Below are 72,089 nucleotides of genomic sequence, written 5' to 3'. Positions count from 1 at the left end.
CCAATTGCCGCCAGAAGTTCCCGCCAAACCCGCCGCCATTACAGCGCTGAGGAGAGCGCAGGAGAAGAAGAGGGGCATGGAGTGGGCGTAGACAAGCTGAAGAGCGCGAAAGACAATGGCCGCCCAGTCTAAATATTTCGGCCCTTTGAGGACGTGTCCGTCAGCAGCCGAGATCCGCCTCCTGATCCTCAATGGTGGGCAGAGACAAAGAAAGCGAAACCGCCCACGAAGGAGAGAGCGGGAAAAGGACCAGGAAGAAGGAGTCAGCGACATGGAGGACGCCATGGCGAGCCACCCGGAGTTGGAGCATGGGGTAGGAGCAGAGGACTCCCCCAGCTACCCGGAGGGACACCGTGACCAGGCCTCCACCGCTGATACTGACTTCCTGCAGGCCGGAGTGGATGAGCTCAGCGACCAACTCCTGCAGATGCAGCTGAGCACTGAGGCCGGGTGGAAGAAGACCTTCATCGGGAGCCTCACCAGACGTCTGTTGGCAGCCTCGTCTGGTCCGAAGCCAGAAAGCAAGGCCCTGCCAGAGAGCGAGATGCTGCAAACGGAGATGACAGCGCCGCAGCGCAAGGCCCTGCAACCAGCGTTCCAGATCCCAGCGGAGACGGAGAAGATCGGCACCGGAGGGACCGCATCTGAAGCAGGTATGAAGGACGACCCTGCCCCGCCAACAGAGGACCCGCTGATAGGCCCTGTCGCGGCACCCCCTCTCCCTGGGACCTATAGACTCTGGCGCCTTACACCCTGGGATCGAGCCACGGGTATGGAGCACTTCTTAAAGGCCCCGATCTCGCCGATCACCTTGCCGAGCGAGGTCTATGCGGAGCTACGGCCGCCAGAGCGAGAGTAAACCTCGATGCCATGGATATGTAAATAGTTAACTGTTTGTTTCCCTGCTTTTTGCTGCTTTAAACCCGACTAGGGTTATTCTTAAAGGGATCCCTTTGTTTACCCGGGATCCCTTCCTCTGCTTTTGTTTTTGTTTTCTGTTTTATCATTGTTGAAAGAACTGCTGGATCATGAACACTGCATGAGTACAAACTGTTTTGTAAATAGTTTGCACCTTCTTAAAGGTGCTCTCTACTGGTTTTACATAAAGAAAGGACACTTTGCGAAGATACTGTTTTTTGAAAACATTACTGGAGTCCTTATTGCGAACAGACTTGCAGCTTGAGAAGTTGCACTACCTCATAGAGACTTGGTCCCCTCTTAAAGGGGATGTTCATTGATAATACTTAGAGAATGATGATGCTCTAAAAGGAAAAGTACTGATAATGCTGATATGTAAAAGTTATATGTAGCTAACTGGTTGATTGTAAGAAATGTTTAATAATGTTAATAGAAGAATGAGGACAGGAAGTGAACCCGTACGGGGTTAGTTAGTGAGTCCTCCTAGGAGCCATACAGAGATGGCTCAGTGATCTTGAACTGAAAGAAAAATTATATGTTCTATACTGTGTATAGTAGTGGAAGGACAGTAGGCCCGGGTGGAAAGGGGCGGTCCTGTATAGAAAGGAGAGGCAGTAGGTCTGGAGCAGTTAGGACAGGCGGTCCTGCAGACGTAAAGAAGGAGAATGCATAAAAGTTAATTAGCCTTATATGTGATATAAGAAGGTCTTTAGTGGATTTAGCGAGTACGTCCTTAAAGGCAATGTTAAATTATTGTTCAAAGATTTTGCACTTAGTAGAATACCCGGTCGGGTAAGAAAAGTTATTTAAAGTATTTAACCATGTTTGTAACGTTCAAGTGTCCTCACCTCCCATAAAGGGAAGCTCTGTTAAAAAGTTTACTTGTACTTGCATTTTCAAAATTGTATGTCTTTTTGCTAACATGTATTGTTGTTTTCTTCCCAGTCCAGGAGTACTGGATTTAACCGGGGGGGAGTGCAGCGCCCCAGAGTCCTGGTCGTTGCAGTACTGTAGCTCCGCCACTAAGGGGGCTATGGTACGTCTGATGGCACTGAAGGAGTTCATCTGACCAGGTATCACAGACACCAATACATTTCACAGTCTGACCTCCAGGGGGAGCTAAGGGTTCTATTTATTAGGCCACTCCTCACAGTCTGGTAAAACTGGGGGTTAGGCAGGAAGTTAGACAGAAAGCTGGCTGGGTTGGAACCAGGCAACACCTTGTGGCAGAAGGTGTTGTAGGGGAAGATTCAGAGGGGTCCCTGTCAGGGGTGGGATCCTGACAGAGGCCTAGCGAACAGAGAGAACGTTACGGGACCGCGCCTGAACGATATAGCGGCGGTACCTGTTATGATCCCTAGTGGCGGAGGATCACAAATAGATCAGCAAGTGATTAAACTAAGGACGAGCTCTAGGGAGATGGTAACTGGACTGATCGCAAATCTGAACCTATCCAAAACAACTAGAGGTAGCCGGTGAACGTGCCTAAAAAATTCTTAGACGTCTCGAGCCAGCCTGAGGAACTAGCTACCCCTAAAGAGAAAGAAAGACCTCGCTTGCCTCCAGAGAAATAATCCCCAAAGATATAGAAGCCCCCAACAAATATTAACGGTGAAGTAAGAAGAAGGCACATACATAGGGATGAAATCAGATTCAGCAAAAGAGGCCCACTAGTACTAGAAAGCAGAAAATAGAGCAGGGGTCTATGCGATCAATAAAAAACCCTTACAAAATATCCATCCTGAGATTTCAAGAACCCACACACCAACTAACGGTGTGTGGGGAGAAACTCAGCCCACTAGAGCAACCAGCAAGCGAGGGAATTACATATTAGCAAGCTGGAACAGAAAACATGATAAACACTGCTGATCAAAAAATGAGCAAACAAAACTTAGCTTATCCTGGATGGACTGGGAGCAAGGTAGTCAGAAGGAATCTGAGTAGCACTGATTACATCGACAGCCGGCCACAAGTGGAAGTAAAACAGAGCTATATAGGAACCTCCCAGAGGATAACGAACCAGCTGATAGCCAGAGACCAGCAGGATAACAAACAAAGCCACCAGGGGGAGCCCAAAGCAAAAGTCACACCATACCACCAGTGACCACAAGAGGGAGCCCGAAAACAGAGTTCACAACAGGTACCCCAAGAAAGGATAAGAAGCGAGATTTATTGTGCTGAGTGAGAAACGAGATCAACGCAACAAGGAGAATACCAGTAGGAGTCGTGCTGTAAGACGAGGCAACATCCTATTGAGGCGCATAACCGGTGGCCGGAACGCCGAGGAAGTATAGTGCTCCAAGCCAAACTTCAAACCCACGGCAGGATAGTCAGTACAGGCGGGCTGTCTCACCCAGACCCAGGAAGACACAGGGGGTAACTACAGGAGTGGGGCGACGCTGGAGTCCCGGAAGAGCTCCGAGCCTCCCCGTCATACGGGTGCGTCCTAACCGTAAGATCAGGGGGACGTAGAGGGCGAACATCAGAATCGAGTTGTGAGGGAACACGAGAAACAGACACAACAGTTGTGGGGTACTATCCCGTAAGCACAGCAGGGGAGGACCACAACACAAGCGCAGGAAGGTAGGCACAGATTTCCACCTGCAAAGGGAACTCTGGAGGTGCCATCGGACCGGCCGGACTTGCGCAGCCCTGTTAACCGTATTCCGGATTGAGGACTCAGAAGCCTTCAGTAAAGAGGTAAAGAGACTGCAACCTGGTGTCTTCGTTATTTACTGCACCGCACCTCCACCACCATCCACATCTATTATTGTACGCCCCTCAGCAGGGTCACGGACCGGGTCTAGCCACCGTGACAACCCCAGAGCAGAGACTCAGAGGCCCGGTACCGGGTACCCCTCGGCCCTGCGGCAGTGGGGGCGCTACACTTTGACCTCATGATTCTCATTTGGTCTGAAATGCACTGTGAGCTGTGAGGTCTTATATAGACAGGTGTGCGCCTTTCCAAATCAAGTCCTATCAGTTTAATTAAACACAGCTGGACTCCAATGAAGGAGTAGAACCATCTTAAGGAGGATCACAATTAAATGGACAGCATGTGACTTAAATATGAGTGTCTGAGCAAAGGGTCTGAATACTTATGACCATGTGATATTTCAGTATTTCTTTTTTATTAAATTTGCTAAGATTTCTACATTTCTGCTTTTCAGTCTAGATGAGGTACAGAGTGTACATTAATGAGAAAAAATGATCTTTTTTGAATTTACCAAATGGCTGCAATTAAACAAAGAATGAAACATTTAAAGGGGTCGGAATGCTTTCTGTACCCACAGTAGTGGGGAAGGGGTCAAATATTTGGGCATTCAAGTTTCAACAAATGTTAGATCGTTTATACCACAATTTGGATCCGCTATGCATGAAATTCCAAGCAAAAATCAACACCTGGTGTCAATTACCATTATCAGTAGTGGGTCACACAAATATGGTTAAAATGATTCTCATGCCCCAGCTGTTATAGGTCATCCATAACGCCCCGGGGTGGATTCCTGTGAAACACTATTACAAATTTCAAGCTATGTTCAGAGAATTAATTTTGAAAAAAGGCACAGCTCCGATTAAATATGACACATTACAGAGGGGGAAGGAGGCGGGCGGAATGGCCGCCCCTAAAGCTGCTTTTACACTTGCTGTGTTTTGCGGCCCATTTTAGCGGCCCAAAAAGATTTCTATGGGGCCGCAAAAATGGGCTGCGATAAATCGTAGGAGTGCTTTACGCTGTTAGGCAGTATTTATGTCAGTGAAAAAATATCGAGCTTGCTCGATATTTTTCACGGCTTATGGACACAGACCCCATTGAAAATCGATGGAGCCGCAAAAACAACGGAAGCTTGCCCAATGTGTTGATTTAACGGTACACCGTGAGGACCGTATTTCCGGAATGCTATATTATTACAAGGACACTCCCATGAACTTCCTGTTTATCACTTCTGGGCCTGCAGAGACACGAGGTGGACCTGGAGAGAATCATCGTTTAAGTTCAGGTATGTAGCGTTGCTGAAAAGCCCCCCCATTCGCAGTAGAGGAGTGTAGTGGAGGCTCCAGGTGTATGGGGGACCATGGGTGAAGAGCCCTCACCTGCTCCCCGAAGACTGTGGCTGATTCGCACTAGACTGACGCTGCATAAAAGAATTGCGTTCTCTACGGCTCGTTGCCTGCTTAAACTTTTGGAATACAAGGCTAGAAGGATACAACTTATTTTCAAGAAACAGACTTTGATCGCCTCGTTGCCTGCTTAAACCCATTAAAAGCCTCCTCCAAATCGATCGGATGGGGTTCGTAAGTACATATATAAAGGATACTATTTATCATACTAATGCAGCTCTGCTTGTTTTTCCGAGAACACTGCGTGGAAATATTGGCTCAAGCTTTGTAATAACTGCTCCTCTGGGCCTTTTGCTTTTTTTTCTTTTCACAAATATTTAAGCCCATGGAACCATTGTATGTTCATTTTGCAAGCCTGCGAGAAAATCTCGCCATACGGATGCCATACGGATGACACACGGATAATTTTTAGAGAAAAAAATTGCATCCTTGAATATGGATCACTGTTCAGGAACTTTTCTGCATATTACGCCTGTAATAAACGGACCGAATTTCCCTACGCTAAGTGTGACGCCGGCCTTACCCTTGGGAAAATAAAAAATTGGTGGCGAAAAGTTCATTTTTGTGAAAACAATATGATTTTTTATTTTTATGGCTCTTCATTATAAACTTCTGTGAAGCACTTGGTGGTTCAAAGTGCTCACCACACATCTAGATAAGTTCCGTAGGTGGTCTAGTTTCCAAAATGTGGTCAGTTGTGGGGGGTTTCCACTGTTTAGGCACATCAGGGGCTCTCCAAACGCAACATGGCGTCCCATCTCAATTCCAGCCAATTTTGCATTGAAAAGTAAAACGTTGCTCCCTCCCTTCCAAATTTTGCCGTGCGCCCAAACAGTGGTTACCCCCCACATATGGGGTATCAGCGTACTCAGGAAAAATTGTACAACAACTTTTGGGGGCCAATTTCTCCTGTTACCCTTGGGAAAATAAAAAAAAATTGGACCTAAATTAATTTTTTTGTAAACAAAAAAGTTAAAATGTTCATTTTTTTTTTTTATTCCAAAAATTCCTGTAAAGAACCTGAAGGGTTAATAAACTTCTTGAATGTGATTTTGAGCACCTTGAGGAGTGCAGTTTTTAGAATGGTGTCACACTTGGGTATTTTCTATCATATAGACCCCTGAGGCTATGTGCACACGTCAGGATTTTGTATGGTTGTTGATGCCAGATTGCTGTGAGTGCCACCTTGTGGTCGGCATTCATAGCAATGCTGTAATTCAGCTACATAGGAGCGATCTGAGCATTGCTCCTATGTAGCAGAGCCGATTCGGCTATGCCAGCTTCTAGTCTCCCATGGAGGCTATTTAAGCATGGCAAAAGTATAAAAAAACATGTTTTAAAAAATATGAAAAAATAAATAAATAAAAGTTAAAATCACCCCCATTTCGCCTCATTCACAATAAAACAATAAAAAAAAAAAAATCAAACATACACATATTTGGTATCCCCGTGTTCAGAATCACCCGATCTATCACTAAAAAAAGGATTTACCTGATCGCTAAATGGCACAAAAAAAATTCAAAACGCCAGAATTACGTTTTTTTTTAATGTTGCCGTGACATTGCATTAAAATTCAATAACTGGCAATCAAAAAAACGTATCTGCACCAAAATGGTATCATCAAAAACACCAGCTCGGCACGCAAAAAATAAGCCCTCACTCAACCCAAGATCATGAAAAATGGAGACGCTACGGGTAACGGAAAATTGCACGATCTTTTTCTTTTTTTTTAAGCAAAATTTTGATTTTTTTTTTTACCACTTCAAAAGTAAAGAACCTAGACATGTTTGGTGTCTATGAACTTGTAAAGACCTGGAAATGGAAGGTCACTTTTAGCATTTAGTGAACCTAGCAAAAAAGCCAAATAAAAAACAAGTGTGAGATTGCTCTTTTTTTTGCAATTTCACCACACTTGGAATTTTTTTCCCGTTTTCTAGTACACGACATGCTGAAACCAATTATGTCGTTCAACAGTACAACTTGTCCCGCAAAAAATAAGCCCTCCCACGGCTATGCTGACAAAAAATAAAAAGTTATGGCTCTGGGAAGAAGGGGATCGAAAAAAGAACACGGAAAATCCCAAGGTCATGAAGGGGTTAAACCAAAGCGACGCTCTGGAAAAAGTATATAATGCCCCCCCAGAGTCGGAATTTCTCCAGGGTCTGGGCTGCCGGGGGTAGCTGAGACCTCATAGAACATGATTCGGGTCGATTTTTACCGACCTCGGGGTTGCGATCGCCGTTATTTATGATATAATGGCGACCACAAAAAAAGTCCGATTTGCCATTTATTTTCTCCTCTATTGTGATCACACATCAGAGGAGAGAGAAATAGGGTCCCCGATCCCCCCCGGTGTCCATGGGTCCTCCTGCTTCCCCCCACAGCCGCCAGCGTCTTCTTCCGGTAAGAAAATGGCAGGTGCATGCGCAGTGCGCCTGCTGAGATCTGGAAGGGTCATTTCCGGCTGCCCGGCCGGAAGCGTCGGTTAAATGCTGCTGTCAGTGTTTGACAGCGGCATTTAACTAGTTAATAGCAGAGGGTGAATTGCGATTTCACCCGCCGCTATTGTGGGCATATGTCAGCTGTTCAAAACAGCTGACATGTCCTGGCTTTGATGCGGGCTCACCGCCGGAGCCCGCATCAAAGCGGGGGGTTCTGACCTCAGACGTACTATCCCGTCCGAGGTCAGAAAGGGGTTAAGTACCTTTAGTTGCCGCCGTGAAAAGGTGTATCGGCGGTCATTAAGAGGTTAAAGAGAAATAGGAGCAGGATGTTGGGGTAATTGACAATGAGCAGTGGGATGACATATTATCCTCGATTCCCCAGCTGTCCACTAGTGAGGCACAAAGGCTGTCACAGATGTACCTGCTGCATCGGGAATACAGGACATACAAATTCATGCATAAAATTGGGGTAAGAGAGGATAACTTTAGCATGATATGCGGTTCGGGCCCTGCTGGTTTGCTACATATGTTTTGGTCATGTGGTTCCATCTGGAATTTCTGGACCCAAGTCATAGACTACAGAATCACAGTGTTTAGGGTTGTGATTCCTAAGCATCCTCAGGTTTGTGTCTTGGGTTTTTGTGGACGGGGTTGCTGAAGATGCAAACATAAGGTTGGCAATTAAAAACATAGTTACTTACCAAAAACGGTATTTCTCAGAGCCCATGACAGCACCACTGAGAGAGGAGATCCGTCCTTCAGGGACAGGGAACCTACAGATAAAAGGGCGGTACCTCTCTCTCACATCAGTAGGTTTACAGAGCAGAGGAGGACCTCCAGGTTAGTGACAACAATAGAAATATATACACATTATAATACTGCTTATCGGAAAGAAACACCGTGCCTGTACAAAAATACGCTACGCACAGTAAAAACGTGCTCACCGCACACTTGATGGGAGAGAATAAGCGGGTGCTGTCATGGGCTCTGAGAAATACTATTATTGGTAAGTAACTATGCTTTTCTCAGTCTCCCATGACAGCATCACGGAGAGATTTACAGAGATTTGTAGTTTAGGGAGGGACCACAGCTAGAGATGAGCGATTATACTCGTTGCTTGGGTTTTCCTGAGCATGCTCGGGTGGCCTCAGAGTATTTGTTAGTGCTCGGAGATTTAGTCTTCCTTGCCGCAGCTGCATGATTTACGGCTGCTAGACAGGCTGAATACATGTGAGGAATGCCTGTTAGGAAATTCCCACATGTATTCAACCTGTCTAGCAGCCGTAAATCACTGAGGTGGCGAAAACTAAATCTCCGAGCACTAACAAATACTCGGAGATCACCTGAGCGTGCTCGGGAAAACCCGAGCAACAATTATACTCGCTCATCACTAACCACAGCCTGAAGACCCTTCTTCCGAAGGTTAAGTCAGACGTGGAGGCTAGGTCTAGGCGATAGTGTTTAACCCCTTCCCGACATGTGACGGTATAGTACGTCACATGTCGGGACCCCCGCTTTGATGTGCGCTCCGGCGGTGAGCGCACATAAAAGTCGCGACATGTCAGCTGTTTTTTACAGCTGACATGTGCGCGCAATAGCGGCGGGTGAAATCGCGATCACCCGCCGCTATTAACTAGTTAAATGCCGCTGTCAAGCGCAGACAGCGGCATTTAACTACCGCATCCGGCCGTGCGGCCGGATATGAGCGCATCGCCGACCCCCGTCACATGATCGGGGGTCGGCGATGAGTCAGGAAGGTAACCATAGAGGTCCTTGAGACCTCTATGGTTACTGATTGCCGGTGGCTGTGAGCGCCACCCTGTGGTCGGCGCTCACAGCACACCTGCAAATCTGCTGTGTAGCAGCGATCTTATGATCACTGCTGCATAGCAGAGCCGATCGGGCTGTGCCTGCTTCTAGCCTCCCATGGAGGCTATAGAAGCATGGCAAAAGTAAAAAAAAAAAGTTTTTAAAAATGTGAAAAAAATAAAAAAAATATAAAAGTTTAAATCACCCCCCTTTCGCCCCAATCAAAATAAATCAATAAAAAAAAAACCCAACCTACACATATCTGGTATCGCCGCGTTCAGAATCGCCCGATCTATCAATAAAAAAAAAGCATTAACCTGATCGCTAAATGGCGTAATGAGAAAAAAATTCGAAACGCCAGATTTACGTTTTTTTGGTCGCCACGACATTGCATTAAAATGCAATAACGGGCGATCAAAAGAACGTATCTACACCAAAATGCTATCATTAAAAACGCCAGCTCGGCACGCAAAAAATAAGCCCTCACCTGACCCCAGATCACGAAAAATGGAGACGCTACGAGTATCGGAAAATGGCGCAATTTTGTTTTGTTTTGTTTTTTGCAAAGTTTGGAATTTTTTTTCACCACTTAGGTGAAAAATAACCTAGTCATGTTAGGTGTCTATAAACTCGTAGTGACCTGGAGAATCATAATGGCAGGTCAGTTTTAGCATTTAGTGAACCTAGCAAAATAGGCAAGCAAAAAACAAGTGTGGGATTGCACTTTTTTTGCAATTTCACTGCACTTGGAATTTTTTTCCCGTTTTCTAGTACACGACATGCTAAAACCAATGATGTCGTTCAAAAGTACAACTCGTCCCGCAAAAAATAAGCCCTCACATGGCCAAATTGACGGAAAAATAAAAAAGTTATGGCTCTGGGAAGGAGGGTAGCGAAAAACGAAAATGGAAAAACGGAAAAAGCTCCGGGGGTGAAGGGGTTAAAAAAAAAGTTGAAGGTGATGACCAAGTGGCCGCCTTACAGATTTGTTCTATCGATACCTCAGACCTCTCTGCCCATGAGGTCGCCATGGCCCTTGTGGAATGAGCTTTCAAACCCTCTGGAACGATGTTCCCACTGGATGAATTTGCCAAGGCTATCGCATCTCTTATCCACCTTGCTAAGGTACTCTTGGACGCCTTGAGTCCCTTTCTAGGCCCCTGGAAACACACAAAAAGAGAGCCTTCCTTCCTACATCTCTGGGTGGAACTCTAGGTACTGAACCAGACATCTCTTAACATCTAGGGTGTGAAATCTTTCCTCTTCCCTATTCCTAGGATTTGAGTAAAAGAAAGGAAGGACTACCTCTTGGGACCTATGGAAACGAGATGCCACCTTTGGTAGATAGAGTTATCCTAAAGCCTGACCCGGCCTGTCATCTAAAAATTTTTAAAAAATTGGAACCGTAGATAGGGCCTGAATATCGCTTACTCTGCGGGCCGATGTTAGAGCTACCAGGAGGACGGTTTTAAAGGACAAGATATTGAGAGGGGCTGCATCTATCGGCTCGAATGGGGGACCTGTTAGTGCCGATAGTACCAGATTTAGATCCCAGGAGAGTAGTTTTTGACTAACCATCGATCTGGATCTTGCTGCAGCTTTAATGAACCACATTACCCATGGATTACCTGCAATGTCTTTGTTATATAATGCCTCTACAGCTGCCACTTGTACCTTCAAAATACTGACTGCCAGGCCCTGCTCTAGTCCCTTTTGTAGGAATTCAAGTATTTCAGTAATTGTGAGATGATCCTGAACTTTAACTCTGGAGGTGGATAGGAATTTTTCCAGATTTTACCGAAAGCCCTTGTAGTAACCGGTTTCCTACTTTTTAACAGTGTAGAAACTAAGTTCTCTGAAAAACCCCTATCTTTCAGCAGTGCCCCTTCAAATTTCGTGCTGTTAAATGAAGGTTTGCCACCTGCGGATGTAACACTGGACCCTAAGATAGAAGGTCCGGAAGATCCGGTAGGATCCAGGGGTCGGCGATCGTTAGCATCCTCAGCCAGGAGAACCAAGTTCTTCTTGGCCAGAAAGGGGCTATAAGTATCATCCTTGTCTTGTCTTCCCTGACTTTCTGTATAACTGCTGGAATAAGGATGATCGGGGGGAAAGGCATATGTCAAGCTGTGAGTCCATGGGAGCATGAAGGCATCTAGGGCCCAAGGATTCCCCTGGGGTTAGAGAACAAAATGCCTCTACTTTTTTGTTGTTGAAATCAGCAAATAAATCTATCTCGGGGTTCCCCACATCTTCATAATCTGATCAAAAATGGACTGATTTAAAACCCACTTGCCCTGCCTTAGCTGAGTGCGGCTCAGAAAATCTGCTTTTTTATTTTCTACCCCCCAAATGTGTAGTGCAGAGAGGGATAGAAGGTATTCCTCCGTGAAGCTGAGGATCCTGGCAGAAGCGTCCATTAGAGCTCAGGACCTGGTCTCCCCCTGATGGCTTATAAAAGCCACCATTACTTGATTGTCTGAAAATATGCGGACATGATGCCCCTGTAGAAAAGGAAGAAATTTTGAAAGAGCATGACCTACAGCTCAGAGTTCATTCTGGTTTGAGGAAGCTGCTAGTTCCTGGCTCCCCCACTCCCCCTGAGTCACCCGGTTGTCCATCTGGGCCCCTCATCCCGTGGGGCTTGCATCGGTAGTAATTATGTGTGACACTCTTCTTACCCAGGGGATCCCTCTGGATAGGTTGCTAATATCTTTCCACCGCAGTAGGGAATGAATAGAAGAATTTAGAGTTATGTGACCCTCTAAATGACCTCTTAGTGCCCAGTGATTTTCTAATATATCCCACTGGAGATCCCTTGTGTGTAGTTGCGCCCACTGGACCGCCGGTAGACAGGCAGAAAGGTATCCCAGTAGTGACACGGCTTTCCTCAGTGTCATGGAGGGGTTCTGTAAGGCTTTTGTCACTATATGGATAATTTTTTTTTTTGTGGACTGGGAGGCGACACTCTTGTTTTTGAGAGTCCAACGTTAACCCCAGGAATTTTTGTACTCTGCTGGCCTCTAGCCTTGACTTTTTCAGATTTAGAAGCCAGCCCATGTTCACTAGAGTTTTCATTACTCTGTCCCTCTGCTCTCTGCAGTGTTGGGCCGAGTCATTCACTATTAGAAAATTGTTCAAATAGGGAATTATGAAAATGTCCCGCTCCCTTAGATGCGCCATTATTTCCGCTATTAATTTTGTGAATACGCTGGGGGCTATATATATTCCGAAGGTAAGGGCTCTATATTGGAATTCTCATATTTCCCCTCTTATGGAAACTGCTAGTCAGAAGAATTTCCTGGACAGTAAGTGAATGGGGATGTGGTAGTACGCGTCGCTGAGATCCAAAACAGTCAAAAAACAGTTCGGGAATAGTATTTTGATGCTGGATTTTATTGACTCCCTCTTGAATTATTGATATATCCATTCAGTTTCCGTAAATTTATTATTGTCCGATAAGTGCCATCTGGTTTTGATACTAGAAATAGCGGAGAGTAGATACCCTTCTCCATCTCTTGAGGGGGAACTTCCCGAAAGACTGACTTCTCTATCAGGTTCAAGACATCACATTCCTAGGCCTTTTGTTCCTGTATAGAGGATCTTAGGGGAGTCACCACATAGTTTTGAGGGGGAGAGAGAAAAAGTCTATCCGTAAGCCTGACTTGATTAGATTTAAAATCCAAGGGTTGTTTGAGATGTTTTTCCAGGCCAGAAGGAAAGGGGTTAATCTTCTCCCACCCTGGGTAAACCGTCACTTTTAAGATTTTTTGTCTTGGGAAGAACTGCCAAAGCGATACCCTCTATTTTTCTTCTTCCCTCATCCCATCTGTTCTGCTCTCCCGGGGTTTGTTTTTTTTTACAAAATAACCTTTTGCTCCGAAATTACTGTTTAAATGATACCGGCCCTAGGTTCATGAAAACCTTTTTCTTCTCCCCGGCTTTTTGGAGAATATCATCCAAAGTCTCTCCGAATAAATATTGGCTCTTGCATGGGATCGAGCATAACTTAAGTTTAGCTTGTAGGTCCCCTGGCCAACATTTAAGCCATAAGGTTCTCCGGGCTGCATTTGAGAGGGCGGAAGATTTTGATGTTAAACAGACAAATTCAGAGTCAGCAGACAAATCTGCCAGAAAGGCCGCTGTGCCTCTTGTCATGGGAATGGATTCCAAGATTTTTTTCCTGGTGCCCCTTCCCTTAGTTGTTTTTCCAGCTGATCCATACACACCATTAGGGATCTGGAGGTACATTAAGTCATGAGTTCAACTGCCTAGTTCAGTCGAAACGCGTTGACTGGGTCATGTCAACCACGTAAGTTTTTCTTTTGTATGCACTATATTTTGTTTCGAAAAATAAAAAAAGGAAAATCCAGTCCTGTTGAGTCGGGCTCCAGTTTTTTCTATTTTCCTTGATGTGAGGTCAGGGCGAGGCCGGTGTCTGAGCCCCAGGTGGATGAGCATAGGGCAACTGGATGAGCTGGAATCAAGTTTCTATATCTGGAGGTACATGTTGCTGCTATAGCTGGCCTAAGGTTCCCCCCACTGACTCCCAGGTCCCTTTAAGAAAGGGGTGTCATGTCGGACGCCGTTCAGACCAGGTCATCCGACAGACAGCGGTAGTTCCGCTTTTGACCACTATTTGCTCATTGGCGTCGGCTAGATTTTGTCTAGCTGTTCTGGGGTTAATTTACCTGATCCTCGGATTGGAAGCTGGGCCATGCCCATTGCCTTCATATAGCTTTCTTGATCATTAGGCGTCGCCGATTATAGCTTCTGTCTTGCGTTGTTATCTCGGTCTGGAGTGGAGAGCTGGTTGTTGGAGAATCGTTGCTGGTGGTGTATTTTCCTTTGTCTTATTTACTCCTTCCTATATTTGTGTTTATTTTGCCCTGCACATTTATAGTGTATTCCTGAGTGACTGTGGTGTGGTGTATATTTTCCTTTATCCTTGTCTGTGCTAACTGTGGGTATTGGTGTATCGCATTCACCGGGTGGAGGGTTGAGGTTTTCAGCCTAGGGTTGTAACAGGAGGCAGGGTGAGGTTCGAGGCCTGGACATGCACACGATCAGTGTAAACTTCAGGTAGAGGGTCAGTCAGCATTTCCCTAGTCTGAGGGAAATTGCAGGGGCCCGGGTTATTAGCTCTCGCCCACCTAGTCTCCCCGTGACAAGGGGTCAGCTTTTTTGTCTAAGGGGTCTTTAAGTGTACCTATGTCCTCAAAGAGGAGGGTGAATTTCTTAGAGGCTTTAGCTACAGCAACGTCCACTTTAGGGGCTTTGTCCCAACATGTGGATGCCTCCTCTTCAAATGGATATTTCCTTTTAAGGGAAGGCACCGAGGAATTCTTCCTATCCGGCCTCTCCCATTCTTTTTTTGATTAAAGCCTGGATATTATCATTAAGTGGAAACGCTTTGCGTTTCTTTTGGCTTAAATTAGTGCAAGATATTATATTTGGTGTATTATCAGGACGAGGGTCCACCACCCCCATAGTAGACCTCACTGTCTTTACTAGTGTGTAGTGATGAGCGTGTGTACTCGTTGCTCGGGTTTTCCTGAGCACGCTTGGGTGGTCTCCGAGTATTTGTAACTGCTCGGAGATTACGTTTTCATGACCTCAGCAGCATAATTTGTGGCTACCAGACAGCTTGAACATATGTGGGGATTTCCTAGCAACCAGGCAACCCCCACATGTATTCAGGCTGGGTAGTAGCTGTAAATCATCCAGCTGCAGCGATGAAAACTAAATCTCCGAACACTAACAAATACTCGGAGACCACCCAAGCATGCTCTGGAAAACCCGAGCAGCGAGTATAGTCACTCATCACTACTAGTGTGTCTACCTTGTCGAGGGGAATACAATGACGCCCCCCCATTTCCTTGTCCGAGGATGCGGCGGAGAAATCTGATATATCCGAGTCAATACCCCCAGAGGAATAGGGGTTAGATTGGGAGAATATTATGGGATCATTCTTTTTGGCTTTATCCCCTTTTTTTAGGGAAGAACTCTGGACCTCTGATCTGATTACAGATCTAAGTTACGAAGCAAAATCTGGGGTGTCCTCACAAATAATTTGTTGTGTACAAGAGTCGCAGAGCTTCTTGATCCAGGATTTTGGCAAGGCTCTGTCACAGGTGGGAGAACTCCTGTTTTTCATTTTCCCCAGTCTGTGCCTTCCCTAATAAGAGGAAGAGAAGTGCCCACATTACAATGGTGAACTTTCTCGAACGTCACTCACCAGTGGATGCGGTCGCAGGTACCGGTTCTGGAGGAGGAATAGGATCCCATAGAATAGGATCCCATAGAGGATCATCCACGGAGGGACTTGCTCATCACAGCAGATCTGCTGTGCTGCGTGGAGTGACTACTGGACCAGATTCTTTGCTTGCCTCAATCATGCCCATATGACTGCTGCTTGCAGCGGTGGTGCTGCTGCTTAGGCTGTTCCTGGTCACTGTCCTCCATTTTCCGAGGGATTGCATTCAGCAAGAAACATTTCTTTACAGCAGGTTTAAATCTGCCGCACATGTGACGTCACCTCCTGTCCTCCCCCTGCACCGCGTTACTTGGGAGAGCGTTTGTGCGCATGTGCCCGCCTGGGGACCCGGAACGAGTACTCCATTTCCAGAGTGGCAGCCATCTTGCTCCACCTTCATCCTCAGGCACCGTCCTCGTGTGCCGCTGCCGGACCCCGGTAGCCCCAGCCTCCTCTCTGGAGCAGCAGCTCCGCTCACTCAGCAGACACATCGGTCCCGGCTTCGGGCACCACAGCAGCGGTGGCAGGGACCTCCCTGCTGCCAATACCTGGACTGGCGGGCCCCGGATCTTCTGCTCCTGCTCTTCTTCCAGGTACCGCAATACTGAAGGTTCACCAAGGGAGAGGTACCGCCCTTTTATCTGTAGGTTCCCTGTCCCTGAAGGGCGGATCCCATCTCTCCGTGGTGCTGACATGGGAGACTGAGAAAAGAACATTATATCAAGCCAGGAAAATTATAGCAGCACAATAGTTGGGCAGGGCGCCACCTACGTTGAGGGAATTTATGGAAAAAATTAATCAACTGCTATGTATGGAAGGAGTATATCAAAAGAGGAGAGCCCTGCATAAATTCTGTAAAATATGGGAGGATTGGAAAAGTCACCAAGGCATGGATACTATGTCCTTATGTGGGGACATGCTGGGTAATATTATTACTTGTGTCGAGTGAAATATATGTCCGATTAAACCTCATTGGAGTAATGCATATAAAATCTGTTCCCATAATATCCTTCCCGTTTCAGGAGAAATCTAAAGAACTTGGAGACTTGGGACTTATCTTTCATAATGTTTATTTGCACATGAGTATACAGATTGCTGTATTCAGCTTAAATATGTTGATTAATATAATAAGATACCTGCTAATTGCTATGTGGTCCGGAACAAGGAGGGGGAGGGGGTTTGGATGGGTGTTGTCTTGTCTTGTTGTATGTTAAAAAATTCAAGAAAAATTTATCTGATTTATAAAAAAGATTTTACAAAGGGGACAAACAATACAGCATATGCAGTGCATATAATAAACAAGATTAAAGCAGGAATTTTACTATGGTGATCACAGAGATGATTTGGCTTAGCGAAGGAAAGCACAGCGATTGGAAACGTCCAGTAAACGGGATCGTACATACACAGATATATATCTTTCTGCATGAACCAGATCATAATTAGCCTCGACCTTTTATCAGCACATAAGTTACACCCCTGTTGATACAGGAAAGATATATATCTTGGTACTGTGTTAGCCAGTGGATAGAAAAATATTTAGAATTGAGAGTCCTCAGTGGTTGATACCTTTTAATGGCTAACTGAAAAGATGGTAACAAACTGCAAGCTTTATAGACTACACAGGTCTCTTCTTAAGGCATAGACTAAAAGAAATTCTGGAGAATCACATATTTATGCACAACACATAACAGGACAAAAAAACACAGAAAAATACATGGATAAGACAGGTGACATGAAGCAGAATTACCATGATGGATAAACAGTTATGTCCATAAATATTGGACCAGTTCTTAGATAAGGAATGTTTTATTGTCCTCTGATTGGAGTCTGGTTCTGTTGTGATGACCCCACATGGGTCTGAGGGGCAAATTCCTTAGTTCCTTAGTTGATGTAAAAAGACATAAATCCATGCGACACATTCATTCCTGCACTAAGAGTGTCAAAGGTCATCATCAGTTTATATTCCCACATTCTTCTGTCTCTTTGAGATTTGAAGTTACCTTTTAATACAAGTAATTTCATGTCCATAATGTTATGACCCGGTAGACAGAAATGTTTTGCCACAGGTAGATCCATTCTTTTTTCTCTTATTGTATGGTGGTGAGAATTCATCCTTGTTCTCAGTTTCTGCCCCGTTTCCCCTACATACAGACCCCCAGTTGGACATTTAGTAGAAATGATTAGGTACACCACATTAGAAGTGACGCAGCTGAAAGTACCTGGTATCTTGTAGTCCTGATGTGAATTGTGATCTTTATCTTGTCCGTGGTCATTATAAATGGACAGGTTTTACATTTTTTTTCTGGTTGCAAGGAAAGGTTCTTAGAACTGTTTGAGAGGACAGGGAGCTTCTGACAATGATGCTTCTCATATTTGGGGGCTGCCTAAAACACAGTGGTGGGGGGGTCTGGAAAAATGGATTGTAATTGGGCATCTTTTTGTAGTAAAGGTTGTAATTTTCGTGCAGCTCCCCTTAGCACCTCCAGATTTGGATTGTAGGTAACTACTTGAGGTACCCGAATATTTTCTTCTTTAGCTTTGTAATGTAGCAGGTGATTCCTTGATATTCTGGTGGCTCTTGTAATCTGGTTTTCAATTGTTCTTGGATGGTAGCCCTGATTCAAAAAGATCTTTCTAAGGCGACCAAGGTATTCATCTCTATCCATGGGGTGGAACACATACGATTGCATCTGATGGCTTGGCTGTAGACAATAGAGATTTTTATGTGTTTTGGATGGAAACTGTCCCATTTAAGGTATGTTGGATGGCCGATTGGCTTCTGATACAGGGATGTTTCTATTTCATTGTTCTGCAGCTTAATGATGGTGTCCAAAAAGTTAATTTCAGGGCAGGAGTAGTTGAGTGTCAAGTTGATGGTAGGATGAAATCGATTAAACTGTTCATGGAACATCTTTAGCTGTGGATCAGACTCCATCAAGATGATTAAAATATCATCAATGCAGCGGTAGTAGGCCAGAGGCCTGATGGGACATGAGGACAAAAAGTCGCTTTCAAGCTTGGCCATGAAAAGATTTCCATACTGTGGAGCCATTTTACTTCCCATTGCTGTGCCAGTCTTCTGTAGATATATCTTGTTGTCAAATTCAAAGTAATTGCAGGTGAGGTGAAGTTTCACCACAGAATCTGCATCAGTCCCTGTGTTTTCCAGGAAGAATTTGGTGTGGGATATTAGAGCACAAAAATTCCACATCCATGGTGGCCAGGATGGTTCCGCACTGGTGTCACCATCCCCACCTTCGTAATGTGAGTCCTGACACTGCTGGAATGGTGCCGGTACGGAAGACATGAGTGTTTTTATTTTAATGAGGCCAAACATGAGGAATAACAAGGGGTTGTTGTTGGTTAACCCCTTCATGACCTTGGGATTTTCCGTTTTTCCGTGTTCGTTTTCCGCTCCCCTCCTTCCCAGAGCCATAACTTTTTTATTTTTCCATCAATTTGGCGATGTGAGGGCTTATTTTTTGCGGGACGAATTGTACTTTTGTTCAAAAAACAGGAAAAAAATTCCAAGTGCGGTGAAATTACAAAAAAAATGCAATGCCACACTGGTTTTTTGTTTGGCTTTTTTACTAGGTTCACTAAATGCAAAAAATGACCTGCCATTCTCCAGGTCATTATGAGTTCATAGACACCAAACATGTCTAGGTTCTCTTTTATCTAAGTGGTGAAAAAAAATTCCAAACTTTGCTAAAAAAAATTTTTTTTTTTAAATTGCGCAATTTTCCAATACCCGTAGCGTCTCCATTTTTCGTGATCTGGGGTCGGTTGAATGTTTATTTTTTGCGTGCTGAGCTGACATTTTTAATGATATCATTTTTGTTGAGATACGTTCTTTTGATCGCCCGTTAATGCATTTTAACTCCTTAATCCCATATGACGTACTATCCCGTCAAGGTGACGTGGGACTTAATTCCCAGGGACGGGATAGTACGTCATAGTGATCGGCCGCGCTCCCAGGGGGAGCGCAGCCGATCGCGGCCTGGTGCCTATCGCAGCTGACATTTGACACTATGTGCCAGGAGCGATCGGCACATTAACCCCCGGCACACTGCGATCAAACATGATCGCAGTGTTCCGGCGATATAGGGAAGCAGGGTTCCCTGAGACCCTCAAAGCAACGCGATGTGATTGCGTTGCTCCAAGGGTCTCCTACCTTCTTCCTCCCTGCAGGCCCAGATCCAAAATGGCCGTGGGGCTGCATCCGAGCAGGCGCTGGTAAGTCTGCAGCAGTGCACGTCAGATCGCTGATCTGACACAGTGCTCTGCAAAGTGTCAGATCAGCGATCTATCACTATAACATGATGCCCCCCTTGCGACAATGTTATAGTGTAAAAAAAATAATTCCTAAATAAAGAAAAAAAAAATATTGTTCCCATAAATACATTCCTTCATCTAAATTAAAAAAAACAATAAAAGTACACATATTTAGTATCGCCGCGTAACGACCCGACCTATAAAACTGTCCCGCTAGTTAACCCCTTCAGTGAACACCGTAAAAAAAAAAAGAGGCAAAAAACAACCCTTTATTATCATACCGCCGCACAAAAAGTGGAATAGCACGCAATCAAAAAGACAGATATAATAACCATGGTACCGCTGAAAACATTATCTTGTCCCGCAAAAAATGAGCCGCCATACAGCGTCATCAGTGAAAAAATAAAAAAGTTATAGTCCTCAGAATAAAGCGATGAAAAAATAATTATTTTTTCTATAAAATAGTTTTTATCGTATAAAAGCGCCAAAACATAAAAAAAGATATAAGTGAGGTATCGCTGTAATCGCACTGACCGAAAGAATAAAACTGCTTTATCCATTTTACCAAACGCGGAACTGTATAAATGCCTCCCCCAAAAGAAATTCATGAATAGCTGTTTTTGGTCATACTGCCTCACAAAAATCGGAATAAAAAGTGATCAAAAAATGTCACGTGCCCGAAAATGTTACCAATAAAGACGTCAACTCATCCCGTAAAAAACAAGACCTCACATGACATTGTGGACCAAAATATGGAAAAATTATTGCTCTCAAAATGTGGTAACGCAAAAAAATATTTTTTGCAATAAAAAGCGTCTTTTATTGTGTGACGGCTGCCAATCATAAAAATCCGCTAAAAAACCCGCTATAATAGTAAATCAAACCCCCTTCATCACCCCCTTAGGGAAAAATTAAAAAAATGTAAAAAATGTATTTTGATTTTTCCATTAGGGTTAGGGCTACGGTTAGGGGTGTGTCAGGGTTAGGGTTGGGATTAGGGTTAGGGTTTCAGGTAGAATTGGGGGGTTTCCACTGGTTAGGCACATCAGGTCTCTCCAAACGCGACATGGCGTCCGATTTCAATTCCAGCCAATTCTGCGTTGAAAAAGTAAAACAGTGCTCCTTCCCTTCCAAGCTCTCCCGTGCGCCCAAACAGGGGTTTACCCCAACATATGGGGTATCGGCGTACGCAGGACAAATTGGACAACAACTTCTGGGGTCCAATTTCTCTTGTTACCCTTGGGAAAATAAAAATTGGGGGGGGGGCTAAAAAAAAAAAACATTTTTGTGGGACAAAAATGATTTTTATTTTCACGGCTCTGCATTATAAACTGTAGACAAATATTTGGGGGTTCAAAGTTTACACAACACATCTAGATAAGCTCCTTGGGGGGTCTAGGTTCCAATATTGGGTCACTTGTTTAGGTACACCAGGGGCTCTGCAAATGCAACGTGATGCCTGCAGACCAATCCATCTAAGTCTGCATTCCAAATGGCGCTCCTTCCCTACCGAGCTCTGCCATGCGCCCAAACGGTGGTTCCCCCCCACATATGGGGTATCAGCATACTCAGGACAAATTGAATTGGACAACAACTTTTGGGGTACAATTTCTTCTGTTACCCTTGGGAAAATACAAAACTGGGTGTTAAAGATCAGGTTAATCCTTTTTTTATTGATAGATCGGGCGATTCTGAACTCGGCGATACCAAATATGTGTAGGTTTGATTTTTTTTTTTATTGTTTTATTTTGAATGGCGCGAAAGGGGGGCGATTTAAACTTTTAGATTCTTTTTATTTATTTTCACTTTTTTTTTACATTTTTACATGCTTCAATAGCCTGCATGGGAGGCTAGAAGCTGGCACAACTCGATCGGCTCAGCTACATGGGAACGATCATCAGATCGCTCCTATGTAGCTGAATTACAGGCTTGCTATGAGCGCCGTCCACAGGGTGTCGCTTACAGCAAGCCAGCATCAGCAAACATAGAGGTCTCAAGGAGACGTCTGGTCACTATGCCGACACATCCCTGACACCGGATCATGTGACGGGGTCGGCGATGCACTCATTTCCGGCCCAATGGACAAAAGCCCCGGTTAAATGCCGCTGTCAACGTTTGACAGTGGCATATAACTAATTAATAGTGGCGGGTGGATCGCGATTCCACCCGTCACTATTGCGGGCACATGTCAGCTGTTCAAAACAGCTGACATGTCCCGGCTTTGATGTGGGCTCACCACCAGAGCCCACATCAAAGCAGGGAATCTGACCTTGGACGTACTATCCCGTCCAAGGTCAGAAAGAGGTTAAACCATTTCCAACATTCTGAACATAAAAAAAGCTTCTCCCTTGAGTGACTGCTCTGATGTTTATAAAGAGTTGATTTTCAAGCAAAATATTTACAACATTGAGGGTATGTTTCCACGGTCAGTAAATGCTGCGGGTTTGACGCTGCGTTCATCCGCAGCATCCAGATGTTACAGCATAATGGGTGGGATTTCAAGAAATCCCATCTCCACTATGCGTTCAGAGACGCCTGCGGCAGCCCTGGGTAAGCGAACATGCGGAGGGTCTTTCCAAACCAGAGCATGTCCATTTATTTAGTGCAGACGCTCAGTCTCCGCAGCATAAATTTCCCATAGACTATCATTACATGCGGTAAAAGTGCATTATCTTTATAGTCACATGCGTAGTAAGTGCGGAAACGCAGCTTACTACGCATGTGTACTAATATAATGTCTTACCTTGCTTCAGCCGGAAGATCACATCCACTGCAGTACTCACAATGAGCTCAGCTGACCACGAGAAATGCCTTGTACATTACTGCCGTTGACAGAGTTAGCTCCGGTGGTCATCTACAAGCTCCGCTGTGTCTGGATGTCAGGCTGGATGGTGGCATAATGTCACCATTCAGCCAAAGGCATCCAGATGTAGCAGAGCTGGACTCGTCGTGAGACACTCGGTAATTGACTACGGCGGACAGGAAGTATTTGTGTTGGTTTATTATTTTATTTTTGTTGCAGGATATTGAGGGATTAGGCGATGCAGTAAGTATGATTAATTAAGATTAATAAAGGATTTTATTCTGGCTGTCTCTTTATTTACCATGTAACTATAGGATTAGTAATGGATAGGTGTCTTATAGACGCTTCTCCATTACTAATCCATGGGCTTGATGTCACCTGACAATACAAAGGTAACATAAACCCCGCAAACATTACCCCACTTGCCACCACTACAGTGAAGTGGGAAGAGCCGGGTAAAGTGCCACAATTAGCGCATCTTTGGATGTGCCAGTTGTGGGGCAGCTGTGGGCTGCTTTTAAGCTGGTGAAGGCCAAAATCCATGGGCCTCACAAGCCTGAGAATACAAGTACAAGGCCGCAGCTGTCTGCTTTTTCCTTGCCTGGTTAACAAAAATAGGGGGACCCCATGCTGTTTTTTATTTTTGGAGGGGATCCAACTATTTGTGTTAACCATCCAAGGTAAGCAGACTGCTACAGCCTGATAATATCAAGCTGGTAAGGTTCATGGATATTGGATCCTTACCAGTCTGAAATATCAGTCCCAGTAGTCTGCTTTACTCTGGCTGGTTAACAAATATGGGGGACCCCAGGTCATTTTTTTTAATTATTATTAAAAGAAAAGGACCTCTCTGTGCTTTGCTTCACTTCCTGTGTCATGTACTTCTGGCTGTGTCATAAGATTCACCATTATGTAAATTAGTACACATGCGTAGTAAACTGTGTTCCCGCACTTAATACGCATGAGACTAGGAAGATGTTGTGGTTTTACCGCATCTGATGACAGTGAATAGGTAGTTTACCCAGCGGAGATGGAGCGTCTTCTCTACATAAATTGACATGCTGCGGTCTGGAAAGACATGATGCATGTCCGTCTCTGCGGGTGAGCCGTGGGCGTCGGTGCATGCACAGTAGACATGGGATTTCTTGAAATCCCATCCACTATGCTGTAACAGCTGGATGCTGCAGGTTGGACACTGCGGATGATGCAGGTTCCAACCCACAGCTTATACTGACCGTGGGAACATATCCCAATATATCTGCAAACAGGAAATCACTTATTTTTCCTACCTAGAAGCCAACTTTCAATTAGCTTTATTCTAAGTGACACAAAAAAAGTATGCAATGAAAAAATGCATCAAAAACACATGTAAAAACGCAGGTAAAAAATGCAGGTGACCAGCCAGTGACCTCAGGTACACATTTTACCTGCATCAAATACTGAGCAAATATGGAGCCATTCGTGAGATGGAGATATAAAAAAGGATTCTTTCCTATGAGACTTTTATTGTGACTAAGAAGAGATATTTTCTTCACAAAACATTTCCCACATTCTCAACATGAAAAAGACTTCTCCCCTGTGTGAGTTCTTTGGTGTCCATCTAGAATTGATTTACGGTTAAAACATTTCCCACATTCTGAACATGAAAAAGGCTTCTCCCCTGTGTGAGTTCTTTGATGTCCATCAAGAATTGATTTACGGTTAAAACATTTCCCACATTCTGAACATGAAAATGGCTTCTCCCCTGTGTGAGTTCTTTGGTGTCCATGAAGAACTGATTTACGGTTAAAACATTTCCCACATTCTGAACAAGAAAAAGGCTTCTCCCCTGTGTGAGTTAGCTGATGTGTGATAAGATGTGTTGTAGTTTTAAAACAGTTCCCACATTCTGAACATGAAAAAGGCTTCTCCCCTGTGTGAATTCTTTGGTGTCTATCAAGAATCGATTTAGAGTTAAAACATTTCCCACATTCAGAACAAGAAAAAGGTTTCTCCCCTGTGTGAGTTCGCTGATGTCTTAGAAGATTTGATTTCTCTGTAAAACATTTCCCACATTCTGAACATGAAAATGGCTTCTCCCCTGTGTGAGTTCTTTGGTGTCCATCAAGAATCGATTTAAGGTTAAAACATTTCCCACATTCTGAACATGAAAAAGGCTTCTCTCCTGTGTGAGTTCGCTGATGTGTGATAAGACTTGATTTCTCTGTAAAACAATTCCCACATTCTGAACATGAAAAAGACTTCCCCCCTGTGTGAATTCTTTGGTGTCTATCAAGAATCGATTTATGGTTAAAACATTTCCCACATTCTGAACATGAAAAAGGTTCCTCCCCTGTGTGAATTCTCTGATGTTTGAGAAGACTTGATTTCTCTGTAAAACATTTCTCACATTCTGAACATGAAAATGGCTTCTCCCCTGTGTGAGTTCTTTGGTGACGAACCAGATGTGACTTCTTATTAAAACATTTCCCACACTTGGAACAAGAATAGTTATTCTCTACTGTGTGAATTTTTTGTTGTTTAACAAAAGATTTTTTGAAAGGAAAACTCTCTCCATATTCTAAACTTGAAAATGATTTTTTTGCTTTATGACCAGTTGGTTTTTGAATGCTTATTTTGTTACTTTGATTTTCCTTAGTAGTCTGTAATGAATCAGGAGACAAGATCTGTTTGAAAGGATCAGATGAGAGATCATAGCTGTGAAGGGATGTTGGTGTATCTGGAGTAATGGCATTTGCTTTAATTGTATCCTGTGGAATCTCTAGATCATCTGATTTAAAAATTGAAGATGTCAGCTGCCCCTCTGGTCTCCTGGTACAGTCATCTGCAATAATAAAATCACACAAATTTGGAATAAAATATCATTCACTTATATTTTTGAACATTTCTACTTAAACTGTCTGTAAAATAGCAAGTTATGTAAAATATTGATTTACCAAGACAATGACAGCTCACAGGCTAATAGAAAACCGTATAAGATGCACGAGTAGATCATGGTGCTCCACTGTTTGTTCACTCTGCTTCCCAAATATCGAATAAAAAGCCACCAAACTGTGTTGCAGGCAAAAATAATACCAATAAAAACTCTAGTCATCTGAAATAAAGTCCTCACTCGGGTCCATCATCGGTCAGTGGAAAAACAGGTTTCCACATTATTAGTGGCTCAAAGTCTTTTGAAAAGCAACATGGCTTCAATAAACCAATCCAGCAATATCAGCTCTGCTGGAAGGTGCCAGATACAAGCTTATTCTCCTCTGGTTCAATCCTCTGTGCTCAGCTCCTGGCTTCTGTATTAAATTACCGGTTGTGACCCTGACCCGTTTACTGACTACTCTTGCATCTTCTGATTAGGTATTTTCTCTGCCTTTCTGGTTCTGACCCGGCAACCTGAATATTCTTCTTCCCATCTCATGCAACAGAACAGCAGGTAACAACGTGGCACAAGCCTAGGGGTCTCCGTGTAAGTCCAAATCCATGTATATCCTTTAAAGGATGATGAGCAAGGCAATTTCCTGGGATATGATGAGCAAGGGAATCCCTGGGATATGGAAAACGGAGTAGATAGCGCCAATCCTGTTTGTAGTAGCCATCTTTCGAGCTGCCAGGTGACCATGAACAGCGTCCCCAATATATTTTGTCTCCAAATTATTCCAGCAAGATTTAGATTCAAATAGCTAAATGGACCTCCTTCTCTTTTTAACCCCGCCATGTGCCCAGACAGTGGAATACAAATATTCAATATATGGGTATTGCTGGTATTGCTGGATTCAAGAGAAGTGGGAAAATAATTTGCAAGGTCTATTTGTTTCTTATTACACTTTTTGATGAATTCCAATGTTATCGCCACATAAAATAACACATGTCAAATTTGAAATATGGGACCGGATGAGGAAGATAAAACTTGCTGCTGGAAGTGGTTAAATTTAGAGTATTTTGTGAAATAACTACTGTAGTCAAAAACTCAGTATAGACAATAATATACTGAAATTATCAAACTCAAATGTCTTCATTAGCAAAACATGAGTAACTAATGGTGAAACTTCTCTGGAGTAATTACAGTATGTGACTTGGTAATTCCTGCATGTTTTGTGGCAGTCTAACAGTCGCAAAACATGCGGCTGCAGGGACTCAAACAGGTCATTCGAGAATAGAGAAATTATAGTTGACAAGGAAAAAAATATTAAGAAACAATTTACTGTATAATAACTTGTCTATAAGGCAAAATGTAAAATGTATTTATTAAAAAATTAGAATTTAAAGTAAACCGAAATAGATTTTTTTTATTTAAAAAACTGGACATCAGAAGATCACAGAGGAATTATGGAGTATGCTGGTTTTGTCAGCCAAGTATTGCTTGTTCATATTTAAAAACTTTTCCATTCTTGTCAAAAATACCCAGATATCAGGGCCTGGATGCTGGGAGGGTGTCATGAAATTAGGCCAGGCCTTTTACAGTGTACAAAAAACAACCTATATAGAAAGAAACACCAGAGATAATAATTTTTATAAACTGAGGAAAAACACTATAGAAATGAACCCTTAAAAAATTCCATCAGACCAGATTATATTAAATTAAATATATTTTTTATTAAAAATAAATTGCAATCACAAAGAACATCACCAAAACGTATGGAAATTTGTATTACTAAAATTGTATAATCTACAACAGATATTTATTTATTAAGAATATAAAACATACAACTATAGATAATATGTATCTCCTCCAATCGAGGTTTACTTAGGGATAGATAAAAAAATAAATATATATAAAAATCCCGTATGTGCAAGACAGGGCAAGTCCAAACTGATCAGTATAATAAACATAAAAATATATATAATGCAGCAAATAATAATTTAATAATATAATATGTGATAAAAATCAGTCAAATAAATTTGTGAATAATATGTGTGTAGGTCCATATATACACACACACACCTATTGTGTGCAGCAAAATAAATCAATTCATAATAAAGTGCAATAGTGCAATAAAAAATAAATTGCATACAAAACAAACAGTGTGTCCACAAAAGTTGTGAGCCAAAAACAAAAAACAAATAATTATATATTGCTCAGTAAAAGCGCTGCCAAATGTACCAAAATATATTATGAATACTGACCAGTTAGGAATACCACTGCCTTGCACACACCACTCCAACGCCGTTTCGCTCACTGCTTCATCGTGGGTCTAGCAGGGTGTACAACCAGTGCTTTTTTTTGGCCAAAATGAATATAACATGAGGGTCACCGGAAAGGCAGCGGTACATAAAGTCTGCCATATGTGCCAAGTTCCCTACAGCCAACACTTCCCTGTCTCCACCATGATGACTGTAAGGGATCTCACAGGGGAAATGGACGTCGCCTTCGCTCACCTCGAGGGACGGGAGAGAAGGGCCAAGCAGGGGTCGGCTCTCTGGCGCCACCACTTGCCTCAGGTCAGTCAGGGAACTGCACCGAGGGCAAATAGTCGCCAGAAAGGCTTTCCTTATAGGTACGAGTTAGTGAGGCGCTCCCAATTAGGGGGAATATATATATCACCAGTTCAGGCTGGGGATATAGATCTAAACCTCCCGGCCATCACTGCCAGAGTTCCTCACTAAAACAATACGGTTTTCTGCCACCAGTTCCTCATTTAAAATAAGCCCCGTCCGACAGCAGGCTTAGATCGGGTCAGGTTACAACCCTGGGGTAGCGTATAATATAACCAATGGAGCGTGTGGACGTGGGGATTCGTGGATCAAGATAAAAGAGCAGCACAAGATTAATTTTATATTTAAATCGCCGAAGAGGCGCACTAGAAAATACAGCTATACATACAAGAGCAAATATTTACAGTCAGGAGTAGTACAAGGATAGGGTATAGATAGGTTGCAATCACCGTGTTATGTAGCATGTGACCACAGGGAGGCACTGATGGATCACAGGTCCAAATCTTAGTTACAGGCTTTCCGGGCTGTGTCAGCAAACGTAACCTCCGGCCATCAGGAAACCCTGTCCAAAATGAGGGGCTGCTTTATATCTCCTGGGCTGCTACCTCACACATCTGCTCCCACCCCTGGGTGGTGCAGCCTCTCTCCTCCCATGTCTGAGAATATTATTTTCTGCCCAGGGTCAGAGTATAAACGACAAAGATTGTCCTCATAATGAGGCTATAAAAAGCCTACCAGACCCAGAAATATGCCATCTGAGTTAACCCTGCAACTACCTGACCCGAGAACCCAGTAAACCATGACAACCTTAACCCGTTGGGCCCTATCATATATGCCTCATTGTAATGACCAAAAGCTGTCGTCAAGTAAAAGTCTGACTGATTTAACAAATTCAATGTCCCCTGGAATATTTGCTGCAGAAGTTCTGGAAGATAGGAACATATAGCCAGTGGAGGCTTATGGGCCACAAGTAAGTGTGACGCACCCCACACATAGCAGCACTCCGGTACTGGGAGGTGCCAGAGTGTGCATAGGCAGCAACTTGCCCACAACTACCTCACTCAGTCACCTTACACAAGCATGGTACATGTGTGAGCTTGCCAACCCCTTCAGAATCTCCACCAGGTTACACCCATTATCACACACCACCATAGCAGGTTGTAGGGTTTGCGGATAGAGCCACAGATCTGTCTGGTCTGTTTTTCTTTTCAATAATTCTGCAGCGGTGTGCGGTTTGTCTCCTAGACAAATTAGCTTCAGCGGAGTCGGTTTCCGCTTTGCTAAGGCAGTGCTGCAGAGATTCCAGCTAGCTTCTGGCTGATGTGAAGAAAGTATCCTGAGATAGCAAATCAAAGATGATAGATGAGCAGTAGGGGCTGCAGGAACTGAAGTAGGAAGTGGACAAAACCCTGATAGAAGTAGGGCCAGCAATCCTCTGTATCGGTAGCACATATACCATGCCAGGGTGGGACTCGGGCTCAGCCTCCAAAATATTCACATCAGAGCATCCCTGAGCACAATCAATTGCCCATGTGTTGGTCATTAAGTGGACAATCACAGTAACCATGTTAATAAGGTCACGGGTGAGAACAGTGGACACGTGCTGATATAACAGGGGGACTCCAAATAGGGGTATAAATAGTGGCAGCTGGGGACTGAGCAGCGAAGGACCAAATGTGTACACCTATAGCAGGCCATTATTTAAAAAATTTAGGCTCCCGGTGTCCATTCGTCTTCTCCATGGGCGCCGCCATCTTCCAAAAGAAGATTCGTTCCAGGTATAGTTTGATCACTGTGATAAAACCTATCACAGTGATCAAAATAAAAAAAATAGTAAATGACCCCCCCCTTTATCACCCCCATAGGTAGGGACAATAATAAAAAAAAGAAAATATTTTTTTTTCTTTTTCCACTAGGGTTAGGGTTAGAACTAGGGGTAAGGTTAGGGTTAGGGGTAGGGTTAGGGCATGCGCACACAGTGCGGATTTGGCTGCAGATCCGCAGCGGATTGGCCGCGGATCCGCAGCGGATTGGCCACGGATAAGCAGCGGATTGGCCGCTGCGAATTCGTAGCAGTTTTCCATCAGGTTTACAGTACCATGTACACCTAAGGAAAACCAAATCCGCTGTGCCCATGGTGCGGAAAATTCAGTGCGGAAACGCTGCGTTGTATTTTCCACAGCATGTCAATTCTTTGTGCGGATTCCGCAGCGTTTTACACCTGTTCCTCCATAGGAATCCGCAGGTGAAATCCGCACAAAAAAACACTGGAAATCCGCTGTAAATCCGCAGGTATAACACAGTGCCTTTTACCTGCAGATTTTTCAAAAATCGTGCGGAAAAATCTCACACAAATCCGCAACGTGGGCACATAGCCTTAGGGTTAGGGTTGGAATTAGAGTTAGGGTTGGAATTAGGGCTAGGGTTGGAAATAGGGTAAAGATTAGGCTTGTGGTTAGGGTTACGGATAGGGTTAGGGGTGTGTTGGGGTTACAGTTGTGGTTAGGGTTGGGATTAGGGTTAGGGTTGGGATTAGGGTTAGGATTAGGGTTGGGATTAGGGTTACGGCTGTCTTGGGGTTAGGGTTGTGGTTAGGGGTGTGTTGGGGTTAGTGTTGAAGTTAGAATTGAGGGGTTTCCACTGTTTAGGCACATCAGGGGTCTCCAAACGCAACATGGCGCCACCATTGATTCCAGCCAATCTTGCGTTCAAAAAGTCAAATGGTGCTCCCTCCCTTCCAAGCCCCGACGTGCGCCCAAACAGTGGTTTACCCCCACATATGGGGTACCAGCGTACTCAGGACAAACTGGGCAACAACTATTGATGTCCAATTTCTCCTGTTACCCTTGCAAAAATAAAAAATTACTTGCTAAAACATAATTTTTGAGGAAAGAACAATTATTTTTTATTTTCACGGCTCTGCGTTATAAACTTCTGTGAAGCACTTGGGGGTTGTAAGTGCTCACCACACATCTAGATAAGTTCCTTGGGGGGTCTAGTTTCGAAAATGGGGTCACTTGTGGGGAGTTCCTACTGTTTAGGCACATCAGGGGCTCTGCAAACTCAACCTGACGCCCACAGAGCATTCCATCAAAGTCTGCATTTCAAAACGTCACTACTTCCCTTCTTCCCTTCCAAACCCCGACGTGTGCCAAAACAGTGGTTTACCCCCACATATGGGGTATCAGCGTACTCAGGAGAAACTGGACAACAACTTTTGGGGTCCAATTTCTCCTGTTACCCTTGGGAAAATAAAAAATTGTGGGCTAAAAAATCATTTTTGAGAAAAGAAAAATTATTTTTTATTTTCATGGCTCTGCGTTATAAACTTCTGTGAAGCACTTGGGGGTTCAAAGTGCTCACCACACATCTAGATTAGTTCCTTGGGATGTCTAGTTTCCAAAATGGGGTCACTTGTGGGGGAGCTCCAATGTTTAGGCACACAAGGGCTCTCCAAACGCGACATGGTGTCCGCTAATGATTGGAGCTAATTTTCCATTCAAAAAGCCAAATGGCGTGCCTTCCCTTCCGAGCCCTGCCGTGCGCCCAAACAGTGGTTTACCCCCACATATGGAGTATCATCGTACTCAGGACAAACTGAACAACAACATTTGGGGTCCAATTTCCCCTGTTACCCTTGGGAAAATAAAAAAAATTCCGGGCTAAAAAATCATTTTTGAGGAAAGAAAAATTATTTTTTATTTTCACGGCTCTGCGTTATAAACTTCTGTGAAGCACCTGGTGGTTTTAAGTGCTCACTATGCATCTAGATAAGTTCCTTGGGGGGGTCTAGTTTCCAAAATGGGGTCACTTGGGGGGGAGCTCCAATGTTTAGGCACACAGGGGCTCTCCAAACGTGACATGGTGTCCGCTAGCGATGGAGATAATTTTTCATTCAAAAAGTCAAATGGCGCTCCTTCCCTTCCGAGCCTTACCATGTGCCCAAACAGTGGTTTACCCCCACATGTGAGGTATCGGTGTACTCAGGAGTAATTGCCCAACAAATTTTAGGATCCATTGTATCCTGTTGCCCATGTGAAAATGAAAAAATTGAGGCTAAAATAATTTTTTTGTGAAAAAAACGTACTTTTTCATTTTTACGGATCAATTTGTGAAGCACCTGGGGGTTTAAAGTGCTCACTATGCATCTAGATAAGTTCCTTGGGGGGTCTAGTTTCCAAAATGGGGTCACTTGTGGGGGAGCTCCAATGTTTAGGCACACGGTGGCTCTCCAAACGCGACATGGTGTCCGCTAAAGATTGGAGCCAATTTTTCATTCAAAAAGTCAAATGGCACTCCTTCCCTTCCGAGCCCTGCCGTGCGTCCAAACAGTGGTTTACCCCCACATATGAGGTATCATCGTACTCAGGACAAATTGGACAACATAGTTGGTGGTCCAATTTCTCCTTTTACCCTTGGGAAAATAAAAAAATTGTTGCTAAAAATCATTTTTGTGACTAAAAAGTTAAATGTTCATTTTTTACTTCCATGTTGCTTCTGCTGCTGTGAAGCACCTGAAGGGTTAATAAACTTTTTAAATGTGGTTTTGAGCACCTTGAGGGGTGCAGTTTTTAGAATGGTGTCACTTTTGGGTATTTTCAGCCATATAGAACCCTCAAAATGACTTCAAATGTGAGATGGTCCCTAAAAAAAATGGTTTTGTAAATTTTGTTGTAAAAATGAGAAATCACTGGTCAAATTTTAACCCTTATAACTTCCTAGCAAAAAAAAAAATTTGTTTCCAAAATTGTGCTGATGTAAAGTAGACATGTGGGAAATGTTATGTATTAACTATTTTGTGTCACATAACTCTCTGGTTTAACAGAATAAAAATTAAAAATGTGAAAATTGCGACATTTTCAACATTTTCACCAAATTTCCGTTTTTTTCACAAATAAACTCAGAAATTATCGACCTAAATTTACCACTAACATGAAGCCCAATATGTCACGAAAAAACATTCTCAGAATCGCTAGGATCCGTTGAAGCGTTCCTGAGTTATTGCAGAAACAGGTGCAGAGAAAACGCCAAAGCACTCACCAATCTTGCAGTTCAGTGATTCTTTATTGCTTCATACAAAACAGTCTTCACGGCACGGGGGAAGGAGGAACAAAGTGCAGGAGTGTGACGGACGAGACAACGGCCGTTTCGCGCTCAGTAACAGCGCTTCAACGGGTCTAAGTCAGAAAGGAAATGACGCCAGTATACATAGGTGAGTACAATTAACCCCCACCTGCGTCAACTTCCCACCTGACCACAAAAAGTGCACAGTGTTATTAAAAACAATATAAAACCATATCTTAAAGCACATAAATATATATAACTGTCTAGGAAAGTAAGAACTTATTCCCAAGGTCAAAGTCTCTCGCATCATATGTGACAAATCACAAAGACGCTACATGCGGCGTTATTTTTGAACGTTGTTATTCTTCTTAATGTCACGCTCAAGCATCTCAAAAAAAATCTGTCAAGGGAAGGAAAACATGCAGAAATTTGAATAAATTTATCGGTCTAATACACAATAAACGGAACTAGAACAAGGACACAAAAAGAGTTAATGCATACTAATATCACAAATGCCTCAAAGAAAAATGGACATGTCTATTCTGTCGTTCATCCCAGCTGGGCCAGTGGCTCGCGTTCGCATAATCCATCTAGCCTCTGTGCGTAGTAATAATCTGTGGAGATCACCTCCCTGTGCTGGGAGCGAAACTCTTTCCACCCCTGCAAAGGTTAACACTTCGGAATTCCCTCCATGGCTCTCTCTCACATGTTGGATTAGTCTGGGGACACCTTTCCCTGACGAGACCGATTTGAGATGTTCTCTAAAACGTATGTATAATTTGCGGATGGTTTTGCCAATATAAAATCTCTTGCAAGGACAGAACAGAACATATACCACATAATCTGTCTTGCAAGAGATAAATTGCTGTACAACATGCGTGATAGGGCCAATATTGATAGTCTGGCCTACAATATGGGACCGGCAATGTCGGCAATGGCCGCATCGAAAATTGCCTTTAGGGACAGACTGTTCTAACCAAGTGGCATGGTTGTTGGTTAACCGATTGTGTACCAAGGTGTCTCTCAGACGAGTACCTCGTCTAGTAGAGACTAATGGGCCTCCTGTGATTTTACCCGTCAGTTCCCTGTCTCTCTCAAGAACGTGCCAGTGTTTATGAATCACGGATCTAATCTCCCGATCTAGTGGACTATATTGGAAACAGAAAGTGAATCGCTGCTCGGACCCGGCAGGAGCCTGGGTACGTGGATGTGTTGTCCCGGTTTCGGCACGACTCACCGCTGACTCCAATACATCCTCCGGGTACCCCCTTTCTCGAAATCTGGTGAGAAGCTCTTTGGATTGTTTTCTATAACCCTCCTGAGTATTGTTAGTCCGTCGGGTTCTTACTAGCTGACTATATGGCAGTGACCTTTTAGTGTGATAGGGATGGAAACTATTATAATGTAAAAAGAAATTAACCGCAGTTGGTTTCCTGAAAACAGAAGTCTTTAAGCCATCAACTGACACCTCAACTGAGACGTCTAAAAAAATCAAGACTAGAACCTCCAAAGTTATAAGTGAATGACAAGCCCATGGTATTACAATTGTTAAGATAAGTGACAAATGACTCAAATTCAGTTTCTGTGCCATCCCACACTACAAAAAGGTCATCCACAAATCTCACAAAGAATTGGATGTGTCTCAAGAACCTGTTTTTGCCCGAATAAAAATAGTCTTCTTCGAAGACAGCCATATACAGGTTGAACTGCAAGATTGGTGAGTGCTTTGGCGTTTTCTCTGCACCGGTTTCTGCGATGGACCTCATTTTTCCACGCTAGCACCTCCGTTCTTTGCCGCATGTTCTGATACCTCCTGACATACTCCACTCTGCTGCATTTGTACGCTCAGCGGAGCTGTGCTGCTCTAGCTCTCTTCATTATTATTTCACATTGTCTTGCATAGCACGCACGCACCCTTTGAGATCAGTGTGGAGTAACAGTTTGGCAGGATAATTGTGTGTGTTACACAGCATGGAACCAGAATCGGCACCTGTTAGAGGCAGTTTACAAGCCGGCTGGGAGGATGCCATCAATTATTTTAATGAGTGCGAACAAACGGACGAAGTGCATATACTTAGCACAAGGTCTTTGGAATACAAATTGACCAATCTCTCAGAAAGAGAGATTAGACTGTTCTGGACTAACAATTCGCTACAGTCCTATGTGGACAATAAGCGGGTCCCTAGAGGTCTACGTGTCTGGAAAGACATTTCCCATCACAGCGGTGATGTATCGTTCAAAACTGAATGGGAACAGATCATGCTAAAATGTTCTGAAGATTTATTGAAACTAGTGCTAAAATCTAATATGCAGAATTATGAACTACTTAATGCGGATATTTTGAAAACACAAACTGAGTTGCGTAACAGACTGTCTGATACTCAATGGACTGCCTTCAATAAAAAATTGGACTCCAGGCTGATTTTAGTACAAGTTGACACGAAACAGAGGAAAAGGGACAAGTTTGTGCGGGATAAGAATGACTATGAGTCCGGCAATGTGTTCACCTGGGGGAAAATACAAAAAGAAAATCGCATCAGACAGACCCCAGGGGGTAACCCCAGACAACGCAAACGTAATTACAACAGAAAGAGAAAACCTTTTCAACAGAACAACAGAGACTATCTAACCACTGAGTCGGACTCGAGTCTCAGTGAAGGCATGTCCGTTAATCTTGAGTCCTCAGAAGATATTTCTTTAGATAATCAGGCTACCGCTCCGGTCCCTTTAGGAGGAAAACACGGAGGGGCAAACGGAAACTCCGGCCCCGAATGGCGACGCAAGAGGAAATGGGTTTCTTGGAGACAGGAGCGATATTAAAAACTCCAGACGAGGACTTGGTAGTCAATCTGACGCCTCGAGTGTTAGACTCTGCCCAACGATCATTATTGTCCAAAGGCTTGAATTTCTGTGTACCTAACAATTTTGATTTTGTTTCCTTCCAAATTAATTTGTTTAAAGCCACTAGAAAAATGCACCTGTACAAATTCTTTAGATCCAACACGATGGCATCGACATCCCTTGAAGGAGAACGTCCCTGTAAGGTAGGACCTTTAGGTTTTATGGCTAATGCTCAGGAAGACGTGTTGGCTGACCTCTATGAGGACGCCAGATGTTTACTTAGTCTCAACAATCCGGCAGTAGATGAGAACAGGCCTGTACATCAGGACAATGCCCCACTCCTGGGTGGTATTCCCTCTTCATACATGCCCCCCACCTCCCCGGGCAATATGATTGACTTGTTCGAAACTCTTGTCTTAAAAGACATAGAAGCCTTAATGTACAAACAAGCTCCCCCTAATTTAACTCAAGAGGAGACTAAGGCTCTAAAAGAGATGGCAGGATGGACTGATGTCATCTTCCGTCCCGCCGATAAAGGCGGTAAAATCGTCCTGTTACCCAGAGAGGCTTATGTAGCTGAAGCTGAACGGCAATTATCTGACAAATCAATTTACATCAAATTACAGAGTGACCCCACCGTTAGATTCAAAGGAGAGTTGTGCACTTTTCTTAGGAAGGCAGTGGAAAATGGAGTCATCCCACTAAGGAAGGCCGAAAAACTGCTTCCCAACTTTCCGATTAGACCCCATTGGTACTACCTTCCAAAAATCCACAAATCTCTCACGGCTCCCCCTGGGAGACCTATTGTGGCAGGTATTGGGTCTTTAATGGAGCCTCTATCTCAATACATTGATTGGCTCCTACGCCCTCTCCTGGTTGATGTCCCGTCATATATCAAGGACACGAATTCCTTTTTAAATCAAATACAGGGTTTTGAATGGCGGCCGGGGTTCTCCCTGGTGTCCATTGATGTGGTTAGTCTGTACACCAACATCCCCCAGAGACTTGGCGTAGACACCATAAAACGCATTTTGCGCACTACTGACAAAAGCCCAGAGTACATTGATTTTGTATGTGGAGGTTTAGATTTCATACTTACACATAATGCCTTCACTTTTGCGGATGATTGGTACAGACAGACCACTGGGACTGCCATGGGGACCCCGGTCGCATGTACGTTCGCAAACCTGTATATGGCTGTCTTCGAAGAAGACTATTTTTATTCGGGCAAAAACAGGTTCTTGAGACACATCCAATTCTTTGTGAGATTTGTGGATGACCTTTTTGTAGTGTGGGATGGCACAGAAACTGAATTTGAGTCATTTGTCACTTATCTTAACAATTGTAATACCATGGGCTTGTCATTCACTTATAACTTTGGAGGTTCTAGTCTTGATTTTTTAGACGTCTCAGTTGAGGTGTCAGTTGATGGCTTAAAGACTTCTGTTTTCAGGAAACCAACTGCGGTTAATTCCTTTTTACATTATAATAGTTTCCATCCCTATCACACTAAAAGGTCACTGCCATATAGTCAGCTAGTAAGAACCCGACGGACTAACAAAACTCAGGAGGGTTATAGAAAACAATCCAAAGAGCTTCTCACCAGATTTCGAGAAAGGGGGTACCCGGAGGATGTATTGGAGTCAGCGGTGTCGTGCCGAAACCGGGACAACACATCCACGTACCCAGGCTCCTGCCGGGTCCGAGCAGCGATTCACTTTCTGTTTCCAATATAGTCCACTAGATCGGGAGATTAGATCCGTGATTCATAAACACTGGCACGTTCTTGAGAGAGACAGGGAACTGACGGGTAAAATCACAGGAGGCCCATTAGTCTCTACTAGACGGGGTACTCGTCTGAGAGACACCTTGGTACACAATCGGTTAACCAACAACCATGCCACTTGGTTAGAACGGTCTGTCCCTAAAGGCAATTTTCGATGCGGCCATTGCCGACATTGCCGGTCCCATATTGTAGGCCAGACTATCAATATTGGCCCTATCACGCATGTTGTACAGCAATTTATCTCTTGCAAGACAGATTATGTGGTATATGTTCTGTTCTGTCCTTGCAAGAGATTTTATATTGGCAAAACCATCCGCAAATTATACATACGTTTTAGAGAACATCTCAAATCGGTCTCGTCAGGGAAAGGTGTCCCCAGACTAATCCAACATGTGAGAGAGAGCCATGGAGGGAATTCCGAAGTGTTAACCTTTGCAGGGGTAGAAAGAGTTTCGCTCCCAGCACAGGGAGGTGATCTCCACAGACTATTACTACGCACAGAGGCCAGATGGATTATGCGAACGCGAGCCACTGGCCCAGCTGGGATGAACGACAGAATAGACATGTCCATTTTTCTTTGAGGCATTTGTGATATTAGGATGCATTAACTCTTTTTGTGTCCTTGTTCTAGTTCCGTTTATTGTGTATTAGACCGATACATTTATTCAAATTTCTGCATGTTTTCCTTCCCTTGACAGATTTTTTTGAGATGCTTGAGCGTGACATTAAGAAGAATAACAACGTTCAAAAATAACGCCGCATGTAGCGTCTTTGTGATTTGTCACATATGATGCGAGAGACTTTGACCTTGGGAATAAGTTCTTACTTTCCTAGACAGTTATATATATTTATGTGCTTTAAGATATGGTTTTATATTGTTTTTAATAACACTGCGCACTTTTTGTGGTCAGGTGGGAAGTTGACGCAGGTGGGGGTTAATTGTACTCACCTATGTATACTGGCGTCATTTCCTTTCTGACTTAGACCCGTTGAAGTGCTGTTACTGAGCGCGAAACGGCCGTTGTCTCGTCCGTCGCACTCCTGCACTTTGTTCCTCCTTCCCCCGTGCCGTGAAGACTGGTTTGTATGAAGCAATAAAGAATCACTGAACTGCAAGATTGGTGAGTGCTTTGGCGTTTTCTCTGCACCTGTTTCTGCGATGGACCTCATTTTTCCACGCTATCACCTCCGGTCTTTGCCGCATGTTCTGATACCTCCTGACATACTCCACGCTGCTGCATTTGTACGCTCAGCGGAGCTGTGCTGCTCTAGCTCTCTTCATTATTGTTCCTGAGTTATTACCTCATAAAGGGACACTGGTCAGAATTGCAAAAAACGGCCAGGTCATTAAGGTCAAAATAGGCTGGGTCATGAAGGGGTTAAAACACCGTAATATTACAAAAAGCACGTTAAACTGTATAGATGACTAATTGAATCCTCAAATTTCTTTTTTATAGCGTTACATACCAACTTAATGTTACAAGAACCTCATTTTACAGGTTATGAATGAATCATTGAATCCATAGAAAGTTTTGGAACTTTCTTTGCAGTCTTATATACCATAGAAATTTAACAGAAAACACCTAATGCTTTATGGATGACTAATTGAATCCGGACAAATTATGAAGAGTGTTTTTAGAGTTGTATATATCACTAAAATGTCACAAAATGCACCAAATACTACACTGTGTTCCAAATTATTATGCAAATTGGATTTAAGTGTCATAAAGATTTAATTGTTTTGTTTTTCAAATAAACTTGTGGATGGTATTGTGTCTCAGGGCTCAATGAATCACTGAAATCAATCTTAAACACATGTGCTAATTAGTTTTCCTGGTGATTCTAGTTAAAGGAAAACTACTCAAAAATGATGTTCCACATTATTATGCAGGTCACAGGTTTCAAGCAATATGGGAAATAAAAAGGATCTCTCTGCTGCTGAAAAGCGTTAAATAGTGCAATGCCTTGGACAAGGTTTGAAAAAATTAGATATTTCACGAAAACTTAAGAGTGATCATCATACTCTGATGAGATTTGTGACTGAAACAGAGCACAGACAGAAGAGTTCATGCAAATACAGGCATAATGAGGAAGTTTTCTGCCTGACAAATTCATTGGATTAAGAGAGCAGCTGCCAAAATACCATTACAAAGCAGCAAACAGTTATTTGAAGCTGCTGGTGCGTCTGGAGTCCCTCGAACCTCAAGGTGTAAGATCCTTCAAAGGCTTGCTGTGGTGCATAAACCTACTATTCGGCCACTCCTAAACAGTGTTCACAAGCAGAAACGGTTGCAGTGGGCCCAGACATACATGAAGACTAATTTTCAAACAGTCTTGTTTACTGATGAGTGTCGAGCAACCCTGGATGGTCCAGATGGATGGAGTAGTGGATGGTTGGTGGATGGCCACCATGTCCCAACAAGGCTGCGACTTCAGCAAGGAGGTGGAGGAGTCATGTTTTGGGCTGGAATCATGGGGAACCAGCTGGTAGGGCCCTTTAAGGTTCCTGAAGGTGTGAAAATGACCTCAGCAAAGTAATTCGGTTTCTGACTGACAACTTTCTTCCATGGTCTAAAAAGCAGAAACGTGCCTTCAGGAACAAAATCAACTTCATGCATGACAATGAATCCCTCTGAGTCATTGGCTGCTATGGGCATAAAAGGAGATAAACTCATGGTGTGGCCACCATCTTCCCCTGACCTCAACCCTATTGAGACCCTTTGGAGTATCATCAAACAAAAGATCTATGAGGGTGGGAGGCAGTTCACATCAAAACAGCAGCTCTGGGAGGCTATTCTGACTTCATGCAAAGAAATACAAGCAGAAACTCTCCATAAACGCACAAATTCAATGGATGCAAGAATTGTGAAGGTCATATCAATGAAGTGCTCCTATGTTAACATGTAACTTGGCCTGTTAGGATGTTTTGGAGTTAAATAGCTTTTTTGTTCAGTGAATGTGACCTCCTAATGCTGCAAATTCCACAAATGAGTATTTTCAGTTCTTTAAAACATATCAAATGTACTACTGTGCCTAATTATTTGGAACAGTGCATTTTGAGTTTTTATTCATTTTGGAGATTATACTGTTTTCATTGGGAAGTTTCTTCAATAAAATTCGATGTATTGTTACCGCTGTCACTGCCGCTGCCCGCCGCACTCCTGCCGCCTCCGCTGCCCGCCGCGCTCCTGCCTCAGATCCCGGGTGTCTCCGCTCTGCCTCCCCGGCTGGTGCTTCCGTTCCTGCTGCTGCGCGCCCCCATCGCTCGGGCGCTCTCTTCTCCCCTGCAGCGGCGCGCGCCCGGCATTCCGCTTCCGGGTCCAGCCTTGTCAGCGGTTCCCCTGCAGTTCCGGTGTCTTCAATCTCTGGGGGAGTGCAGGGGTTGCGCAGGCGCCCTAGGTTCTCTGACAAACGCAGGCGCGTTGTGTCCAATCTACTTCCTGGGATCTAGGTCAGTAATCCTCTCACCAATCCCGTCTCTGCCTCTGCTATAAGAGGCAGCCTCTCCTGCGTTTGGGTGCCTGATTGTCATAGCATTTCCTGTGCATCTGGCCCTCCCTTCTTTACCTCAGTGCTCAGTACTTGCCTGTACTCTGTACCGGCTTTCTTGTGCTTAGTATTCCTCACCTCCGTTCTTTGTTACCCGGCTCCCTTTGGGTTCTCCCCTTGTGCTTGCTTTTGTCGCTTACTTTTGTCTTTTGTTATTTTTTCCACAGTTCCTTCCGTTCCAGCCTCTGTTTCCAGTTCGTCTCCTCCTGCCTGGATTCCCTTCTCCGTTCCTTCCTTTCTCCTCCAGTGAGCCGTCCCTCTCGGTACTTCACCATGGGTAAGTGACCTCTGGGCCTGTCCCTGACGGTCCCTGTATAGGGGTCGGTTCCATCTGGGCCCGCTCGCCCAGAGGTAGGTCTTCCCACAGTCCAGAGGGTCCACTCTCTTTCCAACCTTGACCGTTATAGTACAATCAGGCCATGGACCCCGCTAGTACACCCTTTTCGGCTCAGAAGGAGTTGGCTCATTTGCGCGATAACCAACAGCGCATAATGGCGTTCATGAAGACCATGGAAGCACGCTTAACCTCTCTGCAAGCTGTGGATCCTGTGAATGCCGCCCAGTTGGCGACCCTTCAGCAGGAGTTGTCTCAACAGCGTGATACTCAGACTCGCATGCTGAGTTACATGGCATCAATAGATGATCGCCTGTTTAACCTTCAGACGGTACCCACCACTTCCGCCTCGGCGTCTTCTCTAGATTCTACTCCTATGCCCTCCTCCCATCCTCCTCCTCGTTTGGGTAAACCCCCCCGGTATAGTGGCGACCCTAAACTCTGCAGGGGGTTCCTAAATCAGTGTCGGCTCCATTTTGAACTTCTGCCCCTGCAGTACCCTACTGATCGTGCTAGAGTTGCTTTTATTGTGTGCCATTTGGAGGGGGAGGCTCTAGCTTGGATCAATCCTCTGTGGGAGCGTGATGACCCTGTAGTATCTCACTTAGAGGAATTCCTAGAGACCTTTCGCAAGTCTTCGATGAGCCTGGACGTTTAGCTTCCACGACTGAGTCTCTTTTTTGTTTACGACAAGGTTCCCTCTCTGTCGGACAGTACGCCATCCGCTTCCGTACTTTGGCTTCGGAACTGGGATGGAACAACGAGGCTCTTGTAGGCGCATTCTGGCGGGGTCTGTCTAGCCGAATAAAGGACGAGCTCGCCGGACGTGACACACCTACCACTCTAGAGGATCTTATCTCTCTCGCTACCCGCATTGATCTTCGCTTCCAGGAACGTTCCCGTGAGTCGGCTAGAGAGAGGAGACCTAATTACCCTTCTTCATCCTCCCGTCCGTCTAGCAGTCTTCGAGCCCCCGTCCCAACCACATCTACCTCCGCTACTTCTGAACCTATGCAAATAGATCGGGTAAAAATGGCGGAACAACGCCGAAAGGAGAGACGTACCCAGGGTCTCTGTTTCTATTGTGGTAGTGCCGCCCATTTGCTACGTAGCTGTCCAGAGAGACCGGAAAACTCTTCCGCCTAGGACAGGTAAGAGAGGACTTCCTAGGTGTTCCTACTCCCTCTCAACCTTTAACTCTTTCTGTTTTACTCATTTCTGACCAGGGTCGTTCCTCCGAGGTTGCGTATGTGGATTCAGGCGCGGCAGGTAATTTTATCAGCCTTGAAGCAACTCGGAGGCTTCGCATTCCAGTCTTCTCTTTGGACACTCCTCGATTAATTGCTTCTGTGGATGGGAGACCCTTACAAGAAATAATTTCTTCAGTTACAGAAGAGGTGGAGTTACAAATCGGAGCTCTTCACCATGAAAAGATCGCCTTCTACGTTCTGCCTAACCTCTCTCACGCCATACTACTCGGACTCCCTTGGCTTCGTGTTCATGAGCCTATCCTTAATTGGCGTACCGGAGATGTGCAGCGATGGGGTGCCACTTGTCATGCACAGTGTCTTCAGTCTGTTCGTCCAGTAACCTCTCCACAATCCATCTGTGTTCCTGAAGGATTACCTCCTCCTTACTGGTCTTATGCGGATGTTTTTAACAAACAAGAGGCTGAGAGTCTTCCTCCACACCGGCCTTATGATTGCCCAATTGATCTCATGCCCGGTTGTTCTCCGCCTAGAGGAAGAATCTACACCTTGTCGGCAGCAGAGACCCAGTCTATGACTGAATACATTAAGGAGAATCTGGCTAGAGGTTTCATCCGAAAATCTTCCTCCCCCGCGGGAGTGGGATTCTTCTTCGTAAAGAAGAAGGACGGTTCTTTACGTCCTTGTATCGATTATCGAGGATTGAACAACATCACTATTAAAAACAGGTACCCTCTGCCTCTCATTCCTGAACTCTTCGACCGTCTTCGTGGTGCTCGTATTTTTACGAAACTTGACTTGCGGGGAGCTTATAACTTGGTTCGTATCCGCTCAGGCGACGAATGGAAGACAGCATTTAACACTCGGGACGGCCATTATGAATACTTGGTCATGCCTTTCGGTCTTTGCAATGCCCCCGCAGTTTTTCAAGAATTCGTCAACGATGTGTTCTGTGATCTTCTCTACTCTTGCGTAGTGGAATATTTGGATGACATCCTTGTTTTTTCCCCTGATCTTCCATCCCATCGAAGAAGCGTTCGCCAGGTCCTGCAACGCCTGAGAGAGAACCATTTGTACGCCAAGTATGAGAAATGTCTATTTGAACAAACTTCTCTGCCGTTTCTTGGTTACGTCATTTCGGACTCCGGTCTGAAGATGGATCCTGAAAAGGTAACAGCCATTCTTAATTGGCCACGTCCTTGTGGAGTAAAAGCCATCCAACGCTTTATTGGGTTTGCCAATTATTATAGGCAATTCATCCCGCATTTTTCTTCTATGATCCAGCCTCTTTCTGTTCTCACCCGTAAGACTTCCTGTCAAAAAGCCTGGACCTCGGATGCTGAGAATTCCTTTGAGTCCCTTAAGAAGTCCTTCTCCTCCGCACCAGTCCTGCATCATCCTGAAGTTAATAAACCCTTCATTCTGGAAGTAGATGCTTCTTCTACGGGCGCCGGAGCTGTACTCTCACAGAAAACTTCCGAAGGTCGAGTGGTTCCCTGTGGCTTCTATTCTAAAGCCTTTTCGAACTCCGAACGTAATTATACTATTGGAGATCGAGAGTTGTTAGCCATCAAAATGGCTTTGGAGGAATGGAGGTATTTGTTGGAGGGTTCGGTGCATCCATTCATAATCTACTCTGATCATAAGAATCTTGCATATCTTCAAACCGCACAAAGACTCAATCCTCGACAAGCCAGATGGTCTCTCTTTGCCCGCTTCGTGTTTGAATTACGCTTTCGACCCGGCAACAAGAATGTCAAGGCACATGCTTTGTCTAGGTCTTTTCAACCTTCCGATACTGTGGAACAACCAGCATTCATCATTGATCCCTCCAAAGTCTTAACGGTGGCACCACTGCAAGTGACTCTTCCTCCGCCTGGTAAGACCCTCGTCTCTGATAACGACAAGGTGAGAGTATTATCCTGGGGACATTCTTTGAAAGTGGCTGGACATGCAGGATCTAAGACCTTCCTCCTCATCTCTCGCTATTATTGGTGGCCTACGTTGCGTCAAGACGTCTGTGAGTTTGTCGCATCTTGCCCTTCCTGTGCTAGGAACAAGGTACCCAGACACTTACCGTTTGGCAGACTCCTCCCTCTCCCAGTTCCGTCGGCACCTTGGCAGCATATTGCCATGGATTTCGTCACTGACTTACCAAGTTCCTCCGGATGTACAGTAATCCTTGTCGTGGTAGATCGATTTTCCAAAATGGCTCACTTTGTTTCTTTATCTGGGCTACCTTCTGCTCCTCAGTTAGCGAAGATATTCATCCAGAACATTTTCAGGCTCCACGGTTTCCCTCTTCACATCGTGTCCGACAGAGGGACTCAGTTTACTTCCCGCTTCTGGAGAGCTTTGTGCAATCTTCTTGGGGTGTCTCTGGACTTTTCTTCCGCTTATCACCCACAGACTAACGGTCAAGCTGAGCGAACCAACCAGACTTTAGCTGCCTATCTGCGACACTTCACTAATGCTCATCATAACGACTGGGTCGATCTGCTTCCATGGGCCGAGTTTGCCTTCAATAACCATTCCAGTGAAGCATCTGCGAAGACTCCTTTCTTTGTAATTTTCGGCCAGCATCCTAGTCTGCCTCTACCAGTCTCTTCTACCTCTGGGGTCCCAGCCGCAAACTCTTTAGCTCGCAACTTTTCTACGATCTGGGGTGAGGTTAAGAACTCGCTTGATAAAGCTTCCTTTCGGATGAAAAAACTAGCTGACAAGAGGCGTTTAGATTCCCCTCCTTTCATGCCTGGGGATAAAGTTTGGCTTTCTTCAAGATACATAAGGCTCAAGGTTCCGGCCTACAAGCTTGGTCCACGCTACGTCGGTCCTTTTGAGATTCTGCGTCGGGTCAACGACGTTGCTTACAAGCTGAAATTGCCTGCCTCGCTCGGTATTCCCAATACCTTCCATGTTTCTCTACTTAAACCAGTGGTCTTTAACCGCTTCCACCCTTCCTCTGGTCTTTCTTCTCAACCTGTTAGCGCTGACAATGTTTTCGAGGTAAAGGATATTTTAGCTGTCAAAAAGATTCGTGGTAAGGACTTTTTCTTGGTTGATTGGAAGGGTTTTGGTCCCGAGGAGAGATCTTGGGAGCCTAAAGAAAACATTGATGCTCCTCGTATTCTTAAATTCTTTGCCAGTTTACGCAGGGGGAATTGTAAGGAAGGGGGTACTGTTACCGCTGTCACTGCCGCTGCCCGCCGCACTCCTGCTGCCTCCGCCGCCCGCCGCGCTCCTGCCTCAGATCCCGGGTGTCTCCGCTCTGCCTCCCCGGCTGGTGCTTCCGTTCCTGCTGCTGCGCACCCCCATCGCTCGGGCGCTCTCTTCTCCCCTGCAGCGGCGCGCGCCCGGCATTCCGCTTCCGGGTCCAGCCTTGTCAGCGGTTCCCCTGCAGTTCCGGTGTCTTCAATCTCTGGGGGAGTGCAGGGGTTGCGCAGGCGCCCTAGGTTCTCTGACAAACGCAGGCGCGTTGTGTCCAATCTACTTCCTGGGATCTAGGTCAGTATTCCTCTCACCAATCCCGTCTCTGCCTCTGCTATAAGAGGCAGCCTCTCCTGCGTTTGGGTGCCTGATTGTCATAGCATTTCCTGTGCATCTGGCCCTCCCTTCTTTACCTCAGTGCTCAGTACTTGCCTGTACTCTGTACCGGCTTTCTTGTGCTTAGTATTCCTCACCTCCGTTCTTTGTTACCCGGCTCCCTTTGGGTTCTCCCCTTGTGCTTGCTTTTGTCGCTTACTTTTGTCTTTTGTTATTTTTTCCACAGTTCCTTCCGTTCCAGCCTCTGTTTCCAGTTCGTCTCCTCCTGCCTGGATTCCCTTCTCCGTTCCTTCCTTTCTCCTCCAGTGAGCCGTCCCTCTCGGTACTTCACCGTGGGTAAGTGACCTCTGGGCCTGTCCCTGACGGTCCCTGTATAGGGGTCGGTTCCATCTGGGCCCGCTCGCCCAGAGGTAGGTCTTCCCATGGTCCAGAGGGTCCACTCTCTTTCCAACCTTGACCGTTATATGTATACTCTAACGGGTGATGACTTTCATTAGACGGACTGTCATTTGCACTGACCATTTAGGAAAATCCGAGAAAAATGTAATTTGCATAATAATTTGGAACATAGTGTATATGGATGACTAATTAAATCCAGAAATATTTTTCAAGTCTTTTTGTAGTTATATACCACCGTAATGTAACAAAAGCAGCGTTCCACTGTATTTGAATAATTAAATCCAGAATTTTATTTTTTAAGTAAATATTTTGTAGTAGTAGTTGATGTACTTCTACAGTCATAAAGGCTTTGCAGAAAGTGCAAAGCAAGGAAAACATAAGGAAGGTAATTCATAAACCACTGAGAGACAACAAGTGGCGAGCCTCATTCAAATATTTTCAAAATGTATTGCTGTACTCCTAAGCTCAATAAAAAGCTTGGCGAAATGTGCAAAGCCAGGAACAAATTGTAAGGAGGGTAATGCAGTAATCCTCTTCAGGTGTGAGCTTCTTCTTCTCCTTCCTCAGGAAGCTTGAGGAACTGCCTCCACCCATTTCCTGGAGCCCTATTCCGAGGTGCCTTGGCTGTAAGTGACCTTGTTATGGGCAGTGGGGTTCCCCTGACATTTAGAAAAGGGCGACAGAACTCTGTGTCACCTGCACCAGCTCCCGCATAAGAGGTGGAGAACCCCAAGGACAGTACGATCTCTTGGGAGTAATCTCGAGCGGCATCAAAGTGCTTCTCCCAGGCCCGTTCATTCCTCAAGAAGGGTTCATCATGCTCCATTCCTTCTGGGATCACACCCACCGCATTCAAGTGATGTTGACTTTCCAGGCTCGTTCATTCTTTAAGAAGGGTTGATCCTGCTCCCTTTCTTCTCAGATCATACCCACTGCATACCAGCGATGATGCCCCTCCATTTTGAGAAACAAGACAACTGGTTGCAGCCTTCAAGGCAAGTGTTCCTCCTCTACTGCCCAGTGGTTGAATTAGATGTGATGATGGTTCCAAAACTCTTCTATAGACTCCTATCTCCGCTGCCAGTTGTACCCAGCGACCTCAGCCAAGATGCCAACTATCGGTACCTTGTGGCTAGTGGGCCAGATAGCATTTCTCCAGCCCTGGTCCTAGTTCACCTTATTGTTTCTTCTGACCACCCTAGGTCCCGCAGTCTGCTCACCACTTCCTTGATCCTGACTCTCCCAACCGCAGTCCACAAGAACCTCACCAGTAAAGGGTGCAGCCTGGGTTAGTCCTTGGTGGTTTCAGGAAAGTATTAAGCTCCTGCCACTACTACTGTTGTGCAAGCTTTCTCTGGCTCCAACATTCCTCCGGTCACTCCCTCATGACTAATTGAATCTGGAAAAAATTGTGAATGCTTTTTTGGAGTGTTTTGGAGCAAAGTGCCCAAGAGCACAGAATTCTCCATGAATGAGTAAGTGAATAAAAAAAATGTTTCAACACTTTTTTGGAATGTTATATAACAACAAAATGTACCACAAAACACATAATACACTATGGATCACAATATATAAAAAATTTTCTAACAAAAAAAAAAAACTACTACAGCTATATATTGAGTAAATGACTGCAAAGCCCTAAACACTGCCTATAGACTGCATTCAGCCACTCTCCCTGCTCCTGCAACTCTCTCTTCATCCCTAGCCTAAATGCAAGTGCAGCGCCCCAGAGTCCTGGTCGTTGCAGTACTGATGCTCTGGCGCTAAGGGGGGCTATGGTAAGTCTGATGGCACTGAAGGAGTTCACCTGACCAGGTATCACAGACACCAATACACTTCACAGCCTGGCCTCCAGGGGGAGCTAAGGGTGCTATGTATTAGGCCACTCCTCACAATCTGGTAAAACTGGGGGTTGGATAGGAAGTTAGATAGAAAGCTGACTGGGTTGGAACCAGGCAACATCCTGTGGCAGAGGGTGTTGCAGGGGAAGATTCAGGGGGGTCCCTGTCAGGGATGGGATCCTGACAGAGGCCTAGCGAACAGAAAGAACGTTACGGGACCGTGCCTGCACCTGATCGCGGCGGTACCCTAAGGAAGGACAAGAAGCGAGGTTTATTGTGCTGAGTGAGAAACGAGATCAACGCAACAAGGAGAAACACCAGTAGGAGTCGTGCTGTAAGACGAGGCAACATCCTACTGAGGCGCGCAGCCGGTGGCCGGAACGCCGAGGAAGTAACAGGCTCCAAGCATTACTTCAAACCTACTGCAGGACAGTCAGTTATAGGCGGGCTGTCTCACCCAAATCACCTAAGATGCGAACTCTGCTTCAGGAAAATGGCCACCACGATCACCATCTGCGCACGCGCGGCATCCCGCGGCCATTTTCCTGAAGCCCCAGGCAGCAGAGCGCTCCATCTGCGCACGCGCGGCCACAGGAAGATGGCCTCCCCCACCGATCACCAGGGGAATAGCGCAGATCGAGCTCTTTTCCCTCCCCTGTGCAGTGGATTCGGGACTTGGGCATGCGCAAACCACTACGCCACCAACGGAAAAATAAGCAAGATCTGGAGGAAGAAACAGCGATGTCACCACGCCCATCCGACCAGACCAGCCTGATTGACAGGCAAAAACGGCTACTTTGGTAAAGTATTTCGGCAGCATAGGTGGGGAATCGGGGTCCACAAAATACACTATTGTAATGCACAGCTCAGGCCCTATTTAACAGTATTTTTATCTCATACGGAAAAAACGGGGTGACAGGTTCCCTTTAAAACATGAGTATTGTTGTTTCTAAATGAATAAGAACTTGTTTTCTTTGTATGATTTGAGGCATGAAAGCACGGTTTCTTTTTTATTATTTTGACCATTTCTCATTTGCTGCAAATAAATACAAAATTTTTAGCTTTGAATTTCAGAGACATTTATTTATAGAATAAAACAACAATGTACATTTTACTCAAAAATATACCTATAAAGAGAAAAATCAGACAAACCGAAAATTTTGAAGTGGTCTCTTAATTTTTGCCAGAGCTGTATCTGATACAAACTTCAAAGCACAAGATTAGAAGGGCTGTTAGTATGATGGTTCAGCTTCAGCACCAGTATCTACACTACAGGACTCTGAGACCTTGTACTGCACACACACGCCTGGACAAGCACTCTCTCCCTCCAATAACAACTGTCACAGAGCTGTGCAATGGTGTCACTGTGCCGGGCCTGACGCCGCCTACCATTTTAACAACCCCCTGATGATGTCACACAGCAAGGAATGAGAGTAATGCCACTACCAAGATGGCTAAAGCATTACAGTGACCTGCAGGCAATCCCCGCATGCTTATTGGCTGTGTAACAGGTGCCACATACGCGGGGTGGGGAATAGAGTTTGAAATCGAGCACCGGCTAATGTTTGCCGAGTAACGAGCACATCCGAGCACCCAGATAATCAAGTGATATCCGAGTATAATTGAGCACATTCGCTCATTCCTAATTGAGATTCTAGGAAACCAACAGCATCATTACCCTCCGCTTTCTCTTAGAAGATCATCATAATATTTTTCTTCAAGTGATTTTCTAACCTGTCAGCACATCCTATGTACACTGTTATTTGGCTTTGTAGTTTATAGATCTGGGCAGGTAACTGTCAACGTCTCCTAATCCCAGGAAGTAGGTGGATCCTCCAGGTTGTAAGTTCTATAGGAAAGGGCTTTCACAAATTCACAAAATCATTTCAACATTTTCGGATGGAAGAGAAGGTTCTACTCTAGAGGCAAAATGGTGATCACACGATCGTGATAGGACTGAACTACACGACTAATTTTTGAAAATTTAAATTGGCTGCAATCCACAAGTCATGGGAGAGTCCCAATAGTTTGCGAAAAGTAGGAGGACTGCTGGACGGGGTTAAGAGACTGTTCCAGATTAAGTGCGCTCTCCCCTCCGTGTTAGGAGGGGATAGAAGAATGGGATGGGGATCTGTTAGGTGTGTTTTTCTGTTGTTTGGGGGGAGGGGTGTAGGGTTGGGAGGGAATTTTTGGATAATGTACATCACCACACCATGGTTACTGTGGTTGTGATTTCAGCAGCAACTGGATGAAAGAATGCGGGATAAAATGTTCTGTTGAGGGAAAGTCTATGTCTGGAAGAATGAGAATTGTGAGTTGGAACATTAGGGGTTTGGCATCTGGAGTGAAGAGGCAAGATGTGTTTAAATTTCTTAATGATGCCAAGACATCAGTGATCTGTCTGCAGGAGACTCATAAGGTTACATAGTTACATAGTTACATACAGTAGTTATTAAGGTTGAAGGAAGACTGTAAGTCCATCTAGTTCAACCCATAGCCTAACCTAACATGCCCTAACATGTTGATCCAGAAGAAGGCAAAAAAAACCCATGTGGCAAAGAGTAACTCCACCATGGGGAAAAAAATTCCTTCCCGACTCCACATACGGCAATCAGACTAGTTCCCTGGATCAACGCCTTATCAAGAAATCTAGTGTATATACCCTGTAACATTATACTTTTCCAGAAAGGTATCCAGTCCCCTCTTAAATTTAATTAATGAATCACTCATTACAACATCATACGGCAGAGACTTCCATAGTCTCACTGCTCTTACAGTAAAGAATCCGCGTCTGTTATTATGCTTAAACCTTCTTTCCTCCAGACGTAGAGGATGCCCCCTTGTCCCTGTCTCAGGTCTATGATTAAAAAGATCATCAGAAAGGTCTTTGTACTGTCCCCTCATATATTTATACATTAACATAAGATCACCCCTTAGCCTTCGTTTTTCCAAACTAAATAGCCCCAAGTGTAATAACCTATCTTGGTATTGCAGACCCCCCAGTCCTCTAATAACCTTGGTCGCTCTTCTCTGCACCCGCTCCAGTTCAGCTATGTCTTTCTTATACACCGGAGACCAGAACTGTGCACAGTATTCTAAGTGTGGTCGAACTAGTGACTTGTATAGAGGTAAAATTATGTTCTCCTCATGAGCATCTATGCCTCTTTTAATACATCCCATTATTTTATTTGCCTTTGTAGCAGCTGCCTGACACTGGCCACTGAATATGAGTTTGTCATCCACCTATACACCCAGGTCTTTTTCATTGACGGTTTTGCCCAGAGTTTTAGAATTAAGCACATAGTTATACATCTTATTACTTCTACCCAAGTGCATGACCTTACATTTATCCCCATTAAAGCTCATTTGCCATTTATCAGCCCAAGCTTCTAGTTTACATAAATCATCCTGTAATATAAAATTGTCCTCCTCTGTATTGATTACCCTGCAGAGTTTAGTGTCATCTGCAAATATTGAAATTCTACTCTGAATGCCCCCTACAAGGTCATTAATAAATATGTTAAAAAGAAGAGGGCCCAATACTGACCCCTGTGGTACCCCACTGCTAACCGCGACCCAGTCCGAGTGTGCTCCATTAATAACCACCCTTTGTTTCCTATCCCTGAGCCAGCTCTCAACCCACTTACACATATTTTCCCCTATCCCCATTACTCTCATTTTATGTAACAACCTTTTGTGTGGCACCGTATCAAAAGCTTTGGAAAAGTCCATATACACTACGTCCACTGGGTTCCCTTGGTCCAGTCCGGAACTTACCTCTTCATAGAAGCTGATCAAATTAGTCTGACATGAACGGTCCCTAGTAAACCCGTGCTGATACTGGGTCGTAAGGTTATTCCTCTTCAGATACTCCAGTATAGTATCCCTTAGAATGCCCTCCAGGATTTTACCCACAGTAGAGGTTAAGCTTACTGGCCTATAATTACCGAGTTCAGTTTTTGCCCCTTTTTTGAATATTGGCACCACATTTGCTATACGCCAGTCCTGTGGTACAGACCCTGTTATTATGGAGTGCTTAAAGATTAAAAATAATGGTCTATCAATGACTGTACTTAGTTCCTGCAGTACTCTGGGGTGTATCCCATCCGGGCCCGGAGATTTGTCAATTTTAGTTATTTTTAGACGCCGCTGTACTTCCTGCTGGGTTAAGCAGGTGACATTTAATGGGGAATTTTTATCACTAGTCATTTTGTCTGCCATGGGATTTTCTTTTGTAAATACTGATGAAAAAAAGTCATTTAGCATATTGGCTTTTTCCTCATCCTCATCCACCATTTCACCCAGACTATTTGTAAGGGGGCCAACACTGTCATTTTTTAGTTTCTTACTATTTATATAGTTAAAGAATATTTTGGGATTATTTTTACTCTCTCTGGCAATGAGTCTCTCTGTCTCAATCTTTGCGGCCTTGATTTGCTTTTTACAGAATTTATTTAATTTTCTGTATTTATTTAATGCCTCCTCACTACCTACTTCCTTTAATTCTCTAAATGCTTTCTTTTTGTCCCTTATTGCGCCCCTTACAGCTCTATTTAGCCATATTGGTTTCCTCCTATTTCTAGTATGTTTATTCCCATACGGTATATACTGTGCACAGGTCCTATCCATGATGCCAATAAACGTCTCCCATTTTCTTTGTGTACTTTTATGCCTCAGGATATCGTCCCAGTTAATTGCACCAAGATCCTCTCTCATCCGTTGGAAATTTGCCCTCCTGAAGTTTAGTGTCCTTGTCACCCCCCTACTACCCATCTTATTAAAGGTTACATGAAAACTTATTATTTTGTGATCACTACTCCCCAAGTGACCCCCAACCCTTATATTTGATATGCGGTCTGGCCTGTTGGTTAATATTAGGTCTAGCAGTGCCCCCCTCCTTGTTGGGTCCTGAACCAGTTGTGAAAGGTAATTGTCTCTCATAGTTGTCAAAAACCGATTACCTTTGCTGGAACTGCAGGTTTCTGTTCCCCAATCTATTTCAGGGAAGTTGAAGTCCCCCATAATAATGACTTCTCCTTGAGTCGCAGCTTCATCTATTTGCTTTACGAGGATATTCTCCATTGCTTCCATTAGTTTTGGAGATTTATAACAAACCCCTATCAGTAATTTATTATTTTTTCCCCCTCCCCTTATCTCCACCCACAGGGACTCTACATTTTCATTAAATTCACCTATATTATCACGCAGGATGGGTTTTAAGGAAGATTTTACATATAGACACACCCCTCCCCCTCGCTTATCTGTACGGTCATTTCTGAACAGGCTATAGCCCTGCAAGTTAACAGCCCAGTCATGGCTCTCATCCAGCCACGTCTCAGATATCCCCACCATGTCATAATTATGCTCCAACAACATTAGTTCTAATTCATCCATTTTGTTGGCGAGGCTTCTGGCATTAGTATACATGCACTTGATGTTTCTCTCTGTACCTCTATTCTTTCCTAAATTACTAACTGTTCTAACCCCACCCCCCATGCCACCGCCACCCCCAACTTCCTTATTTGTGCCCAGGTTTCTATCTGCACTATCTTCCCCTCCTATAAAATGAATATCCTCCCCCCCAATCCCTAGTTTAAACACCCCTCCAACCTTCTAACCATTTTCTCCCCCAGCACAGCTGCACCTTCCCCATTGAGATGCAGCCCGTCCCTAGCGTAGAGCCTGTAGCCAACTGAGAAGTCGGCCCAGTTCTGCAGGAACCCAAACCCCTCCTTCCTACACCAATTCTTGAGCCATTTATTAACCTCCCTAATCTCCCGTTGCCTCTCTGGCGTGGCACGTGGTACAGGCAGTATTTCGGAAAATACCACATTGGAGGTCCTTGCTTTCAGCTTGCAGCCTAATTCCCTGAAATCATCTTTAAGGACCTTCCAAGGTGAAGGACAGAACGCATTTTCTGACTAAAAGATGGGTACAGGTGGGATATCATGCCACATGTTCAGCATACTCTAGGGGGGTCAGCATCCTCATCTGTGCTGGGGTTCCTTTTGAGTATCACAAAGTGGTTATAGATCAGTCGGGTAGATTCGTATGTCTGATGTGGTTGGTTTCAATTTATATTCCACCACCATATTGTGGAAAGGTGATCGACAGTTCTGGAGATAATGGAGGAGACACCGGGGATACCATTTTTGATAATAGGGGACTTTAACAATATTCCGGACACACATTGGGATAGGGGGAGACGAGAGCCGTTAAAGTCGGGTGGTAACTGTACATCATTTGGTGCTGTCCTGAGGGAGACTGCTCTACAGGATTTATGGAGGATTTCTCATCCTGGAGTGTACAAATATTCCTGTTTTTCATCCTCACGGGGGGAGCGCGGCCGATCGCGGCTGGGTGTCAGCTGACTATCGCAGCTGATATCCGGCACTATGTGCCAGGAGTGGTCACGGACCGCCCCTGACACATTAACCCCCGGCACACTGCGATCAAACATGATCGCAGTGTTCCGGCGGTATAGGGAAGCATCGCGCAGGGAGGGGGCTCCCTGCGTGCTTCACTGAGACCCCCGGAGCAACGCGATGTGATCGCGTTGCTCCAAGGGTCTCTTACCTCCTCCTCCCTGCAGCAGGCCCGGATCCAAAATGGCCACGGCATCCGGGTCCTGCAGGGAGGTGGCTTCACAGCGCCTGCTCAGAGCAGGCACCGGGAAGCCTGGAGGAGCTGTGCACGTCAGATCGCCGTGCTGTGCAAACTGTGCAAATCCTGGGGCAATGTTATAGTGTAAAAAAAAAAAAAATATTCACATGTGTAAAAAAAATTTAAAAAAATTAAAATAAAAATAACCCCCCTGTTATGGACCTGGTGGTTAGGTGCACCCGGAATGACCTGATAGTTATACACGGAACCGGGACTAGCTCTGGGGAAGTGGGAACTCTGCTGACCGCAAACCCTACTCCTATCACACACACTAGAAATAGCCGTGAAGCGTGCCTGACTCTGCCTAGACGCCTCTTCACAGCCTAAGAGCTAACTACCCCTAAAGATAGAAAACAAAGCCTCACCTTGCCTCAGAGAAATTCCCCAAAGGTAAAGGCAGCCCCCCACAAGTATTGACTGTGAGTTAAGAGGAATACACAAACACAGGAATGAAATAGGTTTCAGCAAATGAGGCCAGTCTAACTAAACAGATTGAGGACAGAAAAGGAATCTTTGCGGTCAACACAAAAAACTACAAATAACCACACAGAGTGAGCAAAAAGACCTCCGCACCGACTCACGGTGCGGTGGTGCCACTCTGCACCCCCAGAGCTTCCAGCTAGCAAAACAATATCATGGTAACAAGCTGGATAAGAAATTTAGCAAGAAAACAATGAGCAACTAATAAACTAGCAGGAACTTAGCTTCCGCTGGAATAGACAGGTCCTCAGAAAGGTCCCAGAGAGATCTGAACCAAGGCTAAGACATCGACAGCTGGCATACACTAACGATCTGAGTGGAGTTAAATAGAGAAGCCAGTCTAGCAACAATGAGGAGCAGGTGAGGAAGGCACCTCAATGGCTAGTAGCTCCACTCACAGCCACCAGAGGTAGTTCACAGACAGAACTCGCCGAAGTACCATTTATGACCACAGGAGGGAGTTCGAGAACGGAACTCACAACACCCCCCCAAAAAAAATATTGTTCCTATAAATACATTTCTTTGTCTAAATTAAAAAAAACAATAAAAGTACACATATTTAGCATCGCCGCGTCCGTAACGACCCGACATATAAAACTGTCCCACTAGTTAACCCCTTCAGTGAACACCGTAAAAAAACAAAAAACCGAGGCAAAAAACAACGCTTTATTATCATACCGCCAAACAAAAAGTGGAATAACACGCGATCAAAAAGACGGATCTAAATAACCATGGTACCGCTGAAAACGTCATCTTTTCCCGCAAAAAAACGAGCAGCCATACAGCATCATCAAAGAAAAAAGAAAAAAAGTTATAGTCCTCAGAATAAAGCGATGCAAAAATAATAATTTTTTCTATAAAATAGTTTTTATCGTATAAAAGCGCCAAAACATAAAAAAATGAAATAAATGAGGTATCGTTGTAATCGCACTGACCGAAAGAATAAAACTGCTTTATCCATTTTACCAAATGCGGAACGGTATAAACGCCTCACCCAAAGGAAATTCATGAATAGCTGGTTTTTGGTCTTTCTGCCTCACAAAAATCGGAATAAAAAGCAATCAAAAAATGTCACGTGCCCAAAAATGTTACCAATAAAAACGTCAACTCGTCCCGCAAAAAACAAGACCTCACATGACTCTGTGGACCAAAATATGGAAAAATTATAGCTCTCAAAATGTGGTAACGCAAAAAATATTTTTTGCAATAAAAAGCGTCTTTCAGTGTGTGACGGCTGCAAATCATAAATATCTGCTAAAAAAACCGCTATAAAAGTAAATCAAACCCTGCTTCATCACCCCCTTAGTTAGCGAAAAATTAAAACATTTAAAAAAATGTATTTATTTCCATTTTCCCATTAGGGTTAGGGCTAGGGTTAGGGCTAGGGTTAGGGTTAGGGCAAGGGTTAGGGCAAGGGTTAGGGTTGGGGCTAGGGTTAAGGCTACAGTTAGGGTTGGGGCTAAAGTTAGGGTTAGGGTTGGGGCTAAAGTTAGGGTTTGGATTACATTTACAGATGGGAATAAGGTTAGGATTAGTGTTATGATCCTAGTGGTAGAGGATCTCTGGTATTCCGGCTAAGTCTGCAAAAACATAGGAACTGCTCTAGGGAGGTGGAAACTGGGCTAACCGCATACCTGATCCTAACACACAACTAGAAGTAGCCGGTGAACGTGCCTACGTTGTTTCTAGACGTCTCGAGCCAGCCGGAGAACTGACTACCCCTAGAGGGAAAATAAGACCTCACTTGCCTCCAGAGAAATTAAACCCCAAAGATATAGAAAGCCCCCAACAAATAATAACGGTGAGGCAAGAGAAAAACACAAACGTAGAGATGAACTAGATTCAGCAAAGTGAGGCCCACTAATCTAGATAGGCAGAAAATAGAAAGTGAACTATGCGGTCAGCAGAAAACCCTGCAAAAACATCCACGCTGAATATTCAAGAACCCCCGCACCGACTGACGGTGTGAGGGGAGAATATCAGCACCCTAGAGCTTCCAGCGAGCTAGAAAATCACATTTTGAGCAAGCTGGACAAAAAACACTAATAATGAAAATGATCCAAAGTATGCAAACAGGACTTAGCTTTTCTTGCATGAGACAGATGGCAAGGAATCAGGAGGAGACCAAATTGGACTGAATACATCGATACCAGGCAAGAGACTGAGTCCTAAGGAGGACTAAATAGGGAACACCCACAGCTTAATGAAACAGCTGAAGCCCAGGCCTGCAGAAAGACATGACTCATACAATACCATTAGTGACCACAAGAGGGAGCCCAGAAATACAGTTCACAACAGTACCCCCCCCCCTTGAGGAGGGGTCACCGAACCCTCACCAAGACCCCCAGGGCGATCAGGATGAGCAGCGTGAAAGGCATGAACCAAATCAGCCGCATGAACATCAGAGGCGACAACCCAGGAATTATCCTCCTGACCATAGCCCTTCCACTTAACCAAATACTGAAGTCTACATCTAGAGATACGAGAATCCAAGATCTTCTCTACTACGTACTCCAACTCGCCCTCAACCAAAACCGGGGCAGGAGGCTCAACAGCAGGAACCACAGGCACCACGTACCGCCGCAACAAGGACCTATGGAACACATTATGAATAGCAAATGACGCTGGAAGGTCCAAACGAAAAGACACCGGGTTAAGGATTTCCAAAATCTTATAAGGACCGATAAAGCGAGGCTTGAACTTAGGAGAGGAGACCTTCAAAGGAACATGCCGAGAAGACAACCAAACCAAATCCGCAACACGAAGTCTGGGACCCACACCGTGGCGGCGGTTGGCAAAACGCTGAGCCTTCTCCTGTGACAATTTCAAATTGTCCACCACATGGTTCCAAATCCGCTGCAACCTATCCACCACAGAATCAACCCCAGGACAGTCAGAAGGCTCAACCTGGCCCGAGGAAAAACGAGGATGAAAACCAGAATTGCAGAAAAAGGGCGAAACCAAAGTGGCAGAACTAGCCCTATTATTAAGGGCAAACTCGGCCAGTGGCAAAAAGGTCACCCAATCATCCTGATCAGCAGAAACAAAACATCTTAAATAAGTTTCCAACGTCTGATTAGTTCGCTCGGTTTGGCCATTAGTCTGAGGATGAAAAGCCGATGAGAACGACAAGTCAATACCCATCTTAGCACAAAAGGATCGCCAGAATCTGGACACAAACTGGGATCCTCTATCAGACACAATATTCTCAGGGATGCCGTGCAAACGAACCACATTCTGAAAGAACAAAGGAACCAAATCGGAGGAGGAAGGCAACTTAGGTAAGGGCACCAAATGGACCATTTTAGAAAAACGATCACACACCACCCAGATGACAGACATCTTCTGAGATACTGGAAGATCCGAAATGAAATCCATGGAAATGTGCGTCCAAGGCCTCTTCGGGATAGGCAAGGGCAAAAGCAACCCGCTGGCACGAGAACAGCAAGGCTTAGCCCGAGCACAAATCCCACAGGACTGCACAAAGGAACGCACATCCCGCGACAAGGAAGGCCACCAAAAGGACCTAGCCACCAAATCTCTGGTACCAAAAATCCCAGGATGCCCCGCCAACACCGAAGAATGAACCTCGGAAATAACTCTGCTGGTCCATCTATCAGGGACAAACAGTCTCTCTGGTGGGTAACGATCAGGTCTATTAGCCTGAAATTTCTGCAGCACTTGTCGCAAATCTGGGGAAATGGCAGACAAAATCACTCCCTCTCTGAGAATACCAGCCGGTTCTGAGACTCCCGGAGAGTCAGGCACAAAACTCCTAGAAAGCGCATCAGCCTTCACGTTCTTCGAACCAGGCAGGTATGAGACCACAAAGTCAAAACGGGAGAAAAACAACGACCAACGAGCCTGTCTAGGATTCAGACACTTGGCAGACTCGAGATAAATCAGATTTTTATGATCAGTCAAGACCACCACACGATGCTTGGCTCCCTCGAGCCAATGTCGCCACTCCTCAAATGCCCACTTCATAGCCAACAACTCCCGATTACCAACATCATAGTTCCGCTCAGCAGGCGAAAATTTTCTGGAAAAGAAAGCACATGGCTTCATCACAGAGCCATCAGAGCTTCTCTGCGACAAAACGGCCCCCGCACCAATCTCAGAAGCATCAACTTCAACCTGAAAGGGAAGAGAGACATCCGGCTGGCACAAGACTGGCGCTGAAGTAAACCGGCGCTTCAGCTCCCGAAAGGCCTCCACGGCCGCAGGAGACCAATTAGCAACATCAGAACCTTTCTTGGTCATATCAGTCAAAGGTTTAACCACGTTAGAAAAATTAGCGATAAAACGACGGTAAAAATTAGCAAAGCCCAAGAACTTCTGAAGGCTCTTAACAGACGTGGGCTGAGTCCAGTCATGAATGGCATGGACCTTGACTGTGTCCATCTCCACAGTAGAAGGGGAAAAAATAAAACCCAAAAAAGAAACCTTCTGTACTCCAAAGAGACATTTTGAGCCCTTCACAAACAAAGCATTATCACGCAGAACCTGAAACACCATCCTGACCTGGTTCACATGGGACTCCCAATCATCAGAAAAAACCAAAATATCATCCAGATAAACAATCATAAATTTATCCAGATATTTCCGGAAGATATCATGCATGAAGGACTGAAACACAGAAGGAGCATTAGAGAGTCCAAAAGGCATCACCAAGTACTCAAAATGACCCTCGGGCGTATGAAATGCTGTTTTCCATTCATCTCCCTGCTTAATGCGCACAAGGTTATACGCACCACGAAGATCTATCTTGGTGAACCAACTGGCACCCTTAATCCGAGCAAACAAATCAGACAACAATGGCAAAGGATACTGAAATTTGACCGTGATCTTATTCAGAAGACGATAATCTATACAAGGTCTCAAAGACCCGTCCTTCTTGGCCACAAAAAAGAATCCTGCACCAAGAGGGGAAGAGGATGGGCGAATATGTCCCTTCTCCAAAGACTCCTTTATATAACTCCGCATCGCGGCATGCTCTGGTACAGATAAATTAAAGAGTCGACCCTTAGGAAATTTACTACCAGGAATCAAATTTATAGCACAATCACAGTCCCTATGAGGAGGAAGGGCACTGGACCTGGGCTCACTAAATACATCCTGGTAATCTGACAAAAACTCAGGGGTCTCAGAAGGAGTGGAAGAAGCAATAGACACCAACGGAGTATCGCCATGAATCCCCCGACAACCCCAACTTGACACAGTCATAGCTTTCCAATCTAAAACTGGATTATGGGTCTGTAGCCATGGCAGACCCAAAACGACAACATCATGCAAATTATGCAGAACAAGGAAGCGAATCACCTCCTGATGTACAGGAGTCATGCACATGGTCACCTGCGTCCAATACTGAGGTTTATTCTCCGCCAATGGCGTAGCATCAATTCCTCTAAGAGGAATAGGAAATTCCAAAGGCTCCAGGACAAAACCACAGCGCCTGGCAAACGACAAATCCATCAGACTCAGAGCAGCACCAGAATCCACAAAAGCCATGACTGAGTAAGAAGATAATGAACAAATTAAGGTCACAGACAAAATAAATTTAGGCTGTAAAGTACTAATGGCGACAGGATTAACAACTCTTTTTAAGCGCTTAGAGCATGCTGAGATAACATGCGTTGAATCACCACAGTAAAAACACAACCCATTTTGACGTCTATGATTTTGCCGTTCGGCTCTGGTCAGAATTCTGTCACATTGCATAGGGTCAGGTGTCCGTTCAGACAGCACCGCCAAAGGATTAGCAGATTTGCGCTCCCGCAAACGCCGATCAATTTGAATGGCCAGAGCCATTGAATCATTCAGACTTGTAGGGATAGGAAACCCCACCATCACATTCTTAATGGCTTCAGAAAGACCATTTCTGAAATTTGCGGCCAGGGCACACTCATTCCATTGAGTAAGCACGGACCATTTCCGAAATTGTTGACAATACACCTCAGCTTCGTCCTGACCTTGATAGATAGCTAGCAACGCCTTTTCAGCCTGATTTTCAAGATTAGGCTCCTCATAAAGCAAACCAAGCGCCAGAAAAAACGCATCAACATTCACCAATGCAGGATCTCCTGGCGCCAGAGAGAAAGCCCAATCTTGAGGGTCGCCACGCAAGAAGGAGATAACAATTTTAACTTGCTGAGTGGAATCACCAGAGGTGTCTCAGAGACAGAAACAATTTACAATTATTCCTAAAATTCAGGAACTTAGATCTATCTCCAAAAAACAGCTCAGGGATAGGTATTTTTGGTTCAGACATAGGACTATGAGTGACAAAATCCTGAATGCTTTGCACCCTTGCAGCAAGCTGATCCACACTAGAAGTCAGAGTCTGAAAATTCATGTCTGCAGCAGAGCTCCAAGCCACTCAGAGTATAAGGGGACGAAAGAAGCTAGACAGACTGCAGCAAGGAAAAAAAAAAAATACTCAGAACTTCTTTTTAATCCCGCTTCTGCGATGCATTAAACATTTCCTTTATGGCCTGGTATACTGTTATGATCCTAGTGGTAGAGGATCTCTGGTATTCCGGCTAAGTCTGCAAAAACATAGGAACTGCTCTAGGGAGGTGGAAACTGGGCTAACCGCATACCTGATCCTAACACACAACTAGAAGTAGCCGGTGAACGTGCCTACGTTGTTTCTAGACGTCTCGAGCCAGCCGGAGAACTGACTACCCCTAGAGGGAAAATAAGACCTCACTTGCCTCCAGAGAAATTAAACCCCAAAGATATAGAAAGCCCCCAACAAATAATAACGGTGAGGCAAGAGGAAAACACAAACGTAGAGATGAACTAGATTCAGCAAAGTGAGGCCCACTAATCTAGATAGGCAGAAAATAGAAAGTGAACTATGCGGTCAGCAGAAAACCCTGCAAAAACATCCACGCTGAATATTCAAGAACCCCCGCACCGACTGACGGTGTGAGGGGAGAATATCAGCACCCTAGAGCTTCCAGCGAGCTAGAAAATCACATTTTGAGCAAGCTGGACAAAAAACACTAATAATGCAAATGATCCAAAGTATGCAAACAGGACTTAGCTTTTCTTGCATGAGACAGATGGCAAGGAATCAGGAGGAGACCAAATTGGACTGAATACATCGATACCAGGCAAGAGACTGAGTCCTAAGGAGGACTAAATAGGGAACACCCACAGCTTAATGAAACAGCTGAAGCCCAGGCCTGCAGAAAGACATGACTCATACAATACCATTAGTGACCACAAGAGGGAGCCCAGAAATACAGTTCACAACAGTACCCCCCCCCCCTTGAGGAGGGGTCACCGAACCCTCACCAAGACCCCCAGGGCGATCAGGATGAGCAGGATGAAGGCATGAACCAAATCAGCCGCATGAACATCAGAGGCGACAACCCAGGAATTATCCTCCTGACCATAGCCCTTCCACTTAACCAAATACTGAAGTCTACATCTAGAGATACGAGAATCCAAGATCTTCTCTACTACGTACTCCAACTCGCCCTCAACCAAAACCGGGGCAGGAGGCTCAACAGCAGGAACCACAGGCACCACGTACCGCCGCAACAAGGACCTATGGAACACATTATGAATAGCAAATGACGCTGGAAGGTCCAAACGAAAAGACACCGGGTTAAGGATTTCCAAAATCTTATAAGGACCGATAAAGCGAGGCTTGAACTTAGGAGAGGAGACCTTCAAAGGAACATGCCGAGAAGACAACCAAACCAAATCCGCAACACGAAGTCTGGGACCCACACCGTGGCGGCGGTTGGCAAAACGCTGAGCCTTCTCCTGTGACAATTTCAAATTGTCCACCACATGGTTCCAAATCCGCTGCAACCTATCCACCACAGAATCAACCCCAGGACAGTCAGAAGGCTCAACCTGGCCCGAGGAAAAACGAGGATGAAAACCAGAATTGCAGAAAAAGGGCGAAACCAAAGTGGCAGAACTAGCCCTATTATTAAGGGCAAACTCGGCCAGTGGCAAAAAGGTCACCCAATCATCCTGATCAGCAGAAACAAAACATCTTAAATAAGTTTCCAACGTCTGATTAGTTCGCTCGGTTTGGCCATTAGTCTGAGGATGAAAAGCCGATGAGAACGACAAGTCAATACCCATCTTAGCACAAAAGGATCGCCAGAATCTGGACACAAACTGGGATCCTCTATCAGACACAATATTCTCAGGGATGCCGTGCAAACGAACCACATTCTGAAAGAACAAAGGAACCAAATCGGAGGAGGAAGGCAACTTAGGTAAGGGCACCAAATGGACCATTTTAGAAAAACGATCACACACCACCCAGATGACAGACATCTTCTGAGATACTGGAAGATCCGAAATGAAATCCATGGAAATGTGCGTCCAAGGCCTCTTCGGGATAGGCAAGGGCAAAAGCAACCCGCTGGCACGAGAACAGCAAGGCTTAGCCCGAGCACAAATCCCACAGGACTGCACAAAGGAACGCACATCCCGCGACAAGGAAGGCCACCAAAAGGACCTAGCCACCAAATCTCTGGTACCAAAAATCCCAGGATGCCCCGCCAACACCGAAGAATGAACCTCGGAAATAACTCTGCTGGTCCATCTATCAGGGACAAACAGTCTCTCTGGTGGGTAACGATCAGGTCTATTAGCCTGAAATTTCTGCAGCACTTGTCGCAAATCTGGGGAAATGGCAGACAAAATCACTCCCTCTCTGAGAATACCAGCCGGTTCTGAGACTCCCGGAGAGTCAGGCACAAAACTCCTAGAAAGCGCATCAGCCTTCACGTTCTTCGAACCAGGCAGGTATGAGACCACAAAGTCAAAACGGGAGAAAAACAACGACCAACGAGCCTGTCTAGGATTCAGACACTTGGCAGACTCGAGATAAATCAGATTTTTATGATCAGTCAAGACCACCACACGATGCTTAGCTCCCTCGAGCCAATGTCGCCACTCCTCAAATGCCCACTTCATAGCCAACAACTCCCGATTACCAACATCATAGTTCCGCTCAGCAGGCGAAAATTTTCTGGAAAAGAAAGCACATGGCTTCATCACAGAGCCATCAGAGCTTCTCTGCGACAAAACGGCCCCCGCACCAATCTCAGAAGCATCAACTTCAACCTGAAAGGGAAGAGAGACATCCGGCTGGCACAAGACTGGCGCTGAAGTAAACCGGCGCTTCAGCTCCCGAAAGGCCTCCACGGCCGCAGGAGACCAATTAGCAACATCAGAACCTTTCTTGGTCATATCAGTCAAAGGTTTAACCACGTTAGAAAAATTAGCGATAAAACGACGGTAAAAATTAGCAAAGCCCAAGAACTTCTGAAGGCTCTTAACAGACGTGGGCTGAGTCCAGTCATGAATGGCATGGACCTTGACTGTGTCCATCTCCACAGTAGAAGGGGAAAAAATAAAACCCAAAAAAGAAACCTTCTGTACTCCAAAGAGACATTTTGAGCCCTTCACAAACAAAGCATTATCACGCAGAACCTGAAACACCATCCTGACCTGGTTCACATGGGACTCCCAATCATCAGAAAAAAACAAAATATCATCCAGATAAACAATCATAAATTTATCCAGATATTTCCGGAAGATATCATGCATGAAGGACTGAAACACAGAAGGAGCATTAGAGAGTCCAAAAGGCATCACCAAGTACTCAAAATGACCCTCGGGCGTATGAAATGCTGTTTTCCATTCATCTCCCTGCTTAATGCGCACAAGGTTATACGCACCACGAAGATCTATCTTGGTGAACCAACTGGCACCCTTAATCCGAGCAAACAAATCAGACAACAATGGCAAAGGATACTGAAATTTGACCGTGATCTTATTCAGAAGACGATAATCTATACAAGGTCTCAAAGACCCGTCCTTCTTGGCCACAAAAAAGAATCCTGCACCAAGAGGGGAAGAGGATGGGCGAATATGTCCCTTCTCCAAAGACTCCTTTATATAACTCCGCATCGCGGCATGCTCTGGTACAGATAAATTAAAGAGTCGACCCTTAGGAAATTTACTACCAGGAATCAAATTTATAGCACAATCACAGTCCCTATGAGGAGGAAGGGCACTGGACCTGGGCTCACTAAATACATCCTGGTAATCTGACAAAAACTCAGGGGTCTCAGAAGGAGTGGAAGAAGCAATAGACACCAACGGAGTATCGCCATGAATCCCCCGACAACCCCAACTTGACACAGTCATAGCTTTCCAATCTAAAACTGGATTATGGGTCTGTAGCCATGGCAGACCCAAAACGACAACATCATGCAAATTATGCAGAACAAGGAAGCGAATCACCTCCTGATGTACAGGAGTCATGCACATGGTCACCTGCGTCCAATACTGAGGTTTATTCTCCGCCAATGGCGTAGCATCAATTCCTCTAAGAGGAATAGGAAATTCCAAAGGCTCCAGGACAAAACCACAGCGCCTGGCAAACGACAAATCCATCAGACTCAGAGCAGCACCAGAATCCACAAAAGCCATGACTGAGTAAGAAGATAATGAACAAATTAAGGTCACAGACAAAATAAATTTAGGCTGTAAAGTACTAATGGCGACAGGATTAACAACTCTTTTTAAGCGCTTAGAGCATGCTGAGATAACATGCGTTGAATCACCACAGTAAAAACACAACCCATTTTGACGTCTATGATTTTGCCGTTCGGCTCTGGTCAGAATTCTGTCACATTGCATAGGGTCAGGTGTCCGTTCAGACAGCACCGCCAAAGGATTAGCAGATTTGCGCTCCCGCAAACGCCGATCAATTTGAATGGCCAGAGCCATTGAATCATTCAGACTTGTAGGGATAGGAAACCCCACCATCACATTCTTAATGGCTTCAGAAAGACCATTTCTGAAATTTGCGGCCAGGGCACACTCATTCCATTGAGTAAGCACGGACCATTTCCGAAATTGTTGACAATACACCTCAGCTTCGTCCTGACCTTGATAGATAGCTAGCAACGCCTTTTCAGCCTGATTTTCAAGATTAGGCTCCTCATAAAGCAAACCAAGCGCCAGAAAAAACGCATCAACATTCACCAATGCAGGATCTCCTGGCGCCAGAGAGAAAGCCCAATCTTGAGGGTCGCCACGCAAGAAGGAGATAACAATTTTAACTTGCTGAGTGGAATCACCAGAGGTGTCTCAGAGACAGAAACAATTTACAATTATTCCTAAAATTCAGGAACTTAGATCTATCTCCAAAAAACAGCTCAGGGATAGGTATTTTTGGTTCAGACATAGGACTATGAGTGACAAAATCCTGAATGCTTTGCACCCTTGCAGCAAGCTGATCCACACTAGAAGTCAGAGTCTGAAAATTCATGTCTGCAGCAGAGCTCCAAGCCACTCAGAGTATAAGGGGACGAAAGAAGCTAGACAGACTGCAGCAAGGAAAAAAAAAAAATACTCAGAACTTCTTTTTAATCCCGCTTCTGCGATGCATTAAACATTTCCTTTATGGCCTGGTATACTGTTATGATCCTAGTGGTAGAGGATCTCTGGTATTCCGGCTAAGTCTGCAAAAACATAGGAACTGCTCTAGGGAGGTGGAAACTGGGCTAACCGCATACCTGATCCTAACACACAACTAGAAGTAGCCGGTGAACGTGCCTACGTTGTTTCTAGACGTCTCGAGCCAGCCGGAGAACTGACTACCCCTAGAGGGAAAATAAGACCTCACTTGCCTCCAGAGAAATTAAACCCCAAAGATATAGAAAGCCCCCAACAAATAATAACGGTGAGGCAAGAGGAAAACACAAACGTAGAGATGAACTAGATTCAGCAAAGTGAGGCCCACTAATCTAGATAGGCAGAAAATAGAAAGTGAACTATGCGGTCAGCAGAAAACCCTGCAAAAACATCCACGCTGAATATTCAAGAACCCCCGCACCGACTGACGGTGTGAGGGGAGAATATCAGCACCCTAGAGCTTCCAGCGAGCTAGAAAATCACATTTTGAGCAAGCTGGACAAAAAACACTAATAATGCAAATGATCCAAAGTATGCAAACAGGACTTAGCTTTTCTTGCATGAGACAGATGGCAAGGAATCAGGAGGAGACCAAATTGGACTGAATACATCGATACCAGGCAAGAGACTGAGTCCTAAGGAGGACTAAATAGGGAACACCCACAGCTTAATGAAACAGCTGAAGCCCAGGCCTGCAGAAAGACATGACTCATACAATACCATTAGTGACCACAAGAGGGAGCCCAGAAATACAGTTCACAACAGATTAGGGTTAGGGGTGTGTCAGGGTTAGGTGTGTGGTTAGGGTTACCGTTGGGATTAGGGTTAGGGGTGTGTTTGGATTAGGGTTTCAGTTATAATTGGGGGGTTTCCACTGTTTAGGCACATCAGGGGCTCTCCAAACGCGACATGGCGTCCAATCTCAATTCCAGCCAATTCTGCGTTGAAAAAGTAAAACAGTGCTCCTTCCCTTCCGAGCTCTCCCATGCGCCCAAACAGAGGTTTACCCCAACATATGGGATATCAGCGTACTCAGGACACATTGGACAACAACTTTTGGGGTCCAATTTCTCCTGTTACCCTTGGCAAAATACAAAACTGGGGCTAAAAAATAATTTTTGTGGAAAAAAAAAAGATTTTTGATTTTCACGGCTCTGCATTATAAACTGTAGTGAAACACTTGGGGGTTCAAAGTTCTCGCAACACATCTAGATAAGTTCCTTGGGGGGGTCTAGTTTCCAATATGGGGTCACTTGTGGGGGGTTTCTACTGTTTAGGTACATTAGGGGCTCTGCAAACACAATGTGACGCCTGCAGACGAATCCATCTAAGTCTGCATTCCAAATGACGCTCCTTCCCTTCCGAACTCTGTCATGTGCTCAAACGGTGGCTCCCCCCCACATATGGGGTATCAGCGTACTCAGGACAAATTGGACAACTTTTGGGGTCCAATTTCAACTGTTACCCTTGGAAAAATACAAAACTGGGGGCTAAAAAATTATTTTTGTGGAAAAAAAAGAATTTTTATTTTCACGGCTCTGCGTTATAAACTGTAGTGAAATACTTGGGGGTTCAAAGCTCTCACAACACATCTAGATGAGTTCCTTAGGGGGTCTACTTTTCAAAGTGGTGTCACTTGTGGGGGGTTTCAATGTTTAGGCACATCAGGGGCTCTCCAAATGCAACATGGCGTCCCATCTCAATTCCTGTCAATTTTGCATTGAAAAGTCAAAAGGCGCTCCTTCCCTTCCGAGCTCTCCCATGCGCCCAAACACTGGTTTACCCCCACATATCGGGTATCAGTGTACTCAGGACAAATTGTACAACAACTTTTGGGGTCCAATTTCTTCTCTTACCCTTGGGAAAATAAAAAATTGGGGGCGAAAAGATCATTTTTGTGAAAAAATATGATTTTTTATTTTTACGGCTCTGCATTATAAACTTCTGTGAATCACTTAATGGTCAAAGTGCTCACCACACATCTAGATAAGTTCCTTAGGGGGCCTACTTTCCAAAATGGTGTCACTTGTGGGGGGTTTCACTGTTTAGGCACATCAGTGGCTCTCCAAACGCAACATGGCGTCCCATCTCAATTCCAGTCAATTTTTCATTGAAAAGTCAAATGGCGCTCCTTCCCTTACGAGCTCTGCCATGCGCACAAACAGTGGTTTAGCCCCACATATGGGGTATCGGTGTACTCAGGACAAATTGTACAACAACTTTTGGGGCCCATTGGAGCTGAAGTAAATTTGTTGTCAAAAAAAGTTAAATGTTCATTTTTATGTAAATATTCCAAAAATTCCTGTGAAACACCTGAAGGGTTAATAAACTTCTTGAATGTGGTTTTGAGCACCTTGAGGGGTGCAGTTTTTAGAATGGTGTCACCCTTGGTTATTTTCTATCATAAAGACCCCTCAAAATGACTTCAAATGAGATGTGGTCTAAAAAAAAATGGTGTTGTAAAAATGAGAAATTGCTGGTCAACTTTTAACCCTTATAACTCCCTAACAAAAAAAAATTTTGGTTCCAAAATTGTGCTGATGTAAAGTAGACATGTGGGAAATGTTACTTATTAAGTATTTTGTGTGACATATCTCTGTGATTTATTGCATAAAAATTCAAAGTTGGAAAATTGCGAAATTTTCAAAATTTTCGCCAAATTTCCGTTTTTTTCACAAATAAACGCAGGTTATATTAAAGAAATGTTACCACAATAATGAAGTACAATATGCCACGAGAAAACAATGTCAGAATCGCCAAGATCCGTTAAAGCGTTCCAGAGTTATAACCTCATAAAGGGACAGTGGTCAGAATTGTAAAAATTGGCCCGGTCATTAACGTGCAAACCACCCTCGGGGCTTAAGGGGTTAAAAGAACTGCACCACTGATAAAGTAGCTACAGCCGGTGACTGAGAAGAATCTGTGACTTCTCTGCATTTAGTGGTCACGACTCACCTGGGTAGTCATATGTAGGAATCTCCTCTTTACACCGCTCATCACCCCTCACATATGTCTCTGTAGTATTAATATGGGTCAGATCTTCACCCTGAAACAAATATTGTAAAAGTCACAGACAGATGGAGAAGTCACATCTATGGTCAGCTCTAATCCTGCCATCTCCACCGTTCTCATTACACAAGTATAAAACATATAATACTGGGGGATAAAACAAGACTGAGCACAAGACCTTCACAGCCGTCTACACATCATAGGGGAGATCTCATGACACCTTCTCTCCATCTACCTGATGATCCTGAGGAACACTGGGATCTTCCTGTTTACAGTCCTCTGGAAGAAGAGGATGAGGACATCTCTCTGGTGTTGTCCTCTTACTGGATAGATCTGGAGGAAACACATACAGGGACTTAAATCATTCTTTACATACAGATAATTATAGGCCGTATAGTATTGAGTCCTGTCTATTACCTGGTGATGTGAGGGGCTGGGGAACCTCCATCATGATGTCCTTGTACAGATCTTTGTGTCCTTCTAAATACTCCCACTCCTCCATGGAGAAATAGACAGCGACATTCTGACACCTTATAGGAACCTGACACATACAATGATACCGTCATCCCTCCCGATCCCTTCATAGTGTTAATGTATAATGTCCCAGCATTCCCAGCAGTGTCACCTCTCCAGTCAGCAGCTCAATCATCTTGCAGATGAGTTCTAGGATCTTCTGGTCATTGATGTTCTCATGTATCAGGTGAGGTGGAGGTCCTGTGATTGGGCTCAGTGGTCTTCCCCATCCTTCAGACACAGGGTCCTGACAGCGCTCACTAGAGGTCTTCTTCACTACCATGTAATCCTGGTTATGGAGAGACACATTAATAAATCTCACTACAGACATTTCCAGAGTCCTCACCTCTCCAGTTCTGTCCATCTGTTATTCCCATAGATAATAATGATGTAATGTGACGTCATCAGAATCTCTCACCTCTCCAGTAAGCCGGAAGAGGATCTCTAGGGTGAGGTGTAATATTCTCTCCGCCATCTGGTCCCTGTCCATATTCATCCTTGATGAGTAATTCAGAAAAATTGTCTCAGTATACAAGATGTCCACTGAGAGATCTGATATTGCAGGGAAATGAATAAGAAGAAAATGAGCCAATGTAACATCATAAAGGATGACAACAATGGGAAACATATCGGGAGATAGAACGTGTAGATGTTGTATTCTCTAGTCTTGTATGGACTGGAACACAAGTTGAATTGCTGACTAAGACATCTCCTCCATGCTCTCAATCACTGGCTAAGTTGGCCATTGCATCAGCAAATTATTGGCTGTAGGAATCATACGTTTGTTGGGACTGACCAGGATGTGCTGCAAAAGACCGGAGAAGATGGAGGTCTGCAGAGACCAGCTGTGGCTGTGAAAAGTCATCATGTCATCTAGACAAGATGGAGATCGAAAGAAAGACGACTCCAGAGAAGATGTAATCCATAAGATACCTGGATGTAAATGATCATTGTATGGTCCACAGTGTGATGATGGCTGCTAATAACAACTCCATGTATTTTCTTACCATTTTTAAGGACACACTGGGAGTTGTTGGGTTGTAAATTCATGCAATACAATGGTTTATGGGGCTGAATTGATATCACAATTCTTTGTTGTACTAAGCTTAGTTCTTGTATTCAAGTACTCTTGGTTCTGGTCATGTATTCATAAACCTGTGGTGGTTCTGGTGATGTATCAATTTAATGATGATGGTTCTGGTGGTGTAGTCAAGTACTGATGGTGGGTCTGTTTATACATTCATGTACTGATGGTGGTTCAGATAATTACCTGGGTATTTAGCCAGCTCTCTGCCTCAGACTAGTGCAAATTGTAGCTTCTTGCTCACTGGTGTAT

The 72,089-nt window shown here is 44.6% G+C and overlaps 1 protein-coding gene across 1 annotated transcript; it reads right to left on the bottom strand.

Annotated features, from left to right (window-relative positions):
* Nucleotides 1-23,765: 23,765 nt before the first annotated feature.
* LOC143768060 (uncharacterized) lies at nucleotides 23,766-71,809 on the bottom strand. The gene is made up of 6 exons (XM_077256731.1): nucleotides 71,172-71,809; nucleotides 70,866-71,042; nucleotides 70,658-70,781; nucleotides 70,476-70,573; nucleotides 70,187-70,277; nucleotides 23,766-25,451 (listed from the first exon to the last, which is right to left on the bottom strand). Exons 1-6 carry the CDS (start codon nucleotides 71,379-71,381, stop codon nucleotides 24,181-24,183), a joined length of 1,971 nt encoding a protein of 656 aa, XP_077112846.1. The 5' UTR covers nucleotides 71,382-71,809; the 3' UTR covers nucleotides 23,766-24,180.
* Between the last annotated feature and the right edge of the window lie 280 nt (nucleotides 71,810-72,089).

This window comes from Ranitomeya variabilis, chromosome 4 (genome assembly GCF_051348905.1).
Source record: "Ranitomeya variabilis isolate aRanVar5 chromosome 4, aRanVar5.hap1, whole genome shotgun sequence".
Classification (NCBI taxonomy): Eukaryota; Metazoa; Chordata; class Amphibia; order Anura; family Dendrobatidae; genus Ranitomeya; species Ranitomeya variabilis.
This window is presented reverse-complemented; position numbering and strand designations above follow the sequence as displayed.

Bases quoted from the DNA above. Each gene is read 5' to 3' on its own strand.
- LOC143768060 (XM_077256731.1), bottom strand. From the start codon at position 71,381: ATGTTTCCCATTGTTGTCATCCTTTATGATGTTACATTGGCTCATTTT. The intron at 70,782-70,865 runs GTGACACTGCTG...TGTATGTGTCAG, and splicing joins TTGAGCTGCTGACTGGAGAG to GTTCCTATAAGGTGTCAGAA. The intron at 70,278-70,475 runs GTAGATGGAGAG...TATTTGTTTCAG, and splicing joins GTGTTCCTCAGGATCATCAG to GGTGAAGATCTGACCCATAT.